General features: G+C 34.5%; 2 protein-coding genes across 6 annotated transcripts in view; one reads left to right on the forward strand and one right to left on the reverse strand.

Moving 5' to 3' along the window:
* The first annotated feature begins 583 nt into the window (after positions 1-583).
* Positions 584-31629, forward strand: LOC144970789 (molybdenum cofactor biosynthesis protein 1-like). Of its 2 annotated transcripts, XM_078910811.1 has the most exons (11): positions 584-1147; positions 4876-5002; positions 13082-13249; positions 17227-17318; positions 19099-19239; positions 21015-21086; positions 21861-22013; positions 22813-22923; positions 24476-24596; positions 25724-25771; positions 29828-31629. In XM_078910811.1, the coding sequence occupies exons 1-11, from the start codon at positions 914-916 to the stop codon at positions 30886-30888; spliced, it is 2328 nt and encodes a 775-aa protein (XP_078766937.1). In that variant the 5' UTR covers positions 584-913; the 3' UTR covers positions 30889-31629. The 2 variants fall into 2 exon arrangements, with proteins under 2 accessions (XP_078766937.1, XP_078766928.1); XM_078910802.1 differs by lacking the exon at positions 25724-25771 and having other exon boundaries at positions 587-1147; positions 29816-31034.
* A 17153-nt stretch (positions 31630-48782) lies between these two features.
* The window catches only part of LOC144970832 (neurexin 1-like), a 228912-nt gene continuing 205605 nt past the window's right edge, over positions 48783-72089 (reverse strand). For 2 of the 4 annotated variants that reach the window (XM_078910919.1, XM_078910911.1), the window contains 15 exons: positions 71714-71822; positions 71065-71130; positions 70063-70196; positions 69257-69586; positions 68659-68938; positions 68149-68268; positions 67720-67898; positions 66150-66321; positions 59811-59912; positions 57888-57993; positions 57088-57139; positions 55471-56346; positions 52734-52930; positions 51733-51896; positions 49121-51189 (listed from right to left, as the gene is read on the reverse strand). In XM_078910919.1, coding sequence (XP_078767045.1) covers positions 50960-51189; positions 51733-51896; positions 52734-52930; positions 55471-56346; positions 57088-57139; positions 57888-57993; positions 59811-59912; positions 66150-66321; positions 67720-67898; positions 68149-68268; positions 68659-68938; positions 69257-69586; positions 70063-70196; positions 71065-71130; positions 71714-71822 — 3117 coding nt within the window. In that variant the 3' untranslated portion in view covers positions 49121-50959. Of the gene's footprint in view, positions 51190-51732; positions 51897-52733; positions 52931-55470; positions 56347-57087; positions 57140-57887; positions 57994-59810; positions 59913-66149; positions 66322-67719; positions 67899-68148; positions 68269-68658; positions 68939-69256; positions 69587-70062; positions 70197-71064; positions 71131-71713; positions 71823-72089 lie in introns of all 4 variants that reach the window. The other 2 variants (XM_078910936.1, XM_078910928.1) reach the window with 2 other exon arrangements.

Consider the following 72089-nt stretch of genomic DNA (forward strand, 5'->3'; position numbering starts at 1 on the left):
TTTTATCACCTCTGCCAATGACTACTGTGTGTTGTAGCAAGCTGTTCTCCATTAGAGCGGGATTAACAGAGGCACGACGTGAACGTTTTGCTACATTTGCAGGTCTGATAACCGAATGCAATTATGGGCTTGATTTAGCATTGTTGTTATAAACATACATTGCGTCTGTTTGAGAGCACTGTAATTCCATTACAACGACGAGCCAATAACAATTAGAGTAATCGCACCTGCAAATAAGTACACGTCGGTAACTGATTTATTAAAAAATAAATGGATACCCCCCCCCCCCCAAAAAAAAAAAACAACCAAAAAACAAAAAAAACAAAAACAAAAAAAACCCCAAAAAAACCACATAAACAAACAAAAAACAAAACAAAAAAACAACTTGATTATGCCTGTTTTGTTTTGCTTTTGTCTTTTTTTTTTTGGAGGGGGGGGGGGGGGTTCTTTCATTTTTGCTGACCGTTGTTGTCGTATCTGCTCTCTCTTACCAGAATCTTTAGTACACATCTGTGGCCTGTGGCCTGTGGTCGGAGTCCTCTTGCTCGTGAATGCACTTTGACCCTGAACTATGACCTCATATGACACAGCAAAAGAAGGCCACTGTGTCAAATGTGTTTGTGGGATGTGTGTTGTTTGTTTTATTATTTTTCTCTGTGTTCGAATCCACGACTAAAATTCGTTGTGAGGAGGTAATAATAACGTTGTAGAAAACGCTTTACCCAATTCATACACCCCTTGATGCCGTGTCTGAAACCTAAACAAAAGAAAATGTTTGTCGGTGGACATGAAGATTCAGGATTGAAAATTGAAATGAAGTCAAACGACGACAATGCTCAATTCTCAACATAGAAACGTGTGTTGGTGAAAAAAGAACACTTTTAAACGTTTATTTAGAATTCATTATTTCTATATGAAGCTATCGATGTCAATAAAGCACAGCATCTCTCATTCAATCTCATTTATGAGTATGAAACACACCAAAACGTATAGTCATGCGTATAGACTTCTTGCAGAGCTTCCCTGCAGCAAATGGCTCCAGTTCTCAAACAGACACAAAAGATGGAATTCTTCCAGCTATTATTCAAGTGTTCCAAGACTTCCCAAAGATCATACTGAGCCCATCGTGAATGACAACTCGCTAGCGGTTAGTGTGTAGCTATGTGTAGTGACTGTAGTGATAAAAATCATGTGTTGCTCTTGTCTTATCAATTTAATGACTGGACAAAACTAAACTTAAAAGGGCACTGGTGAAGGAGAGAGGTCTCTGTCGCCATCATGCTTTGTTTAGACAGAGACCGTGGCCAGATAGTTTAAAGTGTTTCAAGGCTAAATATCAGCCATTTTTTTCTGTACCTGAATTATTTCTAGGGGAGGCCTTCCGAAAGCTCCTACATCCCCAGTATTCTTGTTCTAGTTGGGGTTTGGGAGGAGAGGGGTGGGGGAGGGGACTTTTAAAATAATGTTCTTGTAGGGGTTTGGGAGGGGGGGGGGGGAGACTTAAAAAAAAAAACGTTTCCCCCCTCAACACACAGTAGAACATTATAAAAAACAAGAATACTGGGGATGTAGGAGCTTTCGGAAGGCCTCCCATTTCGATTAACCAAAAATATAGCCAATTCATAAAAAAAGATGTTGCCATTTATCATTTAAACGTGCCATGTTTGTGATTAAAAAATAAATAAATCTTACCTTAAACCCGATGCTACTTTGGCAGATAAAGAAGAAGGATTAAAAAAATTTTTTTTTACTTTTTAATTTGTTTTTTTTTTTTTTACTTTTTTTTTTTTTTTTTTTTTTTTTTACATTATTTTTTTTATTGTTTTTTTTTTTTTTTAAAATATTTTAAGGCCAATATACCTATACCTGTTTATTGTCATATTTAAAAGACGGAGATAATTCTAAATTGGCAAAGCAACGACAAACATTGGGTGTCTCCCATTCCTCTGAGGTTAAAAAAAGGAAGATTGTCAAAAAATCAAAAAAAGAAAAAAAGAAAAAAAGAAAGAGAAACCCGATACCACTGTGCCAGATTGACAAAGAAGAAAATTGTCAACAAAAAAAATGGCAAGGAGAGGGTGGGGGGAGGGACTTTTTAAAATAATGTTCTTGTAGGGGGTTTGGGAGGGGGGGGGGGGGAGAGACTTAAAAAAAAAAACGTTTCCCCCCTCAACACACAGTAGAACATTATAAAAAACAAGAATACTGGGATGTAGGAGCTTTCGGAAGGCCTCCCATTTCGATTAACCAAAAATATAGCCAATTCATAAAAAAGATGTTGCCATTTATCATTTAAACGTGCCATGTTTGTGATTAAAAAAATAAATAAATCTTACCTTAAACCCGATGCTACTGTGGCAGATTGAGATAAAGAAGAAGGATTAAAAAATTTTTTTTTACTTTTTAATTTGTTTTTTTTTTTTTACTTTTTTTTTTTTTTTTTTTTTTTTTACATTATTTTTTTTATTGTTTTTTTTTAAAATATTTTAAGGCCAATATACCTATACCTGTTTATTGTCATATTTAAAAGACGGAGATAATTCTAAATTGGCAAAGCAACGACAAACATTGGGTGTCTCCCATTCCTCTGAGGTTAAAAAAAAGAAGATTGTCAAAAAATCAAAAAAAGAAAAAAAGAAAACAAAGAAAGAGAAACCCGATACCACTGTGCCAGATTGACAAAGAAGAAAATTGTCAACAAAAAAATGGCAACATCCCCCCCCCCCCCCCCCCCCCCCCCCCCGATCTCTCTCTCTCTCTCTCTCTCTCTCTCTCTCATTCTCTCTCTCTCTCTCTCTCTTTGTCTCTCTCTCTCTCTCTCTCTCTCTCTCTCTCTCTCTCTATCTCTCCCCCTCATTTTCCTCTTTTTGGTAAGTAAGTTTCTCTGCCATGCCATGCCTTTCCCCTCCCTCTCCCCACCCCGACTCCAGAACTGCTATTTACTACACAGCCAAGGTTACAACTCAGTCTCTGTGTAAACAAAGCAAGATGGAGACTGGGACCTCTCTCCTTTACCAATGCCCTTAAAAGTGTTAAAATTAAAAGTGCTGTCACGGTGAGGGAAACACTTTTGATGGGCAAGATATTCCTGTTAGATATATATTTTCTCATTGCTGTGTGCTTGATAAAATCTTCATTTTCGATGATCAATACTCCATTATATTTTACTATGACATCTAGGAGTCCTGATATAACTCAGTTTAATGCCAGAGCATTCCCCGCACAATCAAACAGATTCATCCCTTTTCTCACCCAACATTGATTGGGAAGCTGGGCATGATAGATCTGGTGGAAAGTACTTTGCTGTTCATATTATCATTAACAAAGGGAAGTAAGGGATTTTCTATCTACAAGTACAAGAGTCTTATATAAAGTCTGGCTTTACTAACTTATCCAAACCAACTAAGCTCTAGCTCTTCAGTCTTGTACCATGGAGATAAACTCCAGATCTATGGGTTACAGTCGTTGCGTACTTAAAATTTCTCGATTTCTGGCTACAGCACTATAAAGCTTACTCCCCAAAGTTGAAAGTTGGGGAGGATGATTTTTCCTGAAATCAGAATCCTCCAAACACAAACAAATCCTGCATAAATTAAGTTCCTCCCGCCCTTACTTCCTAAATCCATTTAAAATTAAAACTCACCTTTATGCGAAGAAATGCCATTTTTGATGATACAGCAGTCCATATACAATGTCAAATGGTTGTCCCAGTGAAGCAACAGTGTTTGTTTTTTCATAATTACTATCCGGTTACAATTTAGTTAAATTGATATTAAATTTTGATTTGCCACTTTCAGCAGAGTTTTTTTTTCCCTGTGATCTCCTGAATTTATTTGCTAAAACCGGCAGTGCCAAAACTTTCCGGCCAACTTTTAATACTGCCTCTCCTCCCTTTGACACTATTTTGACGTCTCCATAATCTAAGTACCTCTGTTCCCAGCAATTACAGAATTTTCTTGGTCATAAAATCACCAACTGAAGTGAGCATTTGGGTAAGAAAAAATGGCTACAAAATTTCATTAATGAAGGCCATGATCATTTCTCACAGTAAGATTTACAACAAAGTTTTCCTCATCAACATTTCAATTTCAGTGGGGTTTTTTTTTGGTGTTTTATTATTTTCTTTGTGGTTTTCTTTGGAAACATTTATTTTCTCCCCATCCCATACCTTTTGTATTTGTCTTGAATTGATCAACTTATGCCAACTGTAATATCGCCTTACCTTACCTTATTACCAGACTTCTGTCTCCCTACAGAGGTTGAATATTGTGGAACGCCATTCTTCACGCTCAAGGGCCATAACCGAGCAATCAGTTATCTTTTTTGCCAGTTGTTGCCTCCACATTTCCTATCCAGGACTTTCTTGTTTGGTCTCGTGCCTTTCTGCCAGCTAACACTGAGTTTTGGATAGTGTTGTGTCTCCGAACGTGTATTGCCTGACAACTTGATAAGTGGTGCTTTTGGCTAGGAATCCCTTTGAGTGCATTTAGTAGATATTGTGCTATATAAACGCTCTAGGTTGTTTTTTTGTTTTGTTTTTTTAGCATATTGGACTAGATGATTGTGGGTGTTTCAAGATTGAGAGTTTGGATTTTTAAAATGTAAATTACAAATAAAGACAAAGAAATCCCTCCCCACCTTACCTATCTTGATTACAGAAGTTCCTAGATTACAGAATTCTAGATTTGAGAGATGTGATTCATATGTTGAATACCTCATTATTCTTTTATACAGAATTTTCAGCTCTGATAAGGTTTAGAATGCTACATTGACTTTTGATTTGGGTGTGATAGTGCAGTTCAAACAATGGGAATAAAAGAGAGGAAAACAACAATTAATTTGGATAAATATTTTTTAAAAATTTACTCTTTACAGGTCGAAGAAAAAGTAAAGGCAAAAGTTTCCAAATTTGATCGCCCGTTTTCAGATTTTTTAACGGATCTTCATGGAAGGCAGCATACATATCTTCGTATATCTCTAACAGAAAAGTGCAATTTAAGATGTGAGTGTAATGATTGCCATGAAGGTATTCCAGTTCATTGAACTATTTTTAAGTGGAAAAGCATTCTTTTTAACTTCAATCTTAATAAGTAATTCAATATTTTAAAGTATTTGTATCAAATAGGTATCCATTCATAGTCAGGTACAATGGAGACATCAAAGATTTGATCCAGAGTTCTACAAATTTCTCAATATAAATCTAAAATTTCAATTATTTTTGAAATGATGTTTTTCTTCAGATTATTGATTTTGGGTAAAATCACAATATTTTCATTTTAATTTGGTATTGTTGGTAACAAACATATTTAATATTTTCAAATGAATTATTTGTCTTTTTAAGAGAATTTTTTCCCTCATATTCATTGCATCATATATGTTTTTTATAATTGATCAGGTCAGTACTGCATGCCAGAGGAAGGAGTTCCTCTTTCCCCAAAGGCCACATTCTCACCAGCTCCGAAGTCATTACTTTAGCACGTCTATTCGTCTTAGAAGGTGTCAACAAAATACGTCTTACAGGAGGTGAACCCACAGTCAGGCCTGATCTCCTTCAAATTATAGGTCAGAAAGTTGAAATTATCATTTATGTGCGGCTTTGCAGTCTTTTGGTATGATACTCTGTTTCAAGTGTAGGTCTTTGGTACGAGTCAAGCTGGAGATGGCGTAGAGTGGAGTTCTTGGAGAAGGCTCACTTTCCTGCACTGTGCTAAGGTATTAAATGAGTACCTGTTGGGTAGCAGTGCTTATCTCTATCAGAAAAAATGGATATAGTGCCTTATAGGGGTCCCATTAAAGATGTTAAGTCTTGCTGTTGGCTTGAGATTACTCGTAAAGTGCTAGAAGCACATTTAATTTCATATTCAGGACAAATGCTGATAAGACAGGCTCAACAAGCTTATGGCTGTAACTTACTTACTTAATCCTCTTCGGGCCTTGAGGCACATAGGGCATCCACCAGACATCTCCATTTTTTGCGATCGGCTGCTTTTGCGGTGGCTGTATTCCAGGTCAGGCCTGCTTCCTTTAATTCTTTCTCCATCGTCCTTCGCCAGGTTTCTTTGGGTCTTCCCGCTTTCTCTTCCCATCTGCTGTCCAGTACAAGGCTGTCTTGGGAAGTGACCCTTTTTCCATTCTGGCCACATGACCCAGCCAACGCCATCTTCTTCTTTTTATTTGGCTATCAATGCTAGTGCAGTCAGCTTTCTTTAATAGATCCACTGTTCTTATTTTTGTAGGCCAAAATAAATTAAAAATTCTTTTTAAACACTTGTTCTGAAAGGCTTCTAGTTTCTGTATTAAGGAGGATGTCATTTTCCAGCTTTCACTTCCATAAAGCAGTACACTTAAAACATTGCTCTTGTATATTTTCAGCTTTGTCTTTCTCATTATTTGCTTTGATTTCCAAAAGTTTTTCAGCATGCCGAAAGTCTGGTTTGCCTTTTGAATTCTGTGCTTGATATCGTGTTCTGCATTTCCGTCGTCTGTTATTTTGGATCCGAGGTAGGAGAACTCTGTTACCTCTTCAATTATATGTTCATCTATCCTAATTTCACTGTCATGTTTTGGATTCACCCTAATGTACACAGTCTTATCGAAATTTATTTTCAGTCCAATTTTCGAGGCGTTCTTGTGTAGTACGTTTAGTTTCTCTGAGGCGTCTCTGTGTGTACTGGAAACTAACGCGATATCATCTGCGTAGTCTATATCTTCCAGAAAAGATGTCAGTGTCCAGCGAATGCCTCTCTTCTTACCATCAATTGTATTTTTCATGAGCCAGTCTAGAGCCAGGATAAACAGAAGCGGGGAGAGTATGCAGCCTTGTTTTACACCAGTTGTTACATTAAAGCTGTCTGTTAAATTGTTACCACAGATCACTTGGCATTGGTAGTTGCTGTACATTGCTTTGATTAGGTTGACTATCTTCATCCGTATACCATAATGGCGGAGTATTTTCCACAGGGACTCTCTGTGTAAGCTGTCAAAGGCTTTTTCAAAATCGACAAAAATGGTGTAGAGGGGGCTGTTCCATTCAATGCTTTGCTCCAGGATTTGTCTCAGGGTAAATATGTGGTCACTACATGACTTCCCTTTTCTGAACCCTGCCTGCTCTTTTCTAAGAATGTTTTCAATGTGAGGTGAGATTCTTTTCAGAAGGATTCTATTAAAAATTTTGCTCGTTACGGACAGGAGTGTGATTCCACGCCAGTTAGCACAATTTCCTAGGTCTCCTTTCTTGGCTATTTTATGGATGATGCCTTTCTGCCAATCCTCTGGTATTTCTTCCTTTTCCCAAATGTTGGTGAACAGTTTACTGAGAATTTTGGACATTTCTTGCGAGTTCGCTTTAAGCATTTCCGCAGTGATTTTGTCAATACCTGGGGCCTTGCCATTTTTTTGTTGTTGTATTGCCTCGTGCACCTCATGCTCAGTGATTGGACCAAGATTAACCTCTACGTCCCTTTCTGCTTCTGGGATATCTGTGTAAGAAGATGGGTCTGGTCTGTTCAGAAGGTTTGCGAAATATTCTCTCCATCTTTCAATTTTCTCCTTTTCGTCTGTGATGACACTACCATCTTGGGATTTTAATGGTTTCTCTTGACCATAACTTCTGTTTCCCGAGAGCTTTTTTGTGATTTTGTATAGTGTTTGTGTGTCGTGTCTTACAGCTGCATTTTCTGCTTCAGTTGCTAAATTTTCTGCAAAATCTCTTTTGTCTTTCCTTGTGGATTTTTTCACTTCTTTATCCTTCAATGAGTATTCACTGGATAGCCTTTCTTTCAGTCGGGGGGATTTAGCGTTCAGGAGATTTAGTTTGATTGATTTTCTTTGGTTAATGAGCTCCCATGACCTTGCTGATATCCAATTCTCTGTATTGGATTTATTGTGTCCTAAGTGTTCAGTGGCACTTTCCTGCATGACGTGGTTGAAATCTTGGATTGTCATGTTTGTAATATCTTGTATTGCACTGAATTTGTTTCTGACTGAGATATTGAAATTGTTTTGGATATCTGGGATTTTCAATTTATCTGTGTTGAAACGTTTCTCCTTCTGTTTTGCTATTTTTGTTTTCATCAATTTAGTAGAGATTTTGGCTGTGACAAGATGGTGGTCACTTCCAATGTCTGCCAATCGTCTGACTCTGACATCGTTTAGGCTGCTCTTCCATTTTCTGTTTATAATTATATGGTCTCCTCCCTTTGACACTTTTTTTGACGCCCAAATCTAGTACCTCTTTTTCCCACAATACAAATTTTTTGGGTCATAAAATCCCAACTGAAGTAGCTTTGGGTAAGAAAAAAGGCTAAAAAATTTCATTAAAAAGGGCCAGATCTTTTTCTCACAGTAAGATTTAAAAAACAAATTTTTTCCTCATAAAACATTTTCAATTTCAGGGGGGGGTTTTTTTTGGGGGTTTTTTATTTTTTTTTTTTGGGGTTTTTTTTCTTTGGGAAACATTTTTTTTTTTCCCCCCCCCCCCATCCCTATTTTTTATTTGCTGAATTGATCAACTTATCCAACTGTAATATCCCCCTTCCTTTAACCTTTTTCCCCCAATTTTCTGTCCCCTACAGGGGTTAATATGGGGGAAAACCCATTCTTCACGCTCGGGGCCATAACCGAGCGTCATTATTTTTTTTTTTGCCATTTGTTGCCCCACATTTCCTATCCAGGACTTTCTGTTTGGCCTCGGCCTTTTTTTCCACAACACTGTTTTTTGGATATGTTTTTTGTCTCCGAACGGTTTGCCTGACAATTTGATAAGGGGCTTTTGGCTAGGAATCCCTTTGAGTGCATTTATAGATATTGTGCTATAAAATGCTCTAGTTGTTTTTTGTTTTTTTTTTTTTAGCATAGGGACTAAAATGATTTTGGGGTTTCAAGATTGAGAGTTTTTGGGTTTTTAAATGTAAATTACAAATAAAGACAAAGAAATCCCTCCCCACCTTACCTATCTTGAATTACAGAAGTTTCCTAAAATTACGAATTCTAGGGTTTGAGAGATGGAATTCATATGTTGAATACCTCATTTTTCTTTTTATACAGAATTTTCAGCTCTGATAGGTTTAGAATGCTACTTTGACTTTTTTGAAATTTGGGGGTGTGATTAGTGCAGTTCAAAAAAATGGGAATAAAAGAGAGGAAAACAACAATTAATTGGATAAATATTAAAAAAAATTTACTCTTTACAGGTCAAGAAAAAAGTAAAGGCAAAAGTTCCAAATTGATCGCCCGTTTCAGATTTTTTTAACGGATCCTTCATGGAAGGCAGCATACATATCTTCGTTATATCTCTAACAGAAAAGTTGCAATTTTTAAAATGTGAGTGGTAAAGATTGCCATGAAGGTATTCCAGTTCATTGAACTATTTAAGTGGAAAAGCAATTCTTTTAACTTCAATCTTAATAAGTAAATTCAATATTTTAAAGTATTTTTGTATCAAAAGGTATCCATTCAAGTCCAAAGGGACAATGGAGACATCAAAGATTTTATCCAGAGTTCTACAAATTTCTCAATATAAACTAAAATTTCAATTATTTTTGGAAATGATGTTTTTCTTCAATTATTGATTTTGGGTAAAATCACAAATTTTTCATTTTAATTTGGTATTGTTGGAACAAACCAAAATTAATATTTTCAAATGAATTTTTGTCTTTTAAGAGAAATTTTTTTTTCCTCATATTCAATTGCATCAAATATTTTGTATAATTGATCATGTCATACTGCCAAAGCCAGAGGAAGGAGTTCCTCTTCCCCCAAAGGCCACATTCCACCAGCTCCCCAAGTCATTACTTTTTGCACGTTCTAATTTTGTCTTTGAAGGTTCAAAAAAATACGTTTTTTACAGGAGGTGAACCCACAGTCAGGCCTGATCCCCCTTTAAATTATAGGGCAGAAAGTTGAAATTATCATTTATGTGCGGCTTTGCAGTCTTTTGTATGATAACTCTGTTTCAAGTGTAGTCTTTGGTACGAGTCAAGCTGGAGATGGCGTAGAGTGGAGTTTTGGAGAAGCTCACTTTCCTGCACTGGCCAAGGTTTAAATGAGTAACCTTTTGGGTAGCATGCTTTTCTCATCAGAAAAAATTGGATATAGTGCCTTATTGGGGGCCCATTAAAGATGTTAAGTCTTGCTGTTGGCTTGAGATTACTCGTAAAGTGCTAGAAGCACATTTAATTTTTTTATTTGGAAAATGCGAAAAAAGAAAAGGAACCAAACTATGGCTTTTTTAAATTCTTACTTAACCCCCTTTGGGCCCCGAGGGCCAAGGAAACCACCCAAAAACTCCCATTTTTTTGCGATCGGGTGTTTTGCGGTGGCTGTATTCCGGTCAGGGCCCCCTTTTTTTTAATTCTTTTCTCCCTGTTTTTTTCCCAGGTTTTTTTTGGGTTTCCCCCCCCTTTCCTTCCCCTCGTTTTTCCCGACAAGGGTGTCTTGGGAATGACCTTTTTTCCCCTTCTGGCCAAAACCCCCGCCAACGCCATTTTTTTTTTTTATTTGGCTATCCCCAAGCTAGTGCAGTCAGCTTTCTTTAAAAGATCCACTGTTTTTTTTTTTTGTAGGCCAAATAAAAATTAAAAATTCTTTTTTTTAAACACTTTTTTCGAAAGCTTCAGTTCTGTAATTTAAGAGGATTATTTTTCCCCCTTTTCACTTCCAAAAACAGTACATTAAAAAATTTCTCTTGTATATTTTTTAGCTTTTTCTTTTCCCTTATTTGCTTTGATTTCCCCAAAAATTTTTTTTTAGATGCCGAAAGTGGTTTTTTTCCTTTTGAATTCTGTGCTTTTCGTGTTTTTTGATTTCGTCGTCTGTTAATTTTTTTGGGTCCGGGTAAAACTCTGTTACCCCCCTTCAATTATAATTTTTATCTATCCCTATTTTCACTGTCATGTTTGGATTCACCCAAGTAACATCCCCTTACGAAAATTTATTTTCAGCAATTTTCAGGCGTTTTTTTGTGTAGTAAAATTTTTGTTTCTCTGAGGGGTTTGGTGTACTGGGAAACTAAAACGCGATACAAAACTGCCCTTTTGTCTATATTTCCAGAAAAAGATGTCATGTCCACGGGGTTCTTCTTCTTAACCATCAATTTGTATTTTTTTTATGAGCCCCTCTTTTGACCGGAAAAAAAAAGAAGGGGAGAGTATGCACCTTGTTTTTTTTTTTTTACCCATTGTTCATTTAAAAGGTCTGTTAAATTGTTTACCACAGATCACTTTGGCATTGGGAGTTCTGTACATTGCTTTTTATTTAGGGTTTTACTATTTTTTTTCCGGAAAACCCTAATGGGGGGAGTATTTTTCCCCCGGGGACTCTCTGTTTTTAACTTCAAAGGGTTTTTTCAAAAAATCGACAAAAATGGTGTAGGGGGGGCTGTTCCTTCAATCTTTTTCTCCAGGGATTGTTAGGGGAAATATTGGTCAAAAAGACTTCCCTTTTTTTGAAAACCCCGCCTGTCTTTTTAAGAATGTTTCAAAGTGAGGTGAATTTTTTTTCAAAGGGAAATTCTATTAAAATTTTTGCTCCCGGGGTTAAAGGAAAAAGAGTGTGATTCCACCCAGTTAGACAAAACCTAAGGGGTTCCCTTTCTTTTCTATTTTTTTGGAAAGAGCCCCTTTTGCCCCTCCCCCGGTATTTCTTCCTTTTTCCCCAAAAGTTGGTAACATTTTTTCTGAGAATTTTGGACATTTCTTGGATTGCTTTAAGCATTTTCCCCCAGGATTTTGCAATACCTGGGCCTTGCCCCTTTTTTTTTTTTTGGTTGTAAAGCCTGTGCCCCAGCTTGATTGGACCAAATTAACCCCTACGCCCTTTTTCTGCTTTCTGGGTATTTGTAAGAAAAAATGGGTTGGTTGTTCAGAAGGTTTGGAAATATTCCCCCCCCCCTCTTTTCCCCAATTTTTTTCCTTTTTCGTTGGATGCCCCTCCCATCTTTGGGGAAAATTTTTTTGGTTTTTTTTGACCAAACTTTCTGGTTTTCCCCCGGAGCTTTTTTTGTAAAAGTTTTGTGTGTCGGGGCTTACAGCTGATTTTTTTTGCTTCAGTTGCTAAATTTTCGCAAAATTCTTTTGTCTTTTCCGTTTGGGTTTTTTTCACTTCTTTAAAACCTTTCAATGAGTATTTTACTGGGTTTTGCCCCCTTTTTTTTTCATCCCCGGGGGGGATTTTTTCGTTTCAGGGGAATTTTTTTTTGATTGAATTTTTTTTTTGTTTTAAAGAGCCTCCCCGACCCCCTTCTGATACCAATTCTCTGTAAATTTTGGAATTATTTGTCCAAAGGGTTTTTAGTGGCAAATTTTCCGCTGAAAGTGGGGTTTAAATCTTGGGCTTGTTGTTTGTAATTCTTTTTTATTGCACTGAATTTGTTTTCTGCTGAGATATTGAAATTGTTTTGGATAACTGGGGTTTTCAATTTTTTCTTTTTGAAAACGTTTTTTCTCCTTTGGTTTTGCTATTTTTTTTTTTTTTTCATCAATTTAGTAGAGATTTTTGGGCTTTTGACAAATTGGGGGGGGTCACTTTTCCAATGTCCCGCCCCAATCGCCCCGACCCCTGAAAAATCGTTTTTTTGGCTGCTCTTCCTTTTTTTTTGTTTATAATTAATGGTCATGGAAGGCAGCAGTAACCATATCTTCGTAATATCTCTAACTAGAAAAGTGCAATTTAAGAAGTGAGTGTAATGATTGCCAATGAAGGTATTCAGTTCATTGAAGAACTATTTTACGTGGAAAAAAAGCATTCTTTTTATTACTGGTATGATGCAATCTTAATAAGTTATTCAAATTTTAAAGTATTTGTATCAAATAGTTATCCATTCATAAGTCAGGTAAAACTGGAGACTCAAAGATTTGATCCAAGTTTCATACCCATTTCTCCCTACATAAATCTAAATTTCAATTATTTTGAAATGATGTTTTTCTTCAGATTATTGATTTTGTAAAATCACAATATTTTCATTTTAAATTTGGTATTGTTGGTAACAAACATATTTAATATTTTCAAATGAATTATTTGTCTTTTTAAGAGAATTTTTTCCCTCATATTCATTGCATCATATATGTTTTTTATAATTGATCAGGTCAGTACTGCATGCCAGAGGAAGGAGTTCCTCTTTCCCCCAAAGGCCACATTCTCACCAGCTCCGAAGTCATTACTTTAGCACGTCTATTCGTCTTAGAAGGTGTCAACAAAATACGTCTTACAGGAGGTGAACCCACAGTCAGGCCTGATCTCCTTCAAATTATAGGTCAGAAAGTTGAAATTATCATTTATGTGCGGCTTTGCAGTCTTTTGGTATGATACTCTGTTTCAAGTGTAGGTCTTTGGTACGAGTCAAGCTGGAGATGGCGTAGAGTGGAGTTCTTGGAGAAGGCTCACTTTCCTGCACTGTGCTAAGGTGATTAAATGAGTACCTGTTGGTAGCAGTGCTTATCTCTATCAGAAAAAATGGATATAGTGCCTTATAGGGGTCCCATTAAAGATGTTAAGTCTTGCTGTTGGCTTGAGATTACTCGTAAAGTGCTAGAAGCACATTTAATTTCATATTCAGGACAAATGCTGATAAGACAGGCTCAACAAGCTTATGGCTGTAACTTACTTACTTAATCCTCTTCGGCCTTGAGGCACATAGGGCATCCACCAGACATCTCCATTTTTTTGCGATCGGCTGCTTTTGCGGTGCTGTATTCCAGGTCAGGCCTGCTTCCTTTAATTCTTTCTCCATCGTCCTTCGCCAGGTTTCTTTGGGTCTTCCCCGCTTTCTCTTCCCATCTGCTGTCCAGTACAAGGCTGTCTTGGGAAGTGACCCTTTTTCCATTCTGGCCACATGACCCAGCCAACGCCATCTTCTTCTTTTTATTTGGCTATCAATGCTAGTGCAGTCAGCTTTCTTTAATAGATCCACTGTTCTTATTTTTGTAGGCCAAAATAAATTAAAAATTCTTTTTAAACACTTGTTCTGAAAGGCTTCTAGTTTCTGTATTAAGGAGGATGTCATTTTCCAGCTTTCACTTCCATAAAGCAGTACACTTAAAACATTGCTCTTGTATATTTTCAGCTTTGTCTTTCTCATTATTTGCTTTGATTTCCAAAAGTTTTTCAGCATGCCGAAAGCCTGGTTTGCCTTTTGAATTCTGTGCTTGATATCGTGTTCTGCATTTCCGTCGTCTGTTATTTTGGATCCGAGGTAGGAGAACTCTGTTACCTCTTCAATTATATGTTCATCTATCCTAATTTCACTGTCATGTTTTGGATTCACCCTAATGTACACAGTCTTATCGAAATTTATTTTCAGTCCAATTTTCGAGGCGTTCTTGTGTAGTACGTTTAGTTTCTCTGAGGCGTCTCTGTGTGTACTGGAAACTAACGCGATATCATCTGCGTAGTCTATATCTTCCAGAAAAGATGTCAGTGTCCAGCGAATGCCTCTCTTCTTACCATCAATTGTATTTTTCATGAGCCAGTCTAGAGCCAGGATAAACAGAAGCGGGGAGAGTATGCAGCCTTGTTTTACACCAGTTGTTACATTAAAGCTGTCTGTTAAATTGTTACCACAGATCACTTGGCATTGGTAGTTGCTGTACATTGCTTTGATTAGGTTGACTATCTTCATCCGTATACCATAATGGCGGAGTATTTTCCACAGGGACTCTCTGTGTAAGCTGTCAAAGGCTTTTTCAAAATCGACAAAAATGGTGTAGAGGGGGCTGTTCCATTCAATGCTTTGCTCCAGGATTTGTCTCAGGGTAAATATGTGGTCACTACATGACTTCCCTTTTCTGAACCCTGCCTGCTCTTTTCTAAGAATGTTTTCAATGTGAGGTGAGATTCTTTTCAGAAGGATTCTATTAAAAATTTTGCTCGTTACGGACAGGAGTGTGATTCCACGCCAGTTAGCACAATTTCCTAGGTCTCCTTTCTTGGCTATTTTATGGATGATGCCTTTCTGCCAATCCTCTGGTATTTCTTCCTTTTCCCAAATGTTGGTGAACAGTTTACTGAGAATTTTGGACATTTCTTGCGAGTCGCTTTAAGCATTTCCGCAGTGATTTTGTCAATACCTGGGGCCTTGCCATTTTTTTGTTGTTGTATTGCCTCGTGCACCTCATGCTCAGTGATTGGACCAAGATTAACCTCTACGTCCCTTTCTGCTTCTGGGATATCTGTGTAAGAAGATGGGTCTGGTCTGTTCAGAAGGTTTGCGAAATATTCTCTCCATCTTTCAATTTTCTCCTTTTCGTCTGTGATGACACTACCATCTTGGGATTTTAATGGTTTTCTTGACCATAACTTCTGTTTCCCGAGAGCTTTTTTGTGATTTTGTATAGTGTTTGTGTGTCGTGTCTTACAGCTGCATTTTCTGCTTCAGTTGCTAAATTTTCTGCAAAATCTCTTTTGTCTTTCCTTGTGGATTTTTTCACTTCTTTATCCTTCAATGAGTATTCACTGGATAGCCTTTCTTTCAGTCGGGGGGATTTAGCGTTCAGGAGATTTAGTTTGATTGATTTTCTTTGGTTAATGAGCTCCCATGACCTTGCTGATATCCAATTCTCTGTATTGGATTTATTGTGTCCTAAGTGTTCAGTGGCACTTTCCTGCATGACGTGGTTGAAATCTTGGATTGTTATGTTTGTAATATCTTGTATTGCACTGAATTTGTTTCTGACTGAGATATTGAAATTGTTTTGGATATCTGGGATTTTCAATTTATCTGTGTTGAAACGTTTCTCCTTCTGTTTTGCTATTTTTGTTTTCATCAATTTAGTAGAGATTTTGGCTGTGACAAGATGGTGGTCACTTCCAATGTCTGCCAATCGTCTGACTCTGACATCGTTTAGGCTGCTCTTCCATTTTCTGTTTATAATTATATGGTCTATCTGACTTTCTGTTTTCCCATCTGGTGATTTCCATGTCAATTTGTGGATGTTTTTGTGTGGGAAGAAAGTTCCACCAATAATGAAGTTGTGTTCTTCACAAAATTCTGTCAGTCTGCTTCCATTGTTGTTCATTAACCCTATGCCCTCCTTTCCAACGGACTGATTTGTTTGTGTATTGCCAACTCTAGCATTAAGGTCTCCGATGATCATGAGCATATCATGTCTTGGAATGTTTTCAACGGCCATTCTTAGAATATCGTAAAATTCTTCTTTGTTTTCTTCATCTGAATCCTCTGTAGGTGCGTAGCATGTGAGGATTGATAGCTTGGTGTATTTTGAGTTGTGTCTTGTGTATAAAAGTCTTTCACTTATCGGTTTCCATTCCAATAGTGACTTGTTGTTTTGCCTGGCTATCAAGAGGGCAACACCTTCTCTGTGTTGGTCATCCTTTCGTCCTGACCAAATGATCAGGTCGCCATTTGAGAGTTGGCGCTTCCCAGCTCCTGTCCATCTTGCCTCTGATATGCCTAGCAAATCGATCTTGTAGTTCAACATCTCGCGCTGGGCTTGTGCCAGTTTTCCTGTTTGATATAGGGTCCTAACATTCCAGCACGAGACATTGAGCTTGCGTTTTGGTGACAACAGATCTGCAATCTGGTCGGGGGCGTCCTTTCGGCTTTGACCTCCTACCGTCATGAAGCCAGTATTCTGGTCCGCTTCTCTGCTGCCGCCGGTTGTGGATTTATGTCTGGTTTCTGTTTCTGTAACAGTTTGCTTTTTATGAGGTGGGTTGTTAACCCTACGCTCAACCCCCATTCCTGGAGGGCCGGTGGATTACTCTTCGTCTGATCTCTCTCCTTTTTTCTCTTATTAGAGGTCCGAGGTTCGAGATACGCAAACCCTCCCACCACGACAAGGTGATAATCCGTCGGGAGAGTATGGCTGTAAAGGACTGTGCAATTATCTATGTTGTAAATTTTGTTTTGTAGAATAAGGATCAAAACGCTTTGGAATCAGAAATGAAACTTATTTTTTGTTTGAAAGAGACAGTTTGAGAGAGATATTGACATAAACCATAATGTTACAGAGGGAAAAACGAGGAGAAATTACATAGTGCAGGAAGTAATCAAAAGGTGATAATCGGACAGGCATAACCACCCTGCAAGTATTAAAGACCAGTCATTTTCTCTTAATGCCTATTTTTCTCATATTTTGTAACTCGTACCAATTGTTAGCTTTTAGAATGGTACACAGTCTTTATTTCTGTTCAATAATTATTTTGGAAGTATTTTTGATAATAAAATTGTGTCATAATGTTAACATCTAATTTAGTATAAACATATTTCAGAGGGTTTGAATGAGCTTCGACCTAAGGGGCTGCAGCATATTGGAATCACAACAAATGGTGTTGTATTGCATCGAAAATTGGCAAACTTGCAGGTATTATCAGTTTACTTTTATTGGGTTTTTCCTTAATATTTTAGTTTACAACCTCTGGCTTCTCTGTCATGTTAAGGTAAATGACTGTATGTGTGCTTGAATTGTATAGTATAGGCACATAATATGTTTTTCTTTCTTAACACAGCAGTGATTAAGGTGGTGCTTCTGGGTGGGTTTCCTGACCTCCCATAGTGGGCAGGGAGGTATACTGTGTATTCTATCCCTCTATGTCTGTTTTCCAACATGCTTTCTGTCTTTGTCTTGGAATGAGATTACTTGGTTTTGTCCTGGCCCTGGCCGGATACCCTGGCTGGGAGGGAAACAGTCAAATGTATAGTTAGTTTTGGGAGATGATATTTTTTTCTTTGTAAATCATCTCTCTTTTATGCACTGTATTATGTTTTATTTATTATATATGATTTGTAAACATTTGAGTGTATTCCTCTAAGTGGGGACCTGTGCTTGTGTCTGGATGAGACTTTTAGGTGATCTCAAAGTGCACTGATGGTGTGCTCTTGGAATCTACATCTATTCCCTGTTTGAACCAATTCCCCTTTGTCCCCCTTATTCTCGGATGCTTTAATTGTAATTCTAGAACTTTTTACTATCCCATTTTCTTCCTTTTTACTGGTGCTGATATGACCTTAATGTGTTGTAAGCGCCGTAAAACCCTTAAAACCAAACAATAACAATGTGGTGCTGCGAGTTGCATTAGCATTCACTAGCTAGTTGACCGCTATGCCATGGCACTTGCTTGCAATACACATGGGGAGAAACTATAAAAATCTTTGGTGCAAGAGCTAATGCACACTTGTACAACTCGCAGTGCTACCTAGGCTTTTTTTTGGTCTCACCTATGGAACACAATATAGGTGAGTGAACCTCCCATAGCGGGCAGGGGGTGCAAACTGTGTCTTCTATCCACTTATATCTGTTTTCCAACATGCTTTCTGTCTTTGTCTTGGAATGAGATTACTTGGTTTTGTCCAGGTCCTGGCCGGAGTCCTAGCTGGTAGGGAAACAGTCAAATGCATAGTTATTGTTTTGGGAGTTGATATATCTTTCCTGGTACATCATCTCTCTGTTATGTATTGTTATATTTGTTATTTTGAATTTATAATGTCAGCATTTGAGTGTATTCCTCTTCATTGGATTTTGTGCTTGTGTTCGGATGAGACTTATAGGTGGTCTCAAACTAAGTACTTTGATGGTGTGCTCTTGGAATCTACATCTGTTCCCTATTTGAACCAATTCTCCTTTGTCCCCCTTATTCTCGGATGCTTTAATTGTAATTCTAGAACTTTTTACTATCCCATTTTCTTCATTTTTACTGGGGCTGATATGACCTTAATGTGTTGTAAGCACCGTAAAACCCTTAAAAACAAACAAAAACAATGTGGTGCTGCGAGTTGCACTAGCTAGTTGACCGCCATGGCACTTGATTGCAACACACATGGGGAGAAACTATAAAATCTTTGATACAAGAGCTAATGTGCACTTGTACAACTCGCAGTGCAACCTAAGCTTTTTTTTTGTTTTGGTTTGATTTTTGTCTCACCTATGGAACACAATATAGGTGATGTCTCTTATTTTGACAGATCCCCATGACAACCAGTTACGATCTTTTGGATTTTCCATCAGTTGATGAACAATCAGTACTTAAGGGGTTAGCAATTTATCTTTTTTTTCCCTGCATAATTGTTTTTGTTTATATATATACATTCATTATAGTGTAATTTAAAGATCAGTTCACGTTTGTTTTGTTTTTTTCTTCTTCCAGGTTGCAGGATTGGATCAAATTAATTTAAGTCTGGACACACTAGTTCCTGCCAAGTTTGAATTTGTCACACGGAGACGTGGATTTGATAAGGTGATGAAATCTATTGATAAAGCTTTGGAACTTGGATTTGATCCTGTCAAGGTGAGTAATGATATTTACTTTCATAAAGGGGCATTTCTTGGGAACAAGAGGCTTGTGAATGTAGATTTATTGTCTTGAGGCGTATAGCTAGGATTAAAAAAAAAAAAACAGTTTTGGATCAGAAGGTGAATGTCATGTCACAAGACCGACAGGTAGCATAAAAGAAAGACATGTAACTTATTTTTGTTGCCATCTTGGAGATGCTAGTTGACTTTCTTCTATCATACTATATCTATTTTGCAATTTTATTTTAGAAGATTTTAACTACTTTTTTGCCAGATATGAAAGAGAGCCAAATAACTTGCTTTTTTATACACTCTGTAGATTTCAGATAATATTTAAAATAGTATTTAATAAAGCGATATTGAGACCAATTTCAATAACTAATTTTTGATGAAATATGGTCTTTTAAAGTAAAACGCTGTTATCCTGTCCATCTGTCATAAAACAATAAAAAAAATAGGACAGATTGGTTTTAGCCAGGCTCTGGCTTGGATCATTTAATAAGAGGGAGGTAGTCACAACTGAGGTGGTGATTTTTTTAATTGGGAGGTAATTGATTATTTCCAGAAAATTTCCTCTTTATTTGATCGATTGTGTATGGAAATGTTTAAAATGCCATCTATATATATGTAGGATCCACTTTTAGTGTCTGCAGAGATAATTTCATTGGTTTCAAGTTAAGCACAAAATTAAATTGATGTGCTATACTTTTAATCTTTCCTTGAATAATTCCACTTTACCCCACTATGTCTTCTTTTATTGCTTAAGAGCGTTTCAGGTACTCTTGATTTAGTTAAACCAGTTGATACATATTAAGGGGCGGTTTGGGTCTTTTCTAAAAAAATTTTAATTACCTATATTGGGCGGTTTTAATCATTCTGTATCATCAATATAGGTTAAAAAACAACATTTATGGTGAAAAATTTTAATTATCTGTGTTCATACCTATTTTGCGATCTAATTTGGGGGTCTGACATAAAAAAATATAACAATCTTGTGGCAAACGTTCCACAAAAACTAATGAAGAAATGAGCTCCATATTCTTCACTCTTGTCAACATTTTACCATAGTGTGTCACCATAGAGAGATTTTACGGCTTTAGCTTATGGAATTTTTATTAGATCATTACAAAGTTGAGAATCAAAATGTTATGACAAAAGTGATGTAAAAAATTCAGATTTAGGATTATAATTTAAAATTCACAAATCTTATCAAAAAAATCTCTCTATGGTGACATAATACATTATCTCTGAGATAACTGTGGAAATTTTCAGACAATTCCATTGAATAGATTCTGAGTAACGTTTGACACAGTTTCCCATACCCTTAGAAAAATGACATATTGAGAAAATAGCAAAATGGCTTCCCGTTTTTCACACATTTCTTACTACCTGTACCATTTTCGACTGTTTATTTCGTGCCTTTATAGTCTACTTTAAGAATTTGGACTTCAATTATATTATTTCTAAGATAATAAAATATCATTTTCCACCAAAATCTCAAAATCAAATTTTTGAAGGATTTTCCTAATAATTAGACCCAAACCGCCCCTTAAAACAAATACTTTTCATATAAACTAATCAGTATCAAACACTTATAATGCTTTTCTTATATTAACCACGTAACATATGAAGAGCATTGTTTTTCTTTTCATCAAATTAATTTCAGCAAATTCATCATGGTGCAAACAAACACTAAAAAATAAAAGGAAAAAAAAACAAACTAAAAAAACAAACTGATTTGATAAGTTCTTCTACCGTAATCTTCCTCAGATAAACTGTGTTGTCATGAGAGGATTGAACGAAGACGAGTTGTGTGATTTCGTACAGTTTACTGAAAATAAGGTAATGTTAATCAGGTTGTGATGAATGAAATGTTAAGGAGGGACACTTTTTCCACACAAAAGAAAAAAAAATCACTTTGCTCAATGCACTTCTCTTTTTTTTTATAAATAGTAGTTTTATTAATAGATTGAAAAATGCTGTTGACAGGAAGTATTATCACATGCTTTGATTACAGAGCTGTTATTATGGGGCAAAGCAGCACTTAAAGAGATTAGCACCTTTATTTTGTTTTCAATTATTATTTATTTATTATTTATTATTATTTATTTGCTTAAAGCAACATTTTAAAATCCCAAGACTTGATTCATTGCCCAGACACCCGTGTTATTGAAGCATATTACCTCATATGATCAATACATTTCACATTCTTACATATTTAAATGATAGACACACAGACTGACAAGAAGTCTCAACCAATGATTATTTGGATGGAATTTGAATAAAATTCCCTAAAAGTTGCTTCTTACTAGTTTTTCACATTGAGTTTTTATTACAACTGTTTGACCTTCTCATATTTTTTTCTATTTAAAAAAAGTTTTGTTTTTTTTTCTATTTTTTTATCACTGGTTTTATGACTTTTAATGTGAGCTGATCAATAATTTAATATCTATTTAAAAACCATAAGGCCTTTGATTTGATCTCCAGCAATAGTGGACTGATTTTATTTTAGATTAAATCTTTTCCCCATTTTACTTTTTCTCATAACAGTGTTTAAATTCAGCATTTCCCCGACTCGAGTCCCGAGCTTAACGATTTTCTCCCATTTTGTTTTAGGCTGTTGACATCAGGTTCATTGAGTTCATGCCATTCGGTGGAAACAAGTGGAACACGGGCAAGTTTTATTCCTACAATGACATGTTGACGACCATCAGACAGAAATGGCCAGACTTTAAAAGGCTTTCAGACCGACCAAATGACACATCAAAAGTAAGATGTGTTATTTGTTTATTTATTATTATTGTTATTAATTTTTGTCGTAGCATTGAAACATATTGATTTCAATTGGTTTACCTTATTTTCTCCTATGACACCATGTTTGTAAGTTTCACACTAAAAGCGGTTACAAAAAAAAATAAAATAATTGAGCTTTATATAGAGCAATATCCACTAATTGTGCTCAAAGCGCTTTACAAGGGAGACCTTTAACCAACTTTGCAGCTGCACCAGGTCAAATCAAAGGGGAAAACAATGAAAAAATAGGTCATTTTCAATATGTCCTCGTTTTTTTGTTGTCTTTATTGATTAAAGTAAAGCTTGCATTTAACTTCTTGGGCAGCATGGCACAGGGATATGATTTTTGCTTCGTATCCAAGAGGTAAAACTTGAGATTTTGTAGAGTGCAATATCCACTAAATGTGCTCAAAGCAGTCTACATGGGATCCCAAGTCAATAGCAACACTTAACATATAGGACGAGACATCACCACTGTTAGGTGCTATTACATTTTTTTTTTTTTTTTGATAGAGACAACACTTACTAGCCAGGAAATCATTTTACACCTGATTATGGTTAGAGAATGTCAATAAAGAGCCTTTTCCAAGAACTTAACTTTGCGCCACCCAGAGTGGGGTTGAAATTAATTAATATATCCATTCATTCATTCATTCATTCATTCATTCATTCATTCATTCATTTATTAATTAATTGATTTCGTTCTTTCTTTCATTATTTCTTATTTAGTAATTTATGAATGGATCAATTTTGCTGTTCTTCTTCCAAATACCAGGCCTACAAAGTTCCAGGTTTTCAAGGCCAAGTGGGATTCATCACCTCCATGAGCGAACATTTTTGTTCGACCTGCAACCGAGTCAGACTCACAGCAGATGGAAATTTAAAAGTAGGTTTCCTATTAACAGTGAATACAATTTGACGTTTTTGACCTTTTAGCCAATCTAGTATGATGTCAGAATGAACAGTATGAAGAAAAAATGAGTTTTTTTTAAAGTTTAAAAAGACAAAACTGATTACCTTTAATACAGGCATTTATTTTAACTCAAATTTATTTGTTAAGTTTGATGTTAAGTGTGAGACATCAGGTGTTCCCCTGACATAATTTAGTTTTGACACTATTTTAAGGTTAAAGGTTATCAATGGTTTCTAAAACAAACGACCAGAACATGTGTCATCCAATGGAATGCTGGAATTGATAGAAATGAAGAAGCGGGCATACTAGCTAGACAAGGAACAAACATAGAACAGAATTAAGAGCCTGCAGACCTTGGAGAGCAAAAATCCTGGGGAAAGAACAAGAAACCTGGGATAAAGTTATTTAAAAATACATGCGAAATGATGCTGTGAGAGTTCTGGACTGGAACAGGTTCTCTTTTTAAGACTCAGAACAGGGCTTTTTGAAACACCATGTGTATTCAAAATGGTTGTAGGGATTCTGGCATGTGCTCTTGGCAAAATGAAAATGAAACTGTGCTGCATGTGCTCTAAGCGTGGTTGCTTTATGCTATAGAACCTTTAAGGATTCGTTCCCAAGAAACTTTGACGTTACCAGATTTAAAGATCTGAGCTTATCCTTGTAAGTAATGAGAAAATGCCCCTGTGCAGTTGTATGGTCTTGTAGTTTGAGACTTGGATACGGACTGGAAGATCCAGGGTTCAAGTCTCGCTTTGAGCAGTCCTTTGAAAAGGCTCTTTACTCACATTCTCTTCGTATACTCAAGAATACCTGGCCGTTACAATGCCAGAAAAAAAAAAATGCAATATCGCTAACAGGCATCATGTCTCATCCTGCATGTTAAGTGTTGCTGTTGCCTGGGGACCCCTTGTAAAATGTTTTAAGTGGATATTGCACTACATAAATGCAGGTTTTTTTGTTTTTTTTTGTTTTCGATTTTTTTTGTTTTAAAGATGAAATCTCAAAGCAGATGGATAGTGATTAAATAGCATGTAACTACTAACAATTTTTTTTCTTTGAAAATCAGATTGCTAAATCATTAGATTTAAAACAAAAGTATGTGTCGAGCAAATATATGTCTATTAATAGAGACAAAAAAAAAAACCCCCAAAAAATCAAAAAAATCAGAGCATCTGACTTTAAGTCATTGTTTGAAAATCTTAAAATCTAAATCTCAATATTTCTGAAAGTTGGAGATACGTCTTCAAAATTCGACAGTCAAAATTTATCGTTAGTTTCCTGGCTTTTAGTACTTTTTTTCACTTACATACTCACACAAATTCACATACAAACTCACGCACATACATACACACACACACACACACACACGCACACAGACAAACACTCAGACACTCAAAAAAAACAACATTTTATGCTATTGTTTATAAATTATCATGATTGCTGTTTTTAAGAGAGAGGAATTGGTTTTAAAAATGACAATTTTGAACACATCCCTTTTTAAAAGCAATGATCCATTCCACAGGTGTGTCTACATGGTAATGCGGAGGTGTCACTACGAGATGCTTTACGTGCCAATGTCTCAGAGGATGAATTGTTGGATGTGATTGGAACAGCAGTCAAGAGGAAGAAAAAGCAGCACGCAGGTGGGCTACTCTTTGAATTAAAAAAATCCCCTCCTTTTATTGAGTTTTTAAATTTTTAAAATTTTTTATACGAGAGGAAAATGATTAAATGAAGGAATCATGGGTGCCAGTTTTCCGGTTCATGCCGGAATTCCGGTTTTTGCGATATCGCGAAGTCAAATACCTCCGGTTTCAGTGTTTTGAGTAAAAATTCGAAAACGTGATTCAACTGCACTGTGAGTATTTCACTATGTATTGTAAGTTGGTTTGAAAATCAAATTAATTTCTTCATTTTGTCAATATGTTTGCTGTTTAATCATTTGATAATGGTATAAAAATGGTGATGAAATAAGAGTAAAGTTTAGGCCGTATTTTCAGTAGCAACATTTTCAGGTTTGGCAAAGTGTCGAGATTTTAGTTTCAGGTTTCAGCACTTCTTCCTGTTGGCACCTATGGAAGGAATTGAAATTTGAACACAAATTAATGAACTGAAATTGACTCATTTCTTACTTCAGCCCTCTCTTGATTTTTACCATTCATTGTTAACCTGTTTCTCTTTATTCAGTCTTAGAAATATGTATCTCTGCTTCTTCTTCTTCTTCCAATTAATCATGGACCCAGTGTAACAAGAGTATTACTGTCAACAATAACAAAAACGTTAAGACCTTGAAACTAAAACTACTGTCCAAGTTGTATATATTGCAATGCGATGTTGAGGTCGTCAACAATGCTAAGTAATATAATTTATAAATGAGCTTTTTATATAGCGCTATAAACGCTCAATGTGCTCAAAGCGCTTTACATGGGGTTGCAAGCCAACAGCAGCACTTCAGCTGTAGGCCAGGGCATGATGCCTATAAAACGCTGTCACAGATTTTTTTTAATGGCTAAGACAATGCTCTTACTGGTCAGGTACTCAATTTACACTTGGGTATGGTGAGAATGTGAGTCAAGAGCCTTTTCCAAAGAAAACTTTGCTCTGCCCACATCAGAACTCAAACCAGAGACCTATGGATGAGAAGCAATCCACAAAGCCACACATCAAGATTCGATTCAGAATAATATTTTAATTATCCATATCATGCCCCTCATGTTTTTTTTTTCAAAAGTCAAATGTTAGAGGTATTTTACACACTGTTTTTTCCCAGGTATGACTAACTTGTCCAAAATGGAAAACAGACCAATGATTCTTATCGGTGGGTGATCTTCCATTGTAAGTCAGAACTTCTACCATGAAATTGCAAATCAGAAAAGTGAGTGGAGCAGGCACTTATGTTGGTAACAACAAGATATGAAGTGAGTAGAAAAGTGCCAGAAGACAATAGAGAATAAAAATTTTTTTCACGGCGGTGGTGGGGTTTGAACCTGCGACCTTATTGGTACGACAACTCCGCCTGGCAGGTGAGAGCGTGGCTCTACCGTGTGAGCTATCCACGAACACAAAAATATTCGTTTCAAACCCAAAGTCATTTCTAGATCCCTCTCTCACCCACTTCTTGAGATCGCCGATTCGTTCGCCACCATCGCGAAGTAATTTTGACCAGCAGTTAAGCTTAATAGCCAATATTCTCATCACAAACATATAACATAGAAACGATTGAGACATTGAGTATGCTCCGGTGTATGGGGTGAATTTTTAATTCAGAAAAGTGAGTGGAGCAGGCACTTATGTTGGTAACAACAAGATATGAAGTGAGTAGAAAAGTGCCAGAAGACAATAGAGAATAAAAATTTTTTTTTCGCGGCGGTGGTGGGGTTTGAACCTGCGACCTTATTGGTACGACAACTCCGCCTGGCAGGTGAGAGCGTGGCTCTACCGTGTGAGCTATCCACGAACACAAAAATATTCGTTTCAAACCCAAAGTCATTTCTAGATCCCTCTCTCACCCACTTCTTGAGATCGCCGATTCGTTCGCCACCATCGCGAAGTAATTTTGACCAGCAGTTAAGCTTAATAGCCAATATTCTCATCACAAACATATAACATAGAAACGATTGAGACATTGAGTATGCTCGGTGTATGGGGTGAATTTTTAATTCAGAAAAGTGAGTGGAGCAGGCACTTATGTTGGTAACAACAAGATATGAAGTGAGTAGAAAAGTGCCAGAAGACAATAGAGAATAAAAATTTTTATTCTCTATTGTCTTCTGGCACTTTTCTACTCACTTCATATCTTGTTGTTACCAACATAAGTGCCTGCTCCACTCACTTTTCTGAATTAAAAATTCACCCCATACACCGGAGCATACTCAATGTCTCAATCGTTTCTATGTTATATGTTTGTGATGAGAATATTGGCTATTAAGCTTAACTGCTGGTCAAAATTACTTCGCGATGGTGGCGAACGAATCGGCGATCTCAAGAAGTGGGTGAGAGAGGGATCTAGAAATGACTTTGGGTTTGAAACGAATATTTTTGTGTTCGTGGATAGCTCACACGGTAGAGCCACGCTCTCACCTGCCAGGCGGAGTTGTCGTACCAATAAGGTCGCAGGTTCAAACCCCACCACCGCCGCGAAAAAAATTTTTATTCTCTATTGTCTTCTGGCACTTTTCTACTCACTTCATATCTTGTTGTTACCAACATAAGTGCCTGCTCCACTCACTTTTCTGAATTAAAAATTCACCCCATACACCGGAGCATACTCAATGTCTCAATCGTTTCTATGTTATATGTTTGTGATGAGAATATTGGCTATTAAGCTTAACTGCTGGTCAAAATTACTTCGCGATGGTGGCGAACGAATCGGCGATCTCAAGAAGTGGGTGAGAGAGGGATCTAGAAATGACTTTGGGTTTGAAACGAATATTTTTGTGTTCGTGGATAGCTCACACGGTAGAGCCACGCTCTCACCTGCCAGGCGGAGTTGTCGTACCAATAAGGTCGCAGGTTCAAACCCCACCACCGCCGCGAAAAAATTTTTTATTCTCTATTGTCTTCTGGCACTTTTCTACTCACTTCATATCTTGTTGTTACCAACATAAGTGCCTGCTCCACTCACTTTTCTGAATTAAAAATTCACCCCATACACCGGAGCATACTCAATGTCTCAATCGTTTCTATGTTATATGTTTGTGATGAGAATATTGGCTATTAAGCTTAACTGCTGGTCAAAATTACTGCGCGATGGTGGCGAACGAATCGGCGATCTCAAGAAGTGGGTGAAGAGGGATCTAGAAATGACTTTGGGTTTGAAACGAATATTTTTGTGTTCGTGGATAGCTCACACGGTAGAGCCACGCTCTCACCTGCCAGGCGGAGTTGTCGTACCAATAAGGTCGCAGGTTCAAACCCCACCACCGCCGCGAAAAAAATTTTTATTCTCTATTGTCTTCTGGCACTTTTCTACTCACTTCATATCTTGTTGTTACCAACATAAGTGCCTGCTCCACTCACTTTTCTGAATTAAAAATTCACCCCATACACCGGAGCATACTCAATGTCTCAATCGTTTCTATGTTATATGTTTGTGATGAGAATATTGGCTATTAAGCTTAACTGCTGGTCAAAATTACTTCGCGATGGTGGCGAACGAATCGGCGATCTCAAGAAGTGGGTGAGAGAGGGATCTAGAAATGACTTTGGGTTTGAAACGAATATTTTTGTGTTCGTGGATAGCTCACACGGTAGAGCCACGCTCTCACCTGCCAGGCGGAGTTGTCGTACCAATAAGGTCGCAGGTTCAAACCCCACCACCGCCGCGAAAAAAATTTTTATTCTCTATTGTCTTCTGGCACTTTTCTACTCACTTCATATCTTGTTGTTACCAACATAAGTGCCTGCTCCACTCACTTTTCTGAATTAAAAATTCACCCCATACACCGGAGCATACTCAATGTCTCAATCGTTTCTATGTTATATGTTTGTGATGAGAATATTGGCTATTAAGCTTAACTGCTGGTCAAAATTACTTCGCGATGGTGGCGAACGAATCGGCGATCTCAAGAAGTGGGTGAGAGAGGGATCTAGAAATGACTTTGGGTTTGAAACGAATATTTTTGTGTTCGTGGATAGCTCACACGGTAGAGCCACGCTCTCACCTGCCAGGCGGAGTTGTCGTACCAATAAGGTCGCAGGTTCAAACCCCACCACCGCCGCGAAAAAAATTTTTATTCTCTATTGTCTTCTGGCACTTTTCTACTCACTTCATATCTTGATCTTCATGAAATTGCAAGCCGCTTATTAGAACACTAAATTAATTAAAACGTTTTTTTTTCTTTGATCAATCATTAGAGAATAGAAATATTAAATTTATAAATAATAAATTTGAACATTTGTGTAGTGCATTTCCACTGATTTACCATGGTCAAAGTGCTTTAAGGGGAATATCGTTGTTTTGGTTGAACAATAACAAATTTTTTAATGGAATATGTGTTTTAGAATATTACTTTTGAAAAGTCTTAATAATCCTTTTGTGACTTTTGTTAAGTTTTATGACTGATGATTAATATATGATTTTATTAGTGCATGTTTATTATTTAATCCCCCCCCGCAAAAAAAAAAAATAGAAAATAAAATAAAATGAAGAAACTCATGTGAAGCTGCTTATTAGATATATTTTCAGATGGTGCCTATAGTAATATTGTTACAAATCAAAAACATTTTTGTTAAGACCTTTTTGTATGCAAATATAAATTCACAATCAGTGAAAAAAAAAAAATCAATATCAATTGCCAATGAAAAATGTTGATGTCATTCATTTATGTTTTTTTGAAACTGAATGATGCACAAAATAAAAAGAAAACCAGATTAATAATTTTATGTGGAGAGATTTTATAGTGATTTGAGTCTAGACATGAAATCAGAATTTTTGCCTATTTTGGGTCGTATGAAAAATATTTTTGCTAAGCTGTGCTGTTCCAATTAAGTGATTTGCACTATTTACTCTGTTATCTTACTCCATTCATTAATCACTACTAAATTTTTTCTTTCGTTTTTGTATATGTAATGACTATATTATGATATACAGAAAGACTCTTGTGAGTTTTGGTATGACTTGTGTTCTTATTACTTTAATGTGGGATCACTCCGCCCGGTTTGAAGAAAGGAAGATAAAATGCTTTTATTGTAGATCAGAGCAGCGTTGCTTTACAAAAATTTTTTAGAGACATTTTTCTCGAATTAGTTATTGATTTTTGTACAAAAACTTTTTTTCATGTGTTATATAGTATAATAAGATTTATTGTATACTTGATTATAACTAAAAATTGTAAAGTATTCATTTATTTATTTTTTGAAGATATTGATGCAGGTGAAGAATCCAAACAGATTACAGATTGGAGTTATTTATCTTTGTCGAATAATGTTTCTGTGATAGCATCTGTGCCGGTGTCCCAAATTCCATTGTCATCATTATCATCATCACCATCATCTTTGTCATCATCATCATCATCATCATCATCATCATCATCATCATCATTGTTACTGTTTGAGACTTCATCTAAAGTACCGTCATATGCAAGAACTTGGAAATCTGTGATAGATGAACCACCTGTTGTTTTGGCAACGCACATTTTACAGTCGTTGAAAAGTGTTGTGCAATTTCAAACCATTCACAGACATTTTTGCTCCCAAGCATCAACCAGTGTTAGTGTCAATAATATATCCAGAAAATATAGTACAAGTAAAGGTAATAATGATAATAACCAGAGATCAGATGATGTATTGGTGAGTTATGAAAATGTCAATAAAGGAGCTGAAAGAATGAGTGATTCTTTTACTGAGATGATAACTTGTCAGTCGAATGATACCAAGAAAATTTCTGATAACTTGAGTAAGGAAGACAGTATGAAAACCGAACGTCACACATCCGAGAATGTTGATATTTCATCGACATCCACTTCCCATTTGACTCATACTGATGCTCAGGGAAAGATCCACATGGTTGATGTAGGTGGGAAGAGAGCAACACAACGGGAAGCCAGAGCTAGTGCAAGGATACACCTGGGTCCCATGGCAGCTAGCTTGGTGAAAGAGAATAAAATGAAGAAGGGAGATGTGTTGACAGTGGCTCAGATAGCCGGTATTCAAGCAGCCAAGCAAACGTCTTCTTTGATTCCACTGTGTCATAATATTGGTTTGACGAAGGTCGACGTGACTTGTGTCTTGAATGAGGAAAAGGACTGTGTTGATATTTCCTCGCTGGCACGAACCAATGGACAGACAGGGGTGGAGATGGAGGCCTTGACTGCAGCGTGTGTCGCTGCATTGACTGTGTATGACATGTGTAAGGCTGTCACACATGACATGGTCATTTCAGATGTTGTTTTGATGAAGAAGACTGGGGGAAAATCAGACTTAAATCGTCTATAGATTTGTTTTGTAGATTAAAGCAAATATACAGCAAGACTGATTCAATGGTGTGTTCCTCAAGTTTGCTGTTACCCATGATTAGGAATGTGTGTTTGTTATAAATGTATGTATTTTTGTGTGTGTGTGAGTGTGTGAATCTGAGTGCATGCTGTGGTGGGTGGATGTGAGCATATGAGAGTCTGCTTCAGCTACTTGGAAAATAAGCAATTAATAAAGAATCGCATATTGCATTTGTATTATTTGAGAAGTAAGAAGGTAGGTGGAGAATGGGAAAGAGAGGGAGATAGAGAGAAAGAAAGAGACAGTGAGAGAGAGAGACAGGAGAAGGGGGGGGGGGGTGTAGGAGAGAAATAGATAATTGAAAGGGAAGCTATATTTTTTGAGATTTGAGTAAAGGAAAATCATTAATGATATATGTTATCATGGTCTTATTTCACATTGAATGCATGGCAGGGGATTTGTCATTTTCATGTAACTGTGCCTTGCGGTAATAAATTGTAATAAATAATATATGGACCTCATTCTTTATGCAAAAATGAACACAAACGTTTCTTTTTTTTGTATCATGGAGCACATGCTCAAAATAACAATGTTAAATCAAAATTGGTTTGATGAAGGCTTCTCTTTTATAATTATGTTCATGAATATTACCCTACACTGTTTTGACACCTGCTAGTTCTGTTTTTTTTGTTGTTGTTGTTATTCTCCATTTTCAAATAAACAAATGTGACCAACCACCTCTATCTTGTATTATGAAATTAAAATTTTCTGCTTTTTAACAACCTTTTTCATACTCTTCTGTAAAAGAACAATACTAGATTCAAGTCTCATATTTTGGAATACTTCTTCAATTTTCAATATCTAAATGCTGCGGTACAACTTTGGGAGCACGCATTGGAAACGAGTTTGGAATTTGAAATGCAGGAGTTCAGGAATGTTATTTTTACTCAATAATGGTCTCATCCATGTTATTTCTTATCAAAATAAAATCATTTTACAATGATTAGTTCTCGAATTTAATGATTTGACATTTAGAATTTATCATTCTGGTCAAGATTTTATCATGTGTCAAAATCTATTTTTAGTAAAACTGGATGAATGCCACACGTTTTTTTTTGTTGTTGAATTTTTCATTATTTTTTTTTACGAAGGATGACTGGGACACCTTGTAATATTTTTGCTATTAGTCTGTATTAAAAATCGGGTTTTCCCAAAATGAAAGGTATAATGTTATGGGTTTGAGATGACAGGCCACAATTAGTTGTAAAAAAACCCCATAGATTAACATGAATGCAATTATGTCTGTATTTGAAAATATTAGCACAATAGACATGTATATATTTTGAGTTGAAAGAAGTCAGCAATACAACACATGTGAATCTTTTGCCCTACATGCTTCTTGCAAACAGTAGGTTGCAAAAAGGTTAAAACAGCATATATATGTCATAGAGTAGGAAAGGTGAGGTAAAAACAGAAATCTTGAAGATAATTGCACAGCTCATATCACCAAACTACATGGCCAAAGAGCTGTATGCTTAAGTTTCAAAAAAAAAATATAACGATGATTCTCATAGTGTATTGTTTATCACGAGTATATATATTATGATATATATATATATATATATATATATATATATATATATATATATATTATATATATATATATATTTATATATATTTTAGTAGTTTTGGGAGACTGGCTGGGGTTCCTACCCCTCATAGTGGGCAGGTAGGTACTTGCTGTGTCTTCTATCCCCTCTTATCTGTTTTCCAATTGCTTTCTGTCTTTGTCTTGGAATGAGATTACTTGGTTTTGTCTTGATCTTGTCGGAGTCCTTAGCTGAGAGGGAAACAGTTGAATGTATAGTTACAGTTTTGGGAGATGATATTTTTTTCCTTGTAAATCATCTCTGTTATGCATTGTATTATGTTTAGTTTACATATTGTATTATATGATTGGTAAACATTTGAGTGTATTCCTCTTAGCGGGGACCTGTGCTTGTAACTGGATGAGACTTTTAGTGATTTCAAACTAAGTACTTTGATAGTGTGCTTTTGGAATCTACACCTGTTTCTTATTTGAACCAATTCCCCTTTGTCTTCCCTTTCCTTGGATGCTTTATTGTAATTCTAGAACTTTTTACTATCCCATTTTCTTCCTGTTTACTGGCGCTGATATGACCTTAATGTGTTGTAAGCGCCGTAAAACCCTTAAAAACAAAAAAACATAGTTTTGGGAGATGATATTTTTTTCCTTGTAAATCACCTCTCTGTTATCTTGAATACGTATTTTAATGATCTCAAATAATTTAACAAAATTCATTTGTTCCAATTTGAAATTCATAAATACTTGTTGTCTTAAATGGTGGAAATCACCCCCCCCCCTCCCCCCCATAATTGATAACTTCTTAAGATGAGTAGTTTCAATACTATTTTGCTCAAATACGTTATTGACTTTATATCAGTATTATCATAGTTGTGTTTCATTTATATCTAGAAGATAGATAGATATATGTGCTTACTTATAATTTTTTTAAAATGTTTGAAATAGAAGCCTTGATAGATTACTCTTTTAATTTTATATTCCCTATTTTTACCGATCCCCTTTGTCTTACTTTTTCTTTGGTGCTTTTAACTTTTGATTGCCTGCAACTTTTCCCCTCCTATCAGCTTCCCTTTTAATGGCACTGAAATGACCTAAAAGTGTTGCAAATGCCGTAACCCCCCCCCCCCCCCCCGCAAAAAAAAACCCAACGAAAAACAAAAAATTACCCCCCCCCAAAAAAACCCCAACAAAACAAAAACAACATACTAGTTGTGAAAATTGTTTATTCATAGTTTTCATATTATACCACAGAAAAATCCAGCATATTTATTTCATGATAATTGTTGATATTGACTTGATAGAAAATTCACCAAATAAGAGCTATTTCAGAGTTCCGCAGAAAGAGCAATTCAATGAAGAGAAAATTTATATGTTGCTTTTTATTTTAGGGCTCCCGATATTTCGGTAGAGCACTCGTTTTTCATGTAGTGGGAGAGAAGTCCAATTCAGGTGAAATAGAGATTTTTTCTGACCTGCTATCCAAAGGGTAGTCAACAATTGCTGTTGTCTGTTTCATGCTAAAGATACTTGTTAACTTGGGACTCCATGGGTAATAATCGCTCTGACGGACTGTTTTTTTTTTTAAATTGTATTTTTTTTCCTCGTTAGCAAATGGTTATTGCATCCATTCCAATATGTATTTGGTTGTAATGATTTCTTACTACTTACTTATGAATCTCTTCCCCAACACATTATTACTGGGTGGGGTTCCTGACCTCCCATAGTGGGCAGGGAGGTACATACTGTGTCTGTTTTCCAACGTGCTTTCTGTCTTTGTCTTGGAATGAGATTACTTGGTTATGTCCTGACCCTGGCCGGATACCCTGGCTGGGAGGGAAACAGTCAAATGTATAGTTAGTTTTGGGAGATGATATTTTTTTGCTTGTAAATCATCTCTCTTTTATGCACTGTATTATATTTTGTTTATGTATTATATACGATTTGTAAACATTTGAGTGTATTCCTCTTATTGGGGACCTGTGCTTGTGTCTGGATGAGACTTTTAGGTGATCTCAAACTAAGCACACTGATAGTGTGCTCTTGGAATCTACATCTGTTCCCTATTTGAACCAATTCCCCTTTGTCTGCCTTATTCTTGGATGCTTAATTGTAATTCTATAACTTTTTACTATCCCATTTTCTTCCTTTTTACTGGTGCTGATATGACCTTAATGTGTTGCAAGTGTCGTAAAACCCTTAAAAACATAAAAACATTACTACTTACTTATGAATCTCTTCCCCAACACAGTATTTTGCCAGGGTAAACAAGATGCTGAAAAGGGATTTAAAAGTAAACTTACATCATCTCACCCCCATTCTCCTGACCGAGTTTTAAATTAAAAAAAAAAATTGAGCTTTATATAGCGCAATATCCACTAAATGTGCTCAAAGCGCTTTACAAGGAGTCCCTGGTCAACAGCAACATTTGATGTGTAGGACGGGACATGACGCCTGTTAGGCAATATTACAATTTTTTTTTACAAAGACAAAGCTGTTAATGGCCAGGCACTCATTTTACACCCGAGTATGGGGAAAGAATGTGAGTAAAGAGCCTTTTCCAAGGACTCAAATGCGCCGAGCATGAGGCTTGAACCCAGGACCTTCCGATCTGAAAGTGAGTTGCCTTTGTCCAAAAAATTGTAATATCGCCTAACAGGTGGCATGCCCTGTCCTACATGTTAAATGTTGTTGTTGACCAGGTACCCCTTGTAAAGTGCTTTAAGCACATTCAGTTGATATTGCGCTATATGAAGCTTTTTTTTTTTTGTTTAATGTGATAATTTTTTTATCGTCAGTTTAAGAAGTATGTATGTAGTTCTCATTATCCTCAATCATACATTATAACGTTACAGAAGTCTATAAAGTTATTACTATGCGGGTGGTTGGATGGGAGCATCACCCTTGAATCATATACATATGATGTTCGCATGGGTGTACGATCCGATAGTGATATTGTTTCTTCTTCTCTTTACTAGCCTATCCTGCTTCTTTGGTTTGTGATTGTATTTTTGACAGGGGATATTTTTTTTTTCTGTAAATCTTCTGCCTGTTTGTTCTTGGTTATTTATAATTTAGCTTATGATATCTTTAGGTTATGATTTTGATTTACATTTGTACTATTTTTGTTAGATTGCTTGTTTCTTTGTTTCAGCGGTCTCTCATATAACCTCAATTGTGTTGGAAGAGACCTAAAGCAACAAACAAACAAACAAACAAAAGTTATTACTATAAAGATTCATTTTTTATCATCGAAACCATCCCGGCATAATAGGTGATGTCACATTTCCATTTTTTTGTTATTTCAAAATTTGTTAAAATTATATATCTAGTTTAGGTTTTTTAAAAAAAATATGTTATTTTATCATTGAAATTAGATACCGTTACCATTGATGAATTTTTATGTAATATTTATATTAGACTTTTAAAATCTCATAAGTCACATCTATTCATTTATTTAAAAAATATTAAAGTTGAAAAGAAAGGATAAGCAAACTTCATAATATACCTCAGATTTAATTACATTATTTTTGTAGTGTCACCTCATAGAACATATTTACCCAAATTTACAAAGTGTTTCAATAAACTGTGAACACTCTCATGTGTACAAAAAGAATTTAAAGCTGAGCATTTATATAGAACAATATCCACTGAATGTGCTGAAACTGGGTGGGGTTCCTGAGCTACCATAGTGGGCAGGGAGATACTTACTGTGTCTTCTATCCCCCTATGTCTGTTTTCTGTCTTTGTCTTGGAATGAGATTACTTGGTTTTGTCCTGGCGCTGACCGGATGCTCTTGCTGAGAGGGAAACAGTCAAATGTACAGATAGTTTTGGGAGATTATAATTTTTTCCTTGTAAAACATCTCTGTTATGCACTGTATTATGTATTGTTTACATATTATATATGATTTGTAAACATTTGAGTGTATTCCTCTTAGTGGGGACCTGTGCTTGTGTCTGGATGAGACTTTTAGGTGATCTCAAACTAAGTACTCTGATAGTGTGCTCTTGGAATCTACATCTGTTTCCTGTTTGAACAAATTCCCCTTCGTCTTGCTTATTCTTGGGTGCTTTAATTGTAATTCTAGAACTTTTTACTATTCCATTTTTTTCTTTTTACTGGCGCCGATATGACTTAAATGTGTTGCAAGCGCCGTAAAACCCTTAAAAACAAACAAACAATGACGTCGCTTAATAATGATGTGGGTAGATGCTCCTATAATTGTCAAATTTTATTGAACCACATTGTGTCATAGAATTAGTTAATGTTACCTTCCAAATATTGTTTTTGTGTGAATAATATTTTTTATCATGATGATGTGCTTGTAATTAGAGATTGAGGCAGCTTAGACGCGTAAGGAAATGTGGGATTGTGTGTGTGTGTGTGTGTGTGTGTGTTGTATGTTGTGTTTGTGTTTGTGAGTGTATATGTGTCTGTTTGTAACAACAAGAACAGAAGTACCCAAATATGTACTGAGTTTCAACTCCCCACTGAGTGACCCTGAACAAGTCGCCTCGACCTAGTTCGCTTTACGTGCTGCAATGTGGGGGGCTAACGCCTTGGTTATTCCGGTCTTCCCTTGGAATACATCCTATAAACAATTTCTCATTGGGGGTGGATGGGAAATTTTATTTATTTATTTTTTCTGATAACTTTTAATTAAAAATTATGCTAAGCTCATAGCTTATGAGAGTTGCCATTATACAGAAATGTATACATAATATAGTAAATATGATGGTTGTACTTTGACATATTATATTATATTTTATTAAAAATGACTAGCTTTAGTACAACTTCACTTGTTGATTTTCATATTTCTTGGTGGGGTCTTATGACCTCCCATTGAGGTCAAGAAGTCACTTGCTGAGTCTTCTATCCCTCTTTATCTATTTTATGAGTTGCATTCCGTCTTTGCCTTGGAATGAGATTTATTGGTTTTGTCCTAGTCCTGGCAGTGGTTTTTGGCTGGGAGGGAAACAGTCAAATGTATCGTTATAGCTTTGGGAGATGATATTGTTTCCCTTGTAAATCATCTCTCTGTTATGTATTGATATATATTTTATTTTGAACAGATGATTTGTAAACATTTGAGTGTATTCTTCTCAGTGGGATTATGTACTTATCTCTTGCTGAGACTTCTAGGTGATCTCAAACTAAGTTCATTGATAGTTGTTTTTGGAATTTACATCTGTTCTCTATTTGAACGTTGTCTTACTTTTTTTTTGAAAGCTTTTATTTTTAATCTAGAATTGTTGGGACTATCCCATTTTCTGGGTGGGGTTCCCACAGCGGGCAGGGGGGTACATACTGTGTCTTCTATCCCCTTATATCTGTTTTCCAACATGCTTTCTGTCTTTGTCTTGGAATGAGATAACTTGGTTTTGTCCTGGCCCTGGCCGGAGTCCTGGCTGGGAGGGAAACGGTCAAATGCATTGTTATTGTTTTGGGAGATGATATTTTATTCCTTGTAAATCATCTCTTTGTTATGTATTGTTACATTTAATTTTTTTTTTTGTTATTGTAAATGTATAATGTAAGCATTTGAGTGTATTCCTCTTTGTTGGATTTTGTGCTTGTGTCCGGATGAGATATAGGTGATCTCAAACTAAGTACATTGTTGGTATGCTCTTGGAATCTACATCTGATACCTATTTGTTCTCAGTTCCCCTTTGTCTTACTTTCTCTTGGGTGCTTTAATTGTAATTCTAGAACTTTTTACTATCCCTTTTTCTTCCTTTTTACTGGCGCTGATATAACCTACATGTTTTGCAAGCGCCGTAAAACCCTTAAAACCAAACAAACAAACATCTCTCTGTTATGCACTGTATTATTTTTCCTTTTACATATTATGATTCATAAACGTTTGAGTGTATTCCTCTTGGTGGGGACCTGTGCTTGTGTCTGGATGAGACATTTAGTGATCTCAAACTTAGTACACTGATAGTGTGCTCTTGGAATCTACATGTTCCCTATTTAAACCACTACCACTCCCCTGTCTTGCTTGGGTGCTTTAATTGTATTTCTAGAACTTTTTACTGTCCCATTTTCTTCCTTTTAACTGGCGCTGATATGGCCTAAATTTTAATGTGTTGCAAGCGCCGTAAAACCCTTAAAAACAAAAATAATTTTCTTCCCTGACTTAAGGTTTACTGGCGCTGATATGACGTACCTCTGGACGGGGCCCTTTGACCTCTTATGTGTGCAGGTGGTCATGTTGTGTCTTCTATCCCTTATATCTGGTTTCCGAGTTGCTTTCTGTCTTTGTCTTGGAGTGGGATTTCTTAGTTTTGTCCCAGCCCTGGCTAGACTCCTTGAATGGGAGGTTCAGTCTTATGATAGCTACTATCCTTATATTTTGGCTGTTCGAGTAGCTTTCTGTTCTTGTCCATGAAATAGAAAACCTGGTTTTGTTTGTTTGTTGCTTTAGGTCTCTTCCAACACAATTGAGGTTATATGAGAGACCGCTGAAACAAAAAACCAAGCAATCTAACAAAAATAGTACAAATGTAAATCAAAATCATAACCTAAAGATATCATAAGCTAAATTATAAATAACCAAGAACAAACAGGCAGAAGATTTACAGAAAAAAAATATCCCCTGGCAAAAATACAATCACAAACCAAAGAAGCAGGATAGGCTAGTAAAGAGAAGAAGAAACGACATCACTATCGGATCGTACACCCATGCGAACATCATATGTATATGATTCAAGGGTGATGCTCCCATCCAACCACCCGCAAACCTGGTTTTGCTAATGTCTTACTAAGATACTTATTCAAAAGAACACACCGGATGTAAGCACATAATATTTCTTATATCAAATATTTGGGTGGGGATCCTGACCTCCCATAGTGGGCAGGGAGGTAAATGCTTTGTTTTCTATCCCCCCATACCCGTTTTCCAATTGTTTCCTGTCATTGTCTTGGGATGAGATTACTTAGTTTTGTCCTGATCCTTGCCGAAGTTCCTTGGCTGGGAGGGAAACAGTCGATTGTATAGTTATAGTTTTGGGAGATATTTTTTTCCTTGTAAATCATCTCTCTGTTATGCATTGTATTATGTTTAGTTTACATATTATATTATATGATTGGTACACATTTGATTGTATTCCTCTTAGTTGGGACCTGTGCTTGTGTTTGGACGAGACTTTTAGGTGATCTCAAACTAAGTACTTTGACGGTGTGCTCTTGGAATCTACATCTGTTCCCTATTTGAACCAGTTCCCCTTTGTCTTACCTTTTCTTTTGTGCTTTAATTGTAATTCTAGAACTTTTTACTGGCGCTGATATGACCTTAATGTGTTGCAAGCGCCGTAAAACCCTTAAAAACAAAAAACAAAAACATTATATCAAACATGTAATGTATTAATGAGTAAAATACGCCTTTTCGCAGGTTTTGAGTAAGCTTTTGAGTGAACTCAAGACTAGATACAAATGGTACACCAATTAACCACGTTCAATGCGCTTCATTATAATTCATTTATCCCCTTAGCAGTGAACCATGAACCAAACTTTAATTTCATACAGTGCTAGTGCCTATAAGACATCCTTTTTGTACTGCATTCTTACAATACACAATATCTGATGGTTGTGGCATAATCTTGAGAGCAAATGAATTCAAGGAATGATTCGACAAATTCCCGTTGGAGGTGATGATACAGAACACTAAAGCTAATATCCATCACTGCCTATAGACAAGTACTCACTCACACCTGAGTTATGTTCTTGTCCCGTTACCTAAATAGCGTGTCTAATGTCTTATTACAGTCTTTATCTTAAAAAAAAAAAGATTAATAAACAAAAGGGAGACAAATGAACATTGATCCAGGATTAAATTCCTGAACACTTTATTATCATATGGTGTCATTCAGACACTCGCAACAAATACAACAAAATGCAAACAAATACGTTCTACAAACCCTTCACAAAACAAATCACATCATTATCATCTTATAAACACACTGAGAAAATGTCCAGCTTATTTATAAGACCATTTTAAAACCCCATAACCGTCGACGCTGCCACTGATGCTTTGCAATCTCGTGGCTCAATGTAAATTAATAAATAAATAATGAAAAATAATAAAAATATGAACACATGCACATACATTTTAGATGATGTGTCACAATCTCCCCCCCCCCCCAACCCCGATCCACTCACAAAGTTTCAAGACTATTATGGTCATATATTTTCAATTAACTTGTAGTGGTGAAAACATAACCACGCCCTTTGTCCTTTAACCCCAATGGCCAGGGAGTGATCTACTCGGGTATTACGTTGATTATGTTGTATGCGTTTAATTAAAATACTACTTCTACCCGCCATATCTCGATGTTTCAACACACACACAAGTACCGTATATTCACACACGAGTATATTATTTAACCTTAAACGTCTCGTCTGATTGTGGGAATTTAGTCAGAAACAACCAACCAACTGACGGTCTTAAACCAATATCAAAGAGCCAAGTGACCTCAACTTCATTCATTATCTAAGAGCATGAAAAAAAATTCCAGCACATCTGCCATTGGGAAACAAGATTGTGCTGATCTTTTACTTTTTTGTTCATAAAGTTCATATAGTCCTTCAGAGGTATAAGGTCCATGGGGTTTATCTCAATTTATTTAATGTTAAATGGACAAAAACGATTACTTGCTACCCTTTAGGCAGGAAGGACATTAGTCTGTCACGAAGTCCCTGCCACCAGATCTAACAGACCCAGCTACCTAATCACTGCTGGGTGAAATGTGATGATCTTTGTGATGAGACTTTAAGATAATAAAGTAATTCATTTGAAAGATCTTTTATTTTTTTACCACAGTAGTTTAACCATGTCAATGTAGGTACGGTGATAATATGATTCTCAATCCTTATTTTAGAATCACTCAAAAAGTATTTGGCATTTTATATTCAGGTACTTTTCATTGGAATCTTCCATTCTCCTCAAAATAACCAGTTAAACTCAAGAGTCGAGAGACTGGGGTGAGTGGTAAAGTTATATTTGGACGATGAGTAAACAGATTAAATAACGAAATATCTAGGAAGGGGTTGTACGTATAAATCAATGACACATAACATTCGGTAAATACATAGCATTCGGTCCCTATAAAAACTAATATTATTCAATATAAAAGTCTAAGAAACAAACTGAAAAAATAAACAATTTTCATCATAAAATTTACTTTGATTATTAAAGCTGTTTTCATGAGATGAATATTAAACAGGCATATACGCAATGAATTTAAATACAAAATTTAGAAACATTATAAAATTATTAGATAAAACATTATTGTCACTGGAATATGGTACGTATATTAAATTAAACATACATACTGGTACCAGAGTATATTTATCTGGAGAAGGACATGCATACTAGTTTAACAAAAATATTCAGTCTCTTCATTCAAACATAAACGCCATTCGCAAAATGTCATCATCCAAGACTCCAATGACACTATTGTATTGTCCGTAAGGAGAACGTCCTTAGGCTATATATATATATATATATATATATATATATATATATATATATATATATATATATATATATATATATACACATACATAAATACATGTACATACGTCAAAGCCAATTGGGGGAATTTTGTTGCCACGTCTACATGAGATCAAGAGATCTTATATCTATACATGCATATATATATATATATATATATATATATAATATATATATATACACTACATAAATACATGTACATACGTCAAAGCCAATTGGGGGAATTTTGTTGCCACGTCTACATGAGATCAAGAGATCTTTGTCTTATTTTTTTGTCGTCAAATCATGATGCTTTCATCTTTTTCTTCCTCATGCATACCACACTGAAGTATCCATGGCAAACACTGTTGGGATCAATTCACCAGTGGAAACAAATTGATATTGATAAAAACAAAACTAAAAAAAAAAAACAACAAAAAAACTCCCTGAAAACTGTCCCCTGATAAATTTATCTTTTGATTTAATCATGAAGGGGAAACACAGTTTACCTCTGAGGAGAAGCAACTAAAATGTTTACTCCTATTTTACTCAAAGCGAAGAAATATGCTTCAGTTTGGGGTCAGGAAAAAGTTGGTAATAAGAAAAGTTCACATTCTTTAATCCTTCTTTTTTAATACACTTTCATTCCTACTCAGTACTGCCCGTTATGCCAGAAAACTTTTAGTTAAGAAGAATTAAGAAGACCTCCAACTTATCAGAAAGTGACAATCCTGACACTGCTTTAGAACTTGTGGGGATCATCTAAATCAGTCTAAATATGAGGTAAACGTTTTCCTGGAAAAAAAAAAACACATTGAAAATTTTTAGCCGTAAAAAATGTGTCCTTAAAAGATCAATTGATTAAATGACCCCCACCTTATGAAAAACTCTCAATCCTGGGACTTCTTCCTTGAAATCTTAATTGAAGTATCAGGTTTAAGAGTTTTTGACAAGATGACGGTCACATTTTCTGGTCAGGTGGGGTCATTTGGACACGTTTTCTGGTCAGGTGGGGTCATTTGGACACGTTTTCTGGTCAGGTGGGGTCATTTGGACACGTTTTCTGGTCAGATAGGGTCACGTGGACACGTTTTCTGGTCAGGTGGGGTCATTTGGACACGTTTTCTGGTCAGGTGAGGTCACTTGGACACATTTACTGGTCAAATTTTTCTTTGTTTTTTCCAAAGTAATGCATGGAGATCTTGCATCTCGCTATATCAACTTTCGCTACCGAGCTCTTCTTGGCACTCCTTCCATATATATTATGGTTAAATTTTGTCAATAATATAAAAATTAATAAATTAAAAAAAAAAATGCGAATTTGTAAGACATTGAAGTTAACATAAAGTAATACATTTTGTCCATTTGGAATATTGTTCAATCGAGGTCTTTGAAAAAATGAAAAAAAAAATTTATCTTTATAGTGTCAATTTACCCGTTTCCAGAAAGCAACCAACATTGTTGACCTCAGAAAAATATTCAAAAAACCATTATCCCCCAAAAACAAATTGTAAAAACCTATTTTATGCAATGTTATATAGTATCAATAAGTATTATTTTTAGACATTTCAAACAGACATTATAGTAATTCAAACATTATATGATACATAGATGCATATCATACATCATCAGCTATGATCTTGACTAACCCAATGATGAAATAAATGCCAACGAATGTATACAACTTATATTATGTATCTTCAACCACCACAAAATCACTTTTTCTTTGGTAAGAATAAATGAAACAGATGCTGACAATCACAAATAGAAAACTGACATCGATATTTGAAACCCACTGTCTCAATCCATTATTATAGCCAGGTGAACCAGATTCTGAAAATTGAGTTTTTGGCCATATCATGAATTTGTGTTGGAATCAATAAACCCCATGGGAAAAAAAAATAATTAAAAAAAACTTAATAAGGCTTACATTTTGTGATTCTAACCATTTTTACTTTAAAGTATGTAACTGCTGGACAAATCAGGAAAGAATAATACAAGAAAATAAAAACAACATTTAAAAAAAAATCGGCTTCCTCAACTCCAATTTTTTTTTTTAGGTATTTGCCTGAATTGTCATTTTAGAATCCGATTTACTCTGGCATAATACAGATTAGACGAGGCGGGTGACATTTGTGTGCATGCATACCGAAATAATTCACCAACTAAAAATTTGATGTAAATGATGAAATCAGCTTGGCAGCAGATTATTTTACACTCTAGTCCACATAGATCAACATCGTTCTGACCACAGACAATTTACCAACATAAAAAAACGTTGATAAATGAGATAGAGGGAAAAAAATCTCAGAAATATTTTTCCATCTCTTTGCTGCATTTCTAAGTCCCGTGAATTGAGCTATCTTGAAAAGGGGGCAGTTTTAATTTAACTACTCATTTGTGATGGACAACATATGAATTTGTTCGAGCACATACACCAATGAGCTGCCAGTAGTCCGTGTGGAATGTTTTGACTGCCTTTATTCAGATTAATGAATGCTCAGAGGTCTAAAAATGTCAAAATGGAAATTGAAACGTAGCCTGACAAAATGTCCATTTACTTTATGTAATGCCAATCAATTAAAATGACCATTTCTTGTTTAAAATTCTCATCTTGTCATATTTAAGGATGAAACTAGGACTTATCCTTTAAATGCCTTCATACAATAGCACATAATTACGTAATCTCACATAGCTGGTTATATAACTTTTACAAAGTTTTTATACATCTTTGAAAAAAAAAAAATCCATATATCAACGTTAAATAAAAAACAAACAAATGATGACGACTAAAGTTACTGAAAACTGCTCATGACTAAATAAATCATAAGTGTACAAAGCTCATTATATAATGGAAAAAAAATTCTACATAAATCTCAGACAAATTAGCTCTCTGTTAATTCTTAATCCAGAGTTTTTGAGGTCTTCGGGTTTAAGAAGTTTTGACAAGTTGAAAGTCATTTTTGATCAATGGATAAATGAAGTAAACGTTTTCTGGCCAAAATTTTAAAAGGCATTTAGTCTATGTACATTGGAAGTAACTTTAAGAATGGCGCATACTTGGCAAATACAAACCAAATTCGTTCAACGAATATAAATATGGTAAAAGCGATGTCGAAATAAGTGGACTGGAGTGTATCTAACTGTTCTAAATCTTAATACGAGGACTATTGTGAACTTATGTTTTTTACAAATCAGAATGTAATATCATAAAATAATATGGAACCTATCACATCAACAGTATTATTTTGGAATGACCTACATGAGGAAAATTGACTATTATGTCAAAATGATAAGAATTTGAATTTTATAAATTTTAAAATAGAAATTAAGCTTATATTTAAGTTTAAATATATATATATATATATATATATATATATATATATATATATATATATATATATATATATATATATATATATATATATATATATATATAATTCAGTTCAACGGGTCACACAAAGTAAGACCATAATGAGTGAGTTGAGTTATTGAACATTTGAATTGAGATAATGAATGCTTGCGACTTGCTTTCATTAAAAAAAAAAAGTAAGTGCATCTAATAATCATCATTAATGATTTCTGTATTTATAGAGATTTCTGAAAAGTGCAAAATCTTTATAGAGTCATTTAGTTTGCATCATTCATTACACATTTAAGTCCATAATGAGTATATTTTGTTTCAAATGATAGATTCAGTAGCAGACACTATTACACCGCTTTTAGTCATGTATAAAACATGATTTTACCACTGATTTTATAGCCATAAACTTACAAAGTAGTTGTATTACCCTTTATAAAAAAATAAGTAAACATTTAAGAAAGTTTCATCCTCGTGCATCCAAGTTCACTAAAAAGAAAAGGGGTAAAAACCAGACATGTAATGATATCTTTATTCCACTGATCATTATTTTTAGGTCAAATCGGCAAGCATCTATTTCGTTAAATTATAGCAAACAACAACAACATAAAAAAAGGCAAACAAAATTAATTAATCAGGGAGACCTTCCATAAGCTACTACATCCCAAGTATTCTTGTTCTAGTAGGGGGTTTGGGAGGGGGGAAACTTTTTTTTTTTTTTTTAAGTCTCCCCCCTCCCAAACCCCCTACACTAGAACTTCTAGAACAAGAATACTTGGGATGTAGTAGCTTATGGAAGGTCTCCCATTAATCAGAATTAATATGAGTGGGGTTATTGAAGAAGTATAACAAAAGGATTCTTAAGCCATTGTGGTTAAAATTTCAAAATTGTTCCCAATGCTGCGCTCCAATGATTGGAACTGCAGTTGAGAATTCATTGGAAACTCAAAATGCAAGAGTTCAAGCATTCTAGAAAAGATTACTGCTTTTACTTTGTATAATCAATTAATTTTTGGTAAAAAAAAAAAAAAATAGAAAAAAAGGAAACTATTTAAAACAGAGATGTTTGATACAATATTGTTAAGAATCATGGAAGAGCAAACAAAAATCCATCAGAAATTGATTTTAACTTTGGTAGCCGACATCGAGATGTGTGAATTTAACTATGAGTCTTGAAGGTTTCATTGTTGCGAATTACAATATAATCATCTTTAGAAATACTGCATGAATGATATTCTTGTGCTGGGAATCACTTTATATCCAAATAAATGTGTTACAAGGAAATGTTTAATCATTGTCTGTTTGCCTACAATTTGAGTATAATAAATCCTTCTTTTAATCATATAATATATGTGGTGCAAAGGTTGTGACACTACAATAATTTTGTCATTTCCTTTCATTTTGGTATTGGGAACACTCTTATACGCATGTTTTAGTATTATGCCAAAATGCCTGTTCAGTAGCTCAGCTGTCCCTTAAAACCATAAGGCCCATGCAACTGGAGTTTATCCTGGGTTTTAAACCATTTAACGAACAGTAGTAGTTGCTTGCTACTCTTTGGATAAGACACTAGTCTATTGCAAAATACTTTCAATCAGATCTAATGGACCAAACTACCCAATTATTGCTGGGTGGACAGGAAGTCAAAACAAATTTCATGCACAACTTGTATACTAAATCTATTGTCTTGATCCAAGCCTTGCTCTTGGGATCTGAATGAGATGCGAAAACATACAATGACGTCCAACTCAATGCCTTATTTCTACGTTCTTTTATACCCATTTATCATGGCATACTTACACCAACATTTCAAACCAATGAAAAATAGCAATCTGATTGGCTGGGTGGATATAAAAGTATGTATATAAAACTATGAACAAGTGTCTTTACACCTCAGGACTTAGGTGTGTAACCATTATCAGTGATGCTGAGTATGTGAAGACAATTCTCCTGAAACACTCACATATTAAGGGTCACAGCATCAGGTATATTGAAAGAAGTAGATATTGCTTATAAAAGGCTAAATACACTTACTTTTGCTACAATACATGGTCACAATGACGGTCATCTTTTGAAAGAAAAAAAGCCCAAAAAACCCAAAAGATAATAAACTAAACCGAACAATTTTAAAAAGAAGAAAAAAAGGAAATATTACGAAGTTTTAAAAATAAAACAACAAAACAATGTAGATCATAACGATATTGCATTTGATTTGATTTGTATGTCTTCATAAATCTTATTTGTTAAAAAAGAAATCTCAAATGATCTAGCCTTTTCCATGAGGACCAAATCCCACAATCTGCAAGTTTATAAACTGGTTATAATCAAGTATGGAGAATAAACTGGATTTCTGAGTATTGTCGTCAACCCAATCACGTTTTTCCTCGAATTGAAATAAGTTAATACGGTCACGTTTGACATTTACAATACAAAATTAACTATGGTGATTGTAGTGGTGATGACAAAGATAGTGTCATAATTACATTAATAATGATAATGACAATGATAATGAAAATAATAATAATAATAATAATAATAATAATAATAATAATAATAATAATAATAATAATAATAATAATAATAATAATAAGAACAAATATGATGATGGTGATAGTGAGATGATGATGATGATAATGGTGATGATGATGATGATGATGATAATGATAATAATAATAGGAATTTTTAGAATGAAAAATACTAAAAATACATCTATATAAAGATCAATTACAAGATTTCGTCAGCATAACATTCTGCCATACCATGTATTTATTTACCCATCAATGAAAGTAACCTTGTAAAAAAGATGGATCCATTAAGCCCAATCTTCCCTACGTTTATTTGAGGTAAAAGTTGAGTCACATGCATACATTCCATCAATTATATTATTTACAAATTCAAAAATCAAAAATCGAACAATATAATTTCATGTCACAATTTCCATTCAAACAGTCTAATGGGCGTTATAAAAGTAGCATTCAAACATTACCTGATCTTTAAAAATCCAACTTCCTACTATATTTATATCATACATACAATAAATAAACAATCAGCTACATAGCAATTTGTAAATTTCAATCTTTGACAGTTGAGAATCGATATAGGATGTCAAAAATCTTCCCAAACTGTTTATTAAAATAGTCATGATATACAAACAGGTTGTAAGATTACTCATGATTGAGATAATCTAACTTGTTATGTTGTCTCATAATTGTCATGAAAAAAAAGCCCCCCCCAAATAACGGCCAAGTCAAAACACATATATCTTTAAAATAAAAATGAGAGATTTAGAAGCCTCTAATTTACATTCCAATCGCCTCATAAATTTAATGGCTGAGCGAATATGTTCATGTAGGGGAAGTCAGATCTAAATTCTTAGTAATCAATGCAAAGAGTAATGTTAAATCATATCATCGGAGAACTTATTTTTTACCTATTTTTATGAATGTTGTCGAGAGTCACTTTTATAATTTACTTTAGCAGTGGTCGGAATGTGAAGTTTTTAACTCTTGCCTCAACAGTTCAATGGCATTGAACAAAATAGAATTAATCATTTAATGATTCAAAAAATAATACCCAACAATTTACAAATAGTCTTTTAAAAAAAGCACAGCCAAACTGCCATTGTAAACCTAATCTATTATCAAAATGTCCGATTAAGAAAATTTAAAAAATCATTAAAAAATTATTGTCTTTTCACTTCTTGGTGTTTGTTGTATTCTAATTTGAGTTTATGATAAATTTCTGTAAATAGCTCAATCAAAGTCTTTGTTTTTGGGACAGATGGTGAAGTATCATTTAGTAATATTAATGTTAAAAATTGTTCAAAGGCAGATGGTAGGTTTTATATCAATGTGAAGGATTGCTGAATCTGAAATCAGTCAATGAATCAATTCTGGTTAACATGGCTGACACCTGTGGCCACTGAGCCTCAGCTCAGCGAATAGTCTTTTGTTTCTTTTATTCGCTGTTTAATTCCACTTGGATTATGAAAATTCACTTAAATCAATTATAATTATTGCTTTATATATTTTGACAGTTCTTAAATAGTCTAGAATTATATAAGGTAAAATGATCCATGCCATTAAAATAAAGATAAATAATGGGAGATTTTAAACAATATGGGGTTTCAATACTTAAGAACAGATTTAATGAAAGTTGGCATGGGAAGCCAAGAGATATGTACAGAAGATGTTATGGGGATAAAAACCAGATCACCCTAAAATATTTTACTACACCACTCACTATATTTCTTTTTCTGTATGACTCATAAGACGGATGCGGATACTGGAAGTTATTGATGTAAACATTTTTTATTGAAAAAATAACACATACTGTTACATATTCTAATTTGAGAGAAACCTCTCTTGAAAAAGTGAAAAAAAAATTACATACTTTCTAGTTACCTCTTTTCATTTTATATAGAAACATGCCCAGAGCAGGATAAATTGGCTTAACAAATGTGCATAATCATTATTTATTTTTCGTTAATAATATACCATGAAAACACAAATTCTACGTTGATTTAGCATGAGCCGACAATGTAAAGATCATGAAAGATAAAAGCAGTCGTAGTTCTGTATACATCCCATAAACGAGTATCATAATTGTCATATGATGGACTGAAGCATAATAATGGTCTTAGTATCAATTGTACATAAGAGAAAGGGGGTAAAATGATTCACATATTCATATATCTAGAAAAGCATGATTAATTATTACTAATTGTTTGTTTGTCATCTCTAAAGTGAGGCTTAATTTTTCAGTTAATATTGTGAGGCTGTGAATATGAAATAAATATCGGTAATAATTTAAATTAAAAAACCATGAAAAAATGAAGGATTCACAAATGCAGCATTTTCTGTGTAAAATTTTCACATATAAAGAAGAAAGCCATGGGAACCGTTTAACAAAACATTTGTTAAGATACAATATTATTTCTATCAATTTAAGATACATTATCATATCTATCCATCCAATAATCACTTTCATAATAAAAATATTCAAATCAACAATTTATTTCAGGCACACAAAACCATGGTCAACAGTCAGAAGATATTATCTCTAGAAATGGAATTCTAAGACAAAGAAGGAAAAAAAAACCAGCTAGTTAACTTCATTGCATGTTTTAAATAACAATGATACATCACTCTCAATCCACAAAGCTTCCACTATATTTAAAAAAAACAGGAAAATTTTCATTTAATGCTGCATGTTTTGTTTTCTGTAAGTACTGATGTATTTCTGTTTGGTTCAGAAACCTTGAAATCAAAGACACAAAGATAGCATCTGATAATTGAAAAAGGCGACAGTAAATACATGAAATAATGATCTTTTGAGCGAAGCAAATCTTGGAGTGATCACAGCTCCCCCCATCGGTAGATGATAAATAGGTAGTAAGGCAAATAAAAAAAAGAAAGAAAATCAATAACTCAAGTAAGTCAGACAAACCAAACCACTGGCTCAAATTAAAGATGAAAAGATGTTACTCATTGTTTTTATAGGTCAAGACTTACAATGAGAAATGTGAAAAAGGTGTACACATTAGAAAAAAAGTATCTTCTGTCTACCGGCCATGCCTATATCATTCACACACTACACATGCCTTATTCATCACACATACCACTCCTTCACATCTTTCTTCTTGCCCCTTTTACCCACCCCTGACTCCGCACCAGCCATTAAAGCACCATTTCCATTGGATTTCTTGGACTGAAGATTAGAAAAGTTCTGAGTTTCATCCACTTTGTAAGTTCCCTCATCCCGACTACGTAATTTGTACAATGCAATGACCAACACAATGACTGCCAGTAGAACACTGCCAGTGATACCTAAAATCAGGGCTGGAAGGAAACAATAAGGATATTAAACATATAAATCATTGAAGAATAAAATGATGAATTTATAATAATCAAAGTGAATATTTTGCCGTATCTTATATTTCATTGTGATCAATGCCTAGTTCTAACAGGTGATAATTGGAATCACTTTCACCGGGAAAAACTAGAATGTTTAAAATGAATTAAAGAAATCAGATCCCAGAGATGGATGACAACCTCCTGGTATTCATAATTAGAAAAGTTTATTAAATAGGAAGTTAGACTATTAAAAAGGAGTTTAATACTTTTATGTTTTTGGATATTTTATCTAATGGTGAGATAATGACAATAATTCCAATCTTGGGTGGTGCACGGAAAGGCTGATTACATAAGATATTTCATTTTCAGATCTGAAAAACCTAAGAGTTTGGCAATAACTTATAATATATTAGTTAGAAATGTGATAGAAATTTTAACCATGCCCATCCCCTTTATCATTGTAGATTTTAAAATATGATTGTATTTGACTGTGACTGCTGGCACACGGACACATGACACGTTTCTTACCCAAGTTGATCCCTTTATCGTCATCGTCGTCATCATCTTCTTTGCCATTGACAGCTTTGCCTGGTTGTGCTGTTATTTTGTCATCCACTTTGTCTCCCCTGTCTGTTGTTTGTTTGAGCTTGGAGGACGTTTCACAGTCAGGTCCTACGCACACTGGTCGTTGTCTGGTGGAAAGTAGACAAAGGTGAATAATATACTAGCGGACTTTAAGAACACATGAAAATACACACGATTATGAGTACTGTTCAGTGCGTTAAGTTGACGTTATTGTGTACAAATCAACTCATATTTTTCTATTCTTCAATTAAGCAAAATGACAAGTTAGTTTTTCTGTTTAGCCACCTTCAGGTCGGGTCTGTTTGGAATCACTATGGAGTCAGTACAAAATGACTATCAGCGGAGGCCTTGTGACTGCCGCTTATTCATGCAGGTCACAATAGCATAACAGGAAACAGGAAATAAAACAGATTATGACACAAAGCTGAGGTGGATTTACTCCACGTAAATAGATGATACTCAACACCCTCTTCAAAAATTCTTGGAGCTTGGCAGAGATTAAAAGCTAAAAAACTCTTTGACAACGACGTCTTCCTATGTGTCTTGATGTAATGATATACCAGAAAAACCCCTCTGCACCCCCCCAAAAAAAACAACAAACAACAAAAGTGATTTGTGCACTACCCTGTAGCTTTAAGAGGATGCTGATAGCTTATTAGGACAGTCCCGGACATTTAGGACATATTTTTGGGGGGGAGGGGGGGGGGGGGGAATCGGGGGTTTGACCATAAATTTATTCAGCAGTGATTTTGTAGCTAGGTATATCATTTTTGGTGGAAAGTATTTTTCAATAGACTTGTGCTCTGACCAAAGGGTAGCAAGCAATTGTCACTATCCTTTAATGTCGGAAGAAATCAGGTTAATGTCAACTCTTCTAGGCCTATGACTTAAAGGACTGCTTTTTTTTTGGATAGTCTAAATCCATTATCACAGGCAACAAATACCTTTTTGTAGTTGTAGATTTTCTGGTAGTTGTTGAGGTTGTTGGAGAGGGAGTGGTGGTGGTGGGGATGACAACTGGTTGGATTATCTCCCCATCATTGCCAGATCCAATGATGGAACAGTCATCCTCATCGTCATAGTGACACCCTGAGCCTGCGTACAAAATTTCGTCCGTTACACCCTCTCTTGGAGTCGTTAGCTGAAAATTTAATGTAGAAAACGAAACATCATTTTGCTTTACTTCAAACATGATCAAAAGTAAATAATATATCACTTTAATCTTTTTAAAACACATTTGATCAATACAGAATGCCAAAACTTTGCACTATATTCTAAATATCTAAATCTAAATGCCTGACCTCAGTATTCTCTATTACTCGAGAACATTGGGGGTTTTTTTGGGGTGTGTTTTTTTGTTGTTATTTTCATCCACGAGACTCAAACAAGAATTGTATTGCAGTGAACTAGATTCTGTAAAATGAGTATATAGTTTAAAATATGAAATTTGTATTAAATTTATATGCTTTTTTGAGGAGATCAGACATAATCATTATTCTGCATGAAAAAATGTACATAAAATAAAAACTTTAAAGTTCCTATTTCTGACTATCATTATTTTAGACTCACTTTCAGTCATCTGTTTCACCCCAAAGTAACAGCACATTGAGTCAATGGGTCACATATAATATAGACTGTAAATGTAACCACAGTATATTCCATTCTAAGGACTAATAAATATACGTAATTCTTTACACCCACTGCCTTAATGTAATGTTATCTATTTACACGAAATATTATAGTTAATCCAGTAAGAAATATTCATGAATTTTTCAATATTTATTTGTTTGTACCAATCAAGTCAGAAAATACCCAAGTCGTACAGAATAAAGTATATTTCTTGATGTTAAATCATTTTGGGTTCTCTGCTTAATTCTACCACTAGTAATTATCATCTGTAACATTCTTTTTGAGCCACTTTAAGTCTAAGATTGTATCGAACATTTTCCTGAGTCAGGTCTGAAAAAGTTCTTATAGCACATTGAGCTACAATTACAAAATTTCATGAATATCTCATCACTTTTCGAGATGTCTATCTATTACATCCTTGAAGTAAATGTCACATTAATTCTACTAAATTTCAAGCATCGATATTTGACCCATGTGAAATATTTTATTTTCTGTTGATAATAATCTTTCCCTTGAATATTAAACGGAGATATTTCTTCTTGCGTGTTAGTTTTGAGAAAAGTAAAAACATAGAATGAAATGATATTAGTATTCAAAGTAAAAATAAATCCAAAGACAGACATTTCTATCAGGTGTGAATTATGAAAAAGACACATTGAACCTTCTTTTGACTATGATTGGACACAACTTTTGTTTAAATCTCGAAAGCTATAACTAAAATTCAAAGTATTAGACGAAATCCTCCAAACCAATGAAAATAAGTCATTGCTTTAGGTATGGTGAATTAAAAGTTTTCTTAGGAACTGCAAAGGTGTTTAGAGCAAAATCGAAGTGCTAGAATAGAAGTATTTTGGTGAGAATGAATATAACTGTATAAATAAGTATAAACTATTATATAGAAAGAACTGAAAAAAGTGTCTAACCACTAACATAGTGTGAATATTGACTTGGTTGAATAGACACATGCTATACATACAAATAATATGTAAAGCATTAAAAAGAAAATACAACAGGAAAATAATGACAGGTAGTTATAAAGATTTGTCTGTTTTGCTGCCAATTAGATAAATTTAATAATGAAAACATTACATCCTTGCAACTTGATGGCTTGATAATTATTTCAGCTTTGATTGTTTGATCTTTTTCTCATATTCTTATATAAAAGTTGCTGGTTTAAAAAGATGTACGAATATTTAAATGTCATAACTTCTATCATGCAAAAACTGCTCAATACATTGTTCATCTCCACAAACATTAAAGGAAATCACAATATTGGAACACGCAATACACAGATTCAAAATTGAACACAGAAAATAAACAAAACAAACGCAATCTAGGGCTAGGAATAAAATATTTAATATCAAGCTTCTTAACTTCAAGTTACAAAGAATGCAATTAAATCAATTTATAGCTAATAAATAAAATGACATCACAAAATAATGTAGGAAGAACAGTAGACTAAATTCCAAACAAATAGCAAAGGTTAAAAGCCACTGAGATTAAGCTTATCAAAGTTTTTTAGACTATATATCATTTTCTGTTCGACTAAGGTCGAAATATTTTCTAAGTTTACATACAACTATTCCTAAAAATCATTCTTATCTTGACCATGAAACTTATCTCCTCCTACAAAAATCCTTTTGACTTCATTTATTTTTACGACTTCTTCAATCGTCTTTTTTTTTTTTTTCAGTAATTGCGAACTTCTTGTGTATTGAAAATCGCGGTATGGATTTAGCTTCACTTGTGTAAAGATGTTAAAAATAAAGAGGAAAGAACCCATGGGGAAAGGTGTCAGGGAATAAAAGATTGATAAAAGGAATCATAGAGGGGGAATATAACATGGAAGAATTATAATGTAAGCTGAACCCTGGTTAAACAAATAAAAAAAATCACACTAGGTAGATGTGAAGAAACTGTACAACCACAAAAGATTTTTTTCACTACAATTTTGTCAAGTAGTAAAACAGAATCAAGCAAATACAAGAAATATGTAGGTGCAAAAAAGCTTGACAAAGATCTAGGCAGTAAAGGTCCTTATCGATTTCGTACCCCTTTACGGTAGTTCCATTCCTCTTGCTGCTGTCGTGAGGCGGCAAACTGACGTGATGGTTGGTGCTGGGTCAAGGTCTTATACGGCATGAAAATGGTAGTTGTCTCCTTTACATCAATGACCCTATATGGCCATGAAGATTGGTTGGAATGGCTGGAATGATTTGGTGTCTCTTCATCGTCCTCATATCCACTTCCCTCCTGCCCACTCAGCTCGTTGTCAAAGTCTTCATCTCCATAATCATCGTAAGGATATCCACTTCTGCGTTTGTATTGGTCCGAATTATATTCATATCCTTCTTTATCATCCCTCGCTTCCTCATTCCATCTATTATTTCGATTATCACCCCAAAGATCATCAGTATGAGGAAAATCACCAACAAGTCTATGGCCATCATATCTTTCACTTCTGCTTGTTCTCTCATCCGGCCGCTTTGTTAAAGCCATGGGTTCGCACAATTCACAATCAGACTCTAGAGTAGGATTTTGGTTTCTTCTATGGGGAAACTCTGTTGTGGTTGCTTCATCTTCTTTTTCTTCAACAAAGGAAGGTATTTTTGACAAACCCTCAGTTAATATCTCTTGAAGGAAATTCCACGACTCTTTTCCATTTTTATCTGGTTTATTGTTTTCACCATGTCCAGGCTCATCTCTAAATCTTTCATGGTTTGGAAATGTAGAATGGGGTTCATTATTTGGCTCTCTCCGTCTTGTCCTTCGAGGATTCTTCTGCTCATGAGAATATAATTTTGATTCTTTAAAGTGTTTATTGATCCGATTACGAATTTTTGTAGATCTGAGAGTTTTTGATTTCTCAGCCTTGTGCTTATTCCATCGAAAATGTTTTGGAAGCCTAAAGTCAGAGGGTGTTACAGTCTGTGTTAAAAAGGAAGAAAAAAGATAGAAGTACCAAAGTTGACTGAGGGAAAGAGTCAGACTAATATGATCTTTTTTTTTGTGGGAGTAGGTTAGATTATCTAATTATGGTTTTAAGATTTGAACAACTGAATTTCCTTTAAAAAATCAATTTACTCAAGAACAATTAAAGATTCATGGGATTTAGAGAGAAGACAATCTAAAATGAACTTCACATTTTAAATATTTATAAAAATATGTAATATATTGTGAAAAGAAATATAGATGTAGTTATACCTATGATAGTAAATAGGAAAGTGATCTTAGAAAAAAAAAAGAATTATAATGTGCAAATAACATTATGACTTAAATCATAATATATCAAAGAAAAGCCCTAATCTATACTCAAGAATTATCTTGATACTATCAACATCCTTATAAAGTGCTGTAAGCGATGATAGAAATTTAAGCAACCATACTTAATAAGCGTCATTACTCACCTATTTTGGACAAAATTCAAAATAGCAGGCTGTTCTTGATTTCACTTTTTGGTGTTTGAACACCGAGTTACAAAAGGGGGAAGGGAGTCTAAATGTTTCTATGTTTCTAAGTAAATACTTGGGTTTGTTTGTATATTTTTATGGTGTTCTTTTTTTTTTTGGCAATCGACAAACTGAATTTCTGTACATTCACACAAAATAAAAGTGAAACCAACAAATAATAGATCACTACAGCCTACGTTTTTTTCACAACAAAACTCACCCCTTCAGTTGACTGCATTCTTTCTTGTAGTTCCTCCACTTTAACGATAGGCCTGTAATTTGGAGACATTATCATTTCATTTTCATGCTTCAATTTCTTTCTAAAGGATAGGTTTTTACAATAAACTTTATTATGAGACGATAATTAAGAAAAAAAACCCAAACCCTTGATAGAGAGAGAAAAAGGAGAGCTTACACTAAATTCTATAAGGATTCAACATGTTAATGTTAAAGCATGTTAAAGCATAATGTTAGATCGCAGTCTAGTCACCTCAAGTAGGCTCATCTGAATGGATCAGTATTTGAAGTAAAAGTTTTCTAGCCAGAATGACAAAATATGTGCTTTGTTAGAAGTGATATCAAGGCAGGACCGCCATTGCTCACAATGGTATGCCAAACAGGCCTACCCAGAGTGTCTTGAACTTATACAAATACTTGATTCATTGACGTTTTTTAAAAACAAAAATTGGTTTTCATTTGTTAAAATATTCCTCATTTTTAGTCATTTTACTAAAACAGTAGATAACACTTATCTCAAACGAATATATATTCTTGTCCCATTTCCCCTCATTAATATTCCTTTCAGCAAAAAACTACTGATATAAAAACTATTCTATCCACTTGTTGTTGTTCTTTACATAAGGGTTCTACTGCACTAGGTCACTGTTGTTTTGAAATGTTGAAAACCAAAGAGGGTTATAGCTTTAAAACCGTATTAATTAACCGCTATTAAGCTATGTGATTCACTTCATTTTAAATCAACAATTGTCCCTTTATATCAACAAATAATCAAATACTTACTTGTTAGGTCTGGGTATATAGCTCAGTTGGACATTGCCAGTAAGGTGAATTCTTGGATCGTTCTCCATTGCCCTCTCAAATATGTGAATTCCATTGATTACAAGACCTGCATGAAAATTAAACAGGTAAAAGTACTGAAACAAAGTTGATGGTAAATCATTCACCATTTATATACCTACTTGAAAGTCAAGAGACAGTGAAGGTGATTGGATGGGTGATAGATTAATGAACACAAATTAAGTGTGTTTTATCTAATTTCTTGTTGTGTTCTTCTGTTTGTACTTATGATAAGAAATCAAGGGTATGGATAACTGCTAGATCAAAACAGAGAATAAAATCATGGGAGAGCCAACCCCATGATCCAACTGATACCCATTGCCTCACAGAGAACGGTTGGTGAGCAGGTGTACTAGTCATTGAGCTATCCAACCACATAAAAATATGACTTTCAAATTTAATACCTTTTGTCTTTTTCTTGATGTTCTAATAACACTTAACTCCGGAATTAATAAGTCTGGATAAATGCATTGGAGAAAACTAAATAAATGCAGAGAGAATCCGCAATTCAGAAATAGAATTTGATATCACCTATATAAGCATAATTGTAATATGCATAAAGAATGAATGAAGTTGGTTACGTGCAATATGATGTGCTTTTCAATTTACATTTCTCAAAATTTAACGACTCACAAGCACTTTCATTGTCTTAATGATCAGTGGCACAATCAAATACTTTTGGGTATTCCATTCCTGTGGCTGTCATATTCCATTGTGAATTTTCATGGGAACATCAACAACAACATATCCATGATGGTTATTTTTTTGGATTATACATCAAGTCTGAATTGAAAATATTGCGGGTTTCAAGGTCTCCCTCTACAAGGTGTTTTATACTAAATGAAATAAAAGTTTTATTTCAAAAACTATGAGACAATAATAAGCAATCATTATGATTTGCAATGTTTAAATAAAATGAGAAATGTGTACAAAATGTGATATTAAAATGTACGTTTTACAAACATCACTGTTTATTCAATACCTTTAAATCTGTATACACAGCATTCAATACTCTTTTGTAATGTGTCTTTAAAATGTATATAAATGCATATCTTTATTTAACATCTTTCATAGAGGCAAAAAAAGAAATCAAATTATTTTCGTTTACGTATGAATTGAATTCAATGTCGCTCCACAATTATACACACAAGTAAACAGTCCCATAGATGTTGATGTATTCATTACATTTTATGTATTACGCCATCCCAAACCCCCCACACATTGCAGTAGTAATAGTATTAGTAGTAGAAGTAGTAGTAGTAGTAGTAGTAGTAGTAGTAGTAGTAGTAGTAGTAGTAGTAGTAGTAGTAGTAGTAGTAGTAGTAGTAGTAGTAGTAGTAGTAGTAATAGTATTAGTAGTAGTAGTAGTAGTAATAGTAGTAGTAGTAGTAGTAATAGTAAGTAGTAGTAGTAGTAGTAGTAGTAGTGATAGTAGTAGTTAATGTATTAGTATAGAAGAGTAGTAGTAGTATAGTAGTAGTAGTATGTAGTAGTAGTAGTAGTAGTAGTAGTAGTAGTAGTAGTAGTAGTAGTAATAGTAGTAGTAGTAGTAGTAATTGTTGTTGATGTGGTTGTTTTTTAAATGCTATTTTCATTGAAAGGGAAAATTCACTGTTATAAATGTCACTGATGGTATTTGTACAATAAAGTGAAACATGCATTAATATGTTTGCTACAACCATGCATTCTGTCTTTTTTATATTTAAATAAAACCCCATACGTACGATATGTACTCCTTTTATAAATCAATGACAAAATTGATTAAAATAACTTCAACAGCTTAATCAACTTCACAAACAACTTACGTATTTAAAAGTTCATTTACAAATATGCCGTTAAAAAAACCCACAAAACATTCTGACCCACCTGACATGGACCCGTCAAAGTAGTCAAGGATACTTCCGTCATCAGCCGTCCTCCCACCTATACGAATGTACGCCTGGTTGTTGAAGGTGTGAGCTTGTCGACCTGTCCAAGTGAAAAAGTAATGATAATGTCATAGAAAGGCAAACTATTTCATCTTTTAAATCACAGGTATCATTATTAATAAGCATCCATGTCCCTTCAAAAATATACTTTTTCATTAATGATTTAATCTTCCTTTTGTAACATTGGTATCTTTTAACAGTCCACAGAGTAAAAACTTTTCACATGTGACAAAATGTGTGATGTACTTTTGATTTTTAGTTCGTTGACTGTTTTAAAGACTTTCTTTCTTATAGAAAAGAACAATAATTTCTAATATTGGATTCTTAGTAAAAAGGAAATCTGCATAATTTAGGATCATAGCACAAGTGCACACTTTACTTTTAATCTTTGTCATATAGTGAAGTGACAAAACACCTTATATTCATTTTGATCATTGCATTTTTACCTCAAAATTTGATGAACTTCAATGACCCTCACTTTAAAAATGCTTAAACCTGAGATCTTGAAAAAGTCTCAGGTATAAGAACTTTTAAAAGGTTTGGGGTCAATGGGTTGTATCAAATTCCGCCAAAATAATAAATGATGTTTTGTCAGTACATGAGAAATCTGTTATAGATGATGTGTATTTTCATTAATCTTATATGATTGATGAAGCTGAGAATTGAAAGATACTTTGTCGTGTTGATATGCTTTATTAAGCGTTGAAAGGTAAAATTGTATATATTGCATGCAAATGAAAATTAAAAATTGAATGGATTTCGAAAGTGTATCAATTAATACAACTAGCCTTGGTTTTGGAGATAAGCATTCTATCTGATTTTGACTTCGAATTATATTTACAATTGTATATTACTAAAAAAAAATAAAATTAATAGCCACTATTTCAAGCTTTCTTAAAGCGACTTCAATGATATGCCTAAGGCAAAAGCTGTCTCCAAAATGAAAGTATAAATAACTTAGTTACATTTCTTTCATCTCTATTTCATCTTAGTTTAACGTTTTAGACAATCTACCAATGTTTTCTTTTTAGTTACATTTACATAATAGAATTAATCAAATCAAAGCGTCCTTGACTAAGCTTGATAAAAATGTGATCTGAACTATTCTAAATTTGAAACAAAAGAAGTGAATGTTTTGAAATAAATGGATGAATTCTGTATTTGGCAGCAGAATGTATATAACTTAAGCAAGAAGAGAAGTCTTTTTTTTATACAAATAAAAAAATAAAGCAGTATATATCCTTTGATAAGTGATCTAAAAGCCAATGATTTTGAATTGTTTTAGTATTGATATCTTAAAAATTTGATCTCTTCAGTGCTGATCTAAAATCACGAAGAAAAAACCCATACAATTAGCTAATGAAACTTAGCTTTCGCAATGATTCAAAAAGTCATTACTTAAGCCACAGACATATTTAACAAAGTATATATTTTTGGTATTCAAATTATAATGTATTTTGTGCATTTTATAAACTATTGTTAATGTGATCGTGACATGAATTATATAATAAATGACTTTGGTTTTAAATATGATAAATATTTTATATTTAAAGAGATAACATTTTTTATTCATAGTGGGATAGAGGATAAGATTTGTGAAAAAAAAGGTGCATGGATTTTATTTTTTAAAGATCACCATCCTGTAATACCTTGCTGTTGTATGGCGAGAATTTCCTCCTCCTCAAATGCAAATACTTGAGTACAGGAAAATGCAGCATTAGCATTTGAAAATTACAAGTAAACATTCACATAACAGTTACAAAGATAGAACTGGATTGGATAAGGGAGTAAGTCTGAGATACCAACTGAATTAAACGATGTATGCCTCTTGTTTCGTGTGAGATTGAATGATCAAATAATTTCAAATAGGATAATACAGTCACGTCTCTATGACTCGAACATACCATTCCCTGACACATTGCAGGATTTAACAAAATGTCTAAATTGGCAGACAGTCAATTGTAATGTAGGACATATGTATATATTCATATTGCAAGATTCAATTGTTTCAACATGTTCAATGCGCTTCACAGTATTTCATGCATGCTCCAAGCATATCATACAGAACTAGATTTATGTTCAACATAATAAATTTCCATCACTGCTTTTCGTCAAGAGGCTACCAATTTACACCTCAGGCATGAGAGATAATTTTTCCAACTACCTTAACCAAGGACAAAAGGCAGAGACAAATGTTTTGAAACCATTGTGCAACATCGTTTCTTATATTTTAAAAAAACAAAACACTGTCTTGTCGGCTGTCAAACAAAATCAGAGAAGAAAATCGTAACCCCAATTATTTCTATATGATATCCAAATTCAAAGAAGTCTGAGTTATGGAGACGTGGCTGTATTATTGTGAGAAAAATGTTATTGCCTTACAAAGCAGACATTTTCAAATTATCTGGCTTGGGTGAATCGTAGAAATTTACATCAATGCTGAAAAGTTTAATAGGGCAAAACCTACATACACACAGGGCACAACAGTTCTATCTTTGAAGACTAAAAATGCAGGAAGCTCTTGTCTGTTTATGAATGTTTGGTAAAATTACAAATTACATGATATCAATTATGATTAACATATTTTCCCAATGGATGTTGGTAAAGTGCTATTTACAAGTGTTTTCTTTCGGTCATAAAATTGCCTCCATTACTGTTGAAAATCATAAAGAGACAAAGAGCTTTTACAAATTGTTGTAGCATTGATAGAATTGACGCAGTCTTACAATAAATAGTGAAATGACTCAAATCTTAAATCATTCGTAATAAAATTAAAAATAACAGCCAGGCAAACATAGACACGAGCATTTTTGAGCATTACATAGCGCAATGTCATCTAAACATGCTCAGAGCACTTTACAAGAGGTACCCAACACCCAACGAGAACACTTATCATGTAGGACGAGACATGTTGCCTGTTAGGCAATAAAACAATTTTTATGACAGAGACAACTCAAATAAGGGCCAGGTACTCATTTTTCACCTGTGACAGAATGTGAGTGAAGAGCCTTTTTCAAGGACTCAACTATGCACTATTCAGAGCAGGACTCAAACCCTACACTTATCGGTCTGAAGGAGAAAATCATACCACAAGACCATACAGCCGCATATGCTATAAATCCTTTCTCTCTCCCACAAGCACTCCTGTCAATATTATTAAAGTATGTGTTTTAATCTTTTTTAGATCAAAAGTGGGGAAAATTAGTAATTCAAGCATTGAAAATTGGCACATATAAAAAACATTAGCCTTTACAATTGATATTATCAGTTCATTATGATAATACAGTCACATCTCCATAATCCGAACCCATGTAATCCAAATGTACAACAATTGATATTTAAACTGGAGATGCTCTTTCTCTCTCTCTCTCTCTCTCTCTCTCTCTCTCTCTCTCTCTCTCTCTCTCTCTCCAGCCAGATCAAAGAGCATTATTTTTATACCATCATGACAACAGCTTAATATTTCCACAAACAAATCAGTAACACCAACGCAACTCTGGTTTCAACAAGGATGAGTCATGTCATTTTATGTTCTCTCCAGGTAAAATTGGTAAAATATGGTGTCAGTGCGTAGACATCGTTAAGTTATAGCCTGACACTGAAACCAAAAAAGACTGGCATTTTGATGTCATTTTTTGGTCAGTGTCAGGCTATAAGTTAACGATGGCTACGGTCAGTGTCAGTGTCAGGATAGAGTAAAGGTTAACTCCCTCTGTAAGGGTAAATGGTAAATGATCACAAATGTGACCTATTGTCTCAAAATGGTAATATGGATGGGTGTGCCTGATGCCTAAAATTGAATTTTAAACATTACTCATTACATTTGAATTCATCTACAAATGAATGTTTGAATGAAAATTCATATTGGAAAGCACCGCACTGAGCACTTATATGGAAGTTAAGCGCTATATAAGTAACTGAATATCATTATTATGATTTGATTCAAAATAAATGTCTTAATTGAAGAGAGTATTTTTTTTTAAACTTCTAAGAACAAGAATGTTATGACAAAGTGGACAGCTCAGAATAAGATACACTGGTAGAATACCATTGCAGACCTGTGCCCCAACAAGAACCATAGGGAATAAGTCGTAAGTCAAGTTCCTAGCACAACAAATCATTGAGAAAGTCTTCTGATTTTATATAACAGACAAGCAGGAGATTTGTTTATTTTGGAACAGCAAATTTGTTCTACAGAATGTACTGGAGGCATAAATGTAGCGTTATGAACCGCATTGAGCATGATAAACATTGTTAAAATGGGTGTTTCAATATCAGCACTTCCTTGTTTTCAATAAAACCAACTGAATGTGTACTGAGTGACGGTGGAAATGGATAACTGACAGACCCACAAGTATTTATGTGGCCCCCCAAATCCAATAGGTATATGTCGGAATGAACTGGATGATGAAAGTTGAGTTAATAGTAAAAATGATAAAGATTAGGAAATTTTTTGTTGTTGTCATGTTTAAAGAATAACATCCTCTCTTCTTAATGAAGATACTTTTTAAAACTCAATTTTCAAAAGTCCAGCTTAAAATTCCATTCTAAGGTCAGTTTCACCCTGACATAATACCGTTTTGACAAAATTGGTCACATGAACATTAGAAATCAGTCCTTTCTTATATAATTTATGCTATTGATAACTGACTCATTCTACAATATTGCAACAATAATGGGCATGAACAATTTTCAAAAGAGAGAAATAGAAGAGAAAATCAATTTTTACATTTTCAATAATATTTGGCTTGGGTTTGATTGCAGGTATGACAAATTCTGGACAATTTGTTAATGAATCATTATAGACAAATGAATCAATTAAAAAAAGTTTGGATTACAGGCTTAAGATCATTTAATAATGACAAATTTTGTGCAGGTACATCGATGTACCAAACTGCCATACGTCAACAAAAAAAAAAAGAGAAAATAACAACTTTTTAATAAAAATGGGAAGAACATATCAAAACACATAAAATGTTAGTCTCGCAGCTTATACAATGTCTCCAATGGTTTGCAGTAAGAATAAATAAAAAAATACGGCATGAGTATTATGAATTGAAATTATTAGAAAAAAAATAATTCAATAAGGTAAAAGAATAGAGTTGACTAAACTTTTAAACTACACTTTAAAAAAATAACTTGATCCGCATATTCAATATTGGTTGCTCGATAGTGGAATGATTGTAACAGCAATGATGCAATCATACTTTAGGAAAAATGTATTAGTCAATGGACTTGTTCTTCACTAGATGTTGCAAAGATCTTGATTATTGCTGTCATCATGAGAAAATCTCAAACCAAGATAAAATTATCCCGCTTACTTTTAAAACAATATGAAAAAAAGTTGAAATAAATTAATAGCCTATTTCCAGATATCTTATTGTATAAATAAGAGTATGAAGACTCATGGTTAATAAAACGGGCACTTCAAACACACCATGTAATAAAAAGAGAAGAAAATGTCAGAAACACGGGGGTGTTTGCAGTATAAGCTGGAGGGGATGTGACTTTGTTATAGTCAGTGAAAATAAATTTAAAAAGAAATAATTTTTCAACAAAAAAAATATTTATGAAAGGGAAACATAATAAATATAGAGGGTAAGCGGATGTCTTTTTGTTGAAGAAAGATTGTATAAAAAGTGAGATATTCATTCTTGAGGCAAAAAGTAGACCCTATATGTGCAATTATTGACTCTTAGGAAATGAAAGTCTTCGTCATTTTGCTTTGCATCTATTTGAATTTTAATGAAGTCTTAGAACTTTCAAAAGACACATTACAATGGTTACCTGAGCACACAATAATGAAAAACTTACACTTATCTCTATACTTTACGTATGGATCTTACCAATAAAAGAATACTCGTATAACTATGTTCAATTTTCACATTTCTGAATACGATTCTCTGAGCCAAAAAAGATGTCTTTAAGACAAAGACAAACATCATGAGTGTGAGATGGGACAATGCGAAAAACATGCTGAAAGAGTGGTAAACCTCTTGGATTAATCCTCAAAATATAACAAAAAGATTTCAGATTCTGCAACATTTCTTGTAGCAAATTGGCTTTTAAATGCCTTTCACATGCCACTTGTTCCAAAAGCATTTAAAATCAAAGTATCTGATATTTCACACACTGTCTATGCATACAAAGGGAGTTTCATAGGTTTTATTACTTAGAGAAATCTTGCTCAGTTTCAAAGTCTTGATGATAAAACCAAACATTCAAACAAGGTATGAGAGATATGATCATGCAGCATGTTGTACAGCCTTCTCCTTACCTGTTGGGATTTTGGTTATAGTGCGGCCGAAGTCAATGGTCAGGGTGGAATTTGGTCCATCTCTCGTGAACCGAATCACATGATATTTTCCATCATTTAGTTTACTGAATAGATTTCCTATGGGATGGTCCAATGTCCCCATGTTGTATGAAACAAGGATGCTGCCTTCTGTCTGAAAATTAATATGAATAAAAACCACTTGAGAATTTATGTAGTTTGATTTCGACTTAGCATACTTAAAGAGCTCCCAAACAAAAAGCAACAGAAAAAAAGTAGAATGAGTCATGTTGCCTGCAAGGCTCTTATACGGTATTTTGGATAGAAACAATAATATAAATAAAATAAATAAATGATAAAATAAATAAATGAATAAAAATAAAATTCCCTTTATTCATCCCCTAGGAGAAATGTGTCCTTAGGGTCTATCCCAAGGGAAGACTGGAATAACCCAGCCATCAGCTGCAGTGCAGTGCCACAAAGTGAGCTAGGGCGAGGTGACTTGCTCAAGGCCACACAGCGAAGCGGGTAGTCAAACTCAGTACCTTTGGGGTACAAAGCAAAGACCGTACCGCTGAGCCACACTGCTTTCTAATATCACAAGTTAAGTACTCATTTATATCTGAGTACAGTGACAGAATGAATAAAAAGAGCCTTTTCTGAGGACTCAATTCAGCACTGCCAAGAGCAGGACTGGAACAAGTGATTTCCAGCCAGAGTCATACCACAATACCTGCAAAAGGATATGGCCTTAGCAAGCAATTATTACTGGAAAGGGTTGATTTTTTTTTTAAATGGCAAGCTTTAAGAAAAAAGAAGACGTCTATAAGGATCTGTCTATACCGCATAAGGTCAAATCATCTCAAATGTTGGGGTGAACTTATGCCTAAAATGGAAGTTTTAGCTGAACTTCATAACATTTCAGATACAATAAAACAAATATCTTCATTGAAGAGAATAAGTTTTACTTTTTAATCTTTAATTAAAATATTTCCTTATCCTGATCATTTCAACTTTTAACTCAATTTTCTTTTCATCGAGTTTCATTGACACACTAACCAGATTCAAGTGGTTGGTCACAAATAGCTTTTTTTAAAAAGTGTAAATGTTTTGTATATTAATAAAAGCTTTATGTCACAATATCAATGATATCATCGATCTTTATGCCTACAATTGGAGGCCCCAATAGCTCAGTTGGTAGAGCAATCATACAGACACAAAGGACCGAGATCAATCCTGGGTGAAGTCAAGATGTTTTTTCTGTCCAGTCGAGTCAGCAGTGATTGGGTAGCTGAGTCTATTATACCTGGTGGAAAGTACTTTGTGATTGACTAGCATCCTATACAAAGGGTAGCAAGCAATTGCTATAGTCCATTTCACACCACAGAAACTGGAATAAACTCCAGCTCTGAGTACGTTTTATGGATATTGCACTTGGTATATAAAAGTTCAAGTTATTTTATGTATATAAAAGTTCAAGTTATTTTCTGATTTAAAAAAAAAAAAAAATTATATACGACTATTTTGCTAATTCAAAAATCCAAAACAGTTCATAATATGTGGATAAAATTACCAATTCAAGTTGGATAAAGTCATCATAGGTGGTGCTGTCCATTCTGAGTAAGATGGCGTCTTCCTGGAATGTTCGGAATCCAAAAGCCAAGCTCTCAGAATTTGTGGATGGTCTGTTTTCCTCAGGGTACGTAAATGTCATAACACCTGGTCTTGGACCGAATTTGTATGAAATACTCTCTGTAGATACAATTAGATTATTGCTTAATGCTTTTGGGTTTTATTGAATGATGATGATGACGATGATGACAATGATGATGATAATGATGACAATGATGAGGGTGATGTTGCTGCTGCTGCTGGTGATATTGCTCCTGATGATGATGCTGACGATAATGATGATGAGGTGATAAGTGCATTGCTGAAGGAAAAGCTATGATAAAAAACATTTTGTTCTATCATTAATGGAAGGTGATCATATTATACATACCCTCTTGGCAAATGGAGCCTGTGTATGACGTCATATCACAGTCACAGTTGTAAGAGGTCCATTGCTGGACACATCTGCCATGGTGGGCACATGAATCATTGACACACTTCTTTAAAGGACCTGAAAATGTTTATTTTTTAAAACAAAGTGTTAATTTAAATACAATAATATGAATGATTTTATCAATAGGTTTTGTTGTAACTTTCTACAAAAAGCAACTAAAACTGCGTGTGTTTGTGTGAATGGATAAAGGAATGAGTATATGATGACATAGTGAATGAGAAATTTGTATAGTTTCTCTAAGCATCACGGACTAATGGTCGAGCTGTATTTAATAATTTTTGCATGACAATATCTTACATTTTATAAGTACACCCTAGCATTTTCAATTCATGAAAAAGTAGTTGAAAGAGATGTAATTTAAAAACTGTTTTGCTAGTCTTAAAGGGAAATAATTAATCAACCAAATCAGAAACAAAATATGAACAAGACAATAAGATTTTCTCTTACCTTGACATCCATCTCCAACAGACTCAATAGGACTGGCATCTCTGAGCAGGTTAGGTAGGTAGCCATTCAGGTCAAGAGACCCCAAACATCCAACAAAACCCTGTCTGGACTGGATAAGCTTGGGTAAGGATGGATACATGGTCTTTCTCACTCCTCCAATGTACAACGCCCCATCCAGATCAAATAGAACATTTCTGTTCCCCGACAAATCATCTTCCGTCGGCGTGTTCGCATCCACGCGTACCAGCTGTTTCAATGGTTCTGTTCTGAGAAGACGGATCTGGAAATATAAATGGTCACATTGATGATAAATTTAAAATCTTTTAGGAACTATGCAAACTTTTAGGAACAACAATGAAACACTAAGGAAACATTCAATGAATATTCCTATACTTCTATTATCTTTGGTTATCCAAAACAAAAATTTCAAAACCCCAATTCCACTACTATGATAATATAACAGCAATGTTATAAATGTCATCGTGAGTGTCTCAAAAAATTTAAGTAGCATTCTGGAAAAAGTGCATAAAGAAACATCATATTTTGCTTTCTAAAAAAGTGACATAAAAAAAGAATGGAAGCAAATAGTCTACACTACCTCATGCCATTTATTGTCGTTGATTGGTTTATTGACATTGGCCTTGACCCTCTGACCCCCTTCACCCATGTTGTAGATATAATACAAGAAGCCCTCATACAGTTCCATGGCAAAGAAGTCCCTTGCTTTTCCAGCATTATAGAGAAGCAAGCCGTCTGCCTCTGTTGTTTTGATTTGGAAGCTAACTGAAAACTCTGCATGGACTTGAAGGGTTGGAAGAAGGGCGTATGAATCCACAGACTTAAAAGTCACAGGGTCACGCACTACATATTCATCTGAGCTAAATCTGGCAGTGATCTCCATGTGATGCTCTGATTCTGCCTTTGCCATCTGGATTGAAAGAAAAACATGTCAATTAGATAGAGCCAACTTTTTAATAAAAGCTATTAAAATATTATATTTGTAAACTATCAAGGACAAAGGCACTTGTTATGGAATGTAAAAATAACACCATAACAAAATTATCATGGAATCAGTTTCTCAAGTTCCTTCCACACACACTCTCACACCCTCTTTCAGTCTTTCTTTCAGTATGTAGATATATATATATATATATATTATATATATATATATATATATATATATATATATATATATATATATATCTTCACATATACGAATGAGTATTCACTGGGCATCTCTTACTTTATATATTACTATATCTTTAAATTTCCATTAAATGCATTCACTTTTTGTACAACTACTCTTGTTCCTGATCTAAATAAGGAAAAAAAAATGAAAAGGGAAATTAAAAAAAAGAAAAACACAACAAAATAACAGACAATACGGTCTGAGATATTTTTCACCTCAAAGAAATTATTTCCATTGAAGACAAAGGCTTGCATAGATCCAACAAATCCAGACAAATCATCACTAACATCATTTGACATCACACTTCTCTCCCTTTTTGATTTCCTTCTATACCGATGATGTGTTATTTCTGTACATAAAAAGTATGTTATAATATTAAACAGGTCATCATCTGCTACTCACACTGCTTTTGATATTTTCAAGATAAGAATATTACATTTTCACTTTTATTATTTTTAATCCTAACTTCAGTTTCTGACAATGACAAAAGACAAATTTCTTTAGAAAGAAATGCCTCTATACGTTCATCTTTAAATCAATTAATAACTCACAACAAATATTGAAGACATGATATTCAGTATTCAAATAGCATATGAATGATGTTTTTCAGGTCATAATGAGATCATCTAAAAGCTATTTTAAATCCATTAAAAAAATTGAGCTTTATATAGCGCAATATCCACTAAATGTGTTCAAAGCGCTTTACAAGGGATCCCTGGTCAACAGCAATATTTAACATGTAGGACGGGACATGCCGCCTGTTAGGCGATATTACAAATTTTCGGACAAAGACAACGCTGTTAACGACCAGGTACTCATCATACACCTGAGTACGGTGAGAGAAAGTGAGTAAAGAGCCTTTTCCAAGGACTCATCTATGCGCCAGGCGCGAGACTCGAACCCAGGACCTTCCAATCTGATAGCGAGTGTCATACCACAAGACCACATAGCCGCATCAATATACTACAATATAGGTATCTCCAATTTTATCTGTTGGAAGGACATTTTTCACTATTACCTTCCTTCATTCCAGATACCCGATAACTATCTCTTCAACATTTCAAACCTTGTTGACACACTTTACGAACCAATTCTTTCACTCTCAAAGAGATTGTACATCTCTGGGAGTTATTTTATACCCATTTATCTAAACAATTTTCTATCTATCTTGCTAGAGGGTTTTTTACACCTCACGTTTCTTCAATCATTAAACTCACCTCTCTTTACATGTCCAACATTGATCTCACGAACAGACAAGGTGAAACCCAAGCCTCTCACTTGATCTGATGATTGATGAAATTAAAAAGTTGTTATTGTTATTATACGATTTTGTGTACTTATAATGCCCATGCATCAATTTGATCTTTTATTTTGTTTGTTTTAACTATTATGTTATATCATATTTGCAAAAATATCAGGGTATTTGAAGGTCTTTTGACCTATGTAACCCTTAATGATTATGAATATGATATTATGATATAAAATACAAGTTGTGCTTTAAAAAAAATCACACTTTGGTTATAACTTAAATGTGAGCATCCCTCATGTCATATTAAAAAAATAGATTATTTAAAATATACAAGCAAAGCAACTAAAGCAGAAAAAAAAAGAAAAAAAAAAAGAAAAAAATCAAAAAAAAAAATCCAAAAACTCAAGACTTCACCATTACTCAATTAATCTTAAGTTAAATTACAATTGGAAAATTGTTTTCCCACAGCAACAGCAACATAAACAACAACAAGAGCTATAAAACCACCAAGTAAAACAATGCCAGATTTACCACTACTACCACCAGCAGTAGCAAGCACCACCATCACCAGGTCTACCGGGACAAACAGCACCTACAACAAAAGTTCAGTGACTCACCGGTAACTGGCCTGTCCAAATCAATAGACAACTGTACAGTGTAATCTCTCCTCTTGATGAAGACTGTATGCCACCGGTCATCGTGTAGCGTGTGGCCGACTGACAGTCTCTATGGGATGGTAAAGGTTAAGTGATATGCATTTATTATTATTCTTCTTCTTTTTATTATTATTGTTATTATCTTTGTTATTGTTATTATTATTATTATTATTATTATTATTATTATTATTATTATTATTACTATTATTATTATTTTATTATTATCATCATTACTATCAGTATTATTATCATCATTATTACAACTATTTTAATTACTTTTTCCCCTATTACAAGAGCTGTAACCTAACAATAATTGCCTATTTGGACAATAAAGATT

The sequence above is a fragment of the Berghia stephanieae genome, chromosome 1 (genome assembly GCF_034508935.2).
Source record: "Berghia stephanieae isolate SIO BIC M18660-M18661 chromosome 1, UCSD_Bste_1.3, whole genome shotgun sequence".
Lineage (NCBI taxonomy): Eukaryota > Metazoa > Mollusca > Gastropoda > Nudibranchia > Aeolidiidae > Berghia > Berghia stephanieae.

Excerpts from the sequence above, each read along its gene's own strand:
- LOC144970789 (XM_078910811.1), top strand. The coding sequence starts at position 914 with ATGAAGCTATCGATGTCAATAAAGCACAGCATCTCTCATTCAATCTCA. Across the intron at positions 19,240-21,014 it reads TTGGATTTGATCCTGTCAAG|ATAAACTGTGTTGTCATGAG; the intron begins GTGAGTAATGAT and ends AATCTTCCTCAG. Across the intron at positions 22,014-22,812 it reads GACCAAATGACACATCAAAA|GCCTACAAAGTTCCAGGTTT; the intron begins GTAAGATGTGTT and ends TCCAAATACCAG.